A 72,089-nucleotide genomic window follows, 5' to 3' on the forward strand; every position below is an offset into this window, starting at 1 on the left:
GTATGGAGAATTATCTACACATTATGTATGGAGAATTATCTACACATTATGTATGGAGAATTATCTACACATCACTATGTAGTGAGAATTATCTACACATCACTATGTATGGTGAATTATCTACACATCATGAATGTAGGGTAAACGATTCAGCCCATAACAGGGCTCATAGCCCCCCTCCTCCCAGTCCTAGAACAGCCCAGTCCGAGAACAGCCCAGTCCTAGATGTTTGTCCTCATGGTTCCTGTCCCGCCCAGTCCTAAAACAGCCCAGTCCTATAACAGCCCGGTCCTATAACAGCCCGGTCCTAAAACAGCCCGGTCCTAAAACAGCCCGGTCCTAAAACAGCCCGGACCTAAAACAGCCCGGTCCTAAAACAGCCCGGTCCTAGAACAGCCCGGTCCTAGAACAGCCCGGTCCTAGAACAGCCCAGACCTAAAACAGCCCAGTCCTAGATGTTTGTCCTCATGGTTTCTGTTCCGACCAGTCCTATAACAGCCCAGTCCTAGAACAGCCCAGACCTAGAACAGCCCGGTCCTAAAACAGCCCGGACCTAGAACAGCCCGGTCCTAGAACAGCCCAGTCCTAGAACAGCCCAGTCCTAGATGTTTGTCCTCGTGGTTCCCGGCTCAGAGCAACAGGCTGCACATCTTCTGCAGGTCTAAAGGTCCATTTGGCAGTTGCGTTCTCCGTTCGGTACAAAGTTTCACTGACTGCTGAAGGAAGCAAAAACAAGCACAAGGGAAACATCTAAAACTGCGTTGAATGGACGAAATAGACTGTAAAGGCACTAGATGATCAATTAACTTGAACTAATTAAGTATTTTGTTGAGGTTTTGAATTGTTATTCATAAGTTATTCATTTTCTAAAGGTTTGTAGAGTAAGGAGTTATTTTACACACGCAGATGACCGGGTGACACCTGATAACACTCCTGTGAGTGTGTTATGACAGATTAAACATTAATTTATCTACCCACTAATGCCCTCCTACCAATGGAAAGGTGTTAAACCTCCACTTGACAAACAATCTCCTATCGAACACTTCCAGCCTGTGTGTTGCACCAACACCTGTGACTGAAGATGAGCTCCGGGTTCGGGCAGGTACTGACAGCGGTCGGGGAGTTCGGAACATTCCAGAAGCAAATGTTGGCTGCGATATGCTTCCCGAACATCTTCAATGGGTTCCACATGTTCTGCCAGGTGTTTACGGGGATGAACTTCCCTCATCACTGTAACACAGACTGGATCAGGACGCAGGGACCCAACCTGACCAACGATAGGCTGTTGAACCTCACCCTTCCACCGTTGGACAATGGCCCTGGGTTCCAGTCCTGTGAGATGTACACTCCGGTGGATCTGGACTTGCAGACTATTGAAGTGTATGGGATAAACAGTACCATCTCCTGCAGGGATGGCTGGAAGTATGAGGCTCCCCAAGGGACCACCAGCCTGGTGACTGAGGTAAGGTCATAGGATAGGGCAGTTGGGGCAGACAATGGGTCAGTAGAGATACTAAATATCTGTTGAGCCTGCAGTCTGATGCCCTAGTTTGAGTAAATCAAATGATGCCACACTACCTCTCTTATTCCACTACCAGTGATCTGGTGATGCCACACTACCTCTCTTATTCCACTACCAGTGGCCTGGTGATGCCACACTACCTCTCTTATTCCACTACCAGTAATCTGGTGATGCCACACTACCTCTCTTATTCCACTACCAGTGATCTGGTGATGCCACACTACCTCTCTTATTCCACTACCAGTGATCTGGTGATGCCACACTACCTCTCTTATTCCACTACCAGTGGTCTGGTGATGCCACACTACCTCTCTTATTCCACTACCAGTGATCTGGTGATGCCACACTACCTCTCTTATTCCACTACCAGTGATCTGGTGATGCCACACTACCTCTCTTATTCCACTACCAGTGATCTGGTGATGCCACACTACCTCTCTTATTCCACTACCAGTGATCTGGTGATGCCACACTACCTCTCTTATTCCACTACCAGTGATCTGGTGATGCCACACTACCTCTCTTATTCCACTACCAGTGATCTGGTGATGCCACACTACCTCTCTTATTCCACTACCAGTGATCTGGTGATGCCACACTACCTCTCTTATTCCACTACCAGTGATCTGGTGATGCCACACTACCTCTCTTATTCCACTACCAGTGATCTGGTGATGCCACACTACCTCTCTTATTCCACTACCAGTGATCTGGTGATGCCACTACCTCTCTTATTCCACTACCAGTAATCTGGTGATGCCACACTACCTCTATTATTCCACTACCAGTGATCTGGTGATGCCACACTACCTCTCTTATTCCACTACCAGTGATCTGGTGATGCCACACTACCTCTCTTATTCCACTACCAGTGATCTGGTGATGCCACACTACCTCTCTTATTCCACTACCAGTGATCTGGTGATGCCACACTACCTCTCTTATTCCACTACCAGTGATCTGGTGATGCCACACTACCTCTCTTATTCCACTACCAGTGATCTGGTGATGCCACACTACCTCTCTTATTCCACTACCAGTGATCTGGTGATGCCACACTACCTCTCTTATTCCACTACCAGTGATCTGGTGATGTCACACTACCTCTCTTATTCCACTACCAGTGATCTGGTGATGCCACACTACCTCTCTTATTCCACTACCAGTGATCTGGTGATGTCACACTACCTCTCTTATTCCACTACCAGTGATCTGGTGATGCCACACTACCTCTCTTATTCCACCACCAGTGATCTGGTGATGTCACACTACCTCACACTAACCCTAACCCTAACCCTAACCCTAACCCTCTTATTCCAAAATTTCAAGGGAAAACTAAATCACACTGACACACAACTTGGAAGTAGGGACCCATTGGGGTGCGTAGAGACATACACTGCCTGCATAAGTTAACCTTGTTGGAACTTTTAAAGAACCGTCAGACCTAGAGTTCCGAAACTTTAGAATCCTGTTCTAGACCTCAGGTTGATAGTGCGTGGTGAGTTACGTGGCTCTAGACGGTTCTCGGACCGAGAAACAGCTTCGTACATTTGCAATGACTTCAATTCATTTTGACCATTGCGAAAATGGTGACATTTAGAAATGTCTCAGAGACACAAGACTAGGTGCATTGCGACCGTCTCGGCCCATATAGACAGACCCCAACGTTTCTGTCCGATAGCTCATTCAAGGACCCCGTAGCAAGTCATGGAAAAAGTGGATTTTCAGCACCAATTAGGGTTTTGCTCGGACACCAAATGACCGATCGAGCCGAAACTTGGGATTCGGGGTCGCCTCAGCTAGGCCTACACATAACATAAGAAATGGACCCACAGCTAGAACGTAACTACGTGTTTTATGTTTTTTTTTATGGTTTGAACCAAAGGCGTTGTGAATTTTGGGCCAGCTCTGAAGTATGTGATAGTTGTCTACTAAACGAGTTGGAAAAAGTGGGTTTAGTGTCAGTTTGTTTCAGTTTGGTGTCAGAATGATATCTAATTGACTGATGGACAGTGACTTGCTGGTGACTCTTGTCCATTTGCAATATGTTTAAACAGTGTGGTACCATCACCAAAAGTGACATTCTGAAATCAACCCTTATGAGCCATTGAGATGAACCAGAATCACTGCCCAGCCAGTTCATTGGGCCAGTCAATTTCACATTCCTGCAGGATTTTTATAGCATGACAAATTCGTGATGGTACCTGCCCATTGAACCATATTGCAAATGCACAGTGACTTTGCAAAAGTGAGAAAACATAAACAAATGGACATGATGAAATCAACACAACGAGTGATGGAAAGGAACAACTATCACTGCCCGGCCATCCCGAGTTCATCAGGCCAGTCAATTTTTTCATTTCTGCAGGATTTTTGAGCATGTCAAATTTCTTATGGCATTTGGCCCCCCAAAAAATTCCTTATGCACAATTAAAAAAAATAAAAATTAAATTATGACAATAAAATACGACTAAAGTATGTTGATACAGTTCTTATACGTGTGTAATTGACACAAAATTCGAAAGAATTTCGAAAAACGGTCAAGAAAGCACTTTTTTAAGGGTCTGTGAAGTTTTTTTACAAAATTTTGACATTTTTGACTTTTGACTTTTGACTTCCTATGAAATCATATTGAAATTGGACAAAACATATTCCTTATGCGCATGTAAAAAAATATATATATGATAATAAAATTGGACAAAGGTATATTCATACAGTTCTTACACATGTGTAATTGACAAAAAAATCGAAAGAATTTCGAAAAACGGTCCAGAGAGGACTTTTTTAAGGGGTGATACGTTTTTGACAAAAAAATCATATTTTCAAAATTTTGCTTTTGGACGTTGACTTGGGTTACATTTCCAATATGAAAAACCCCGGTGGAGCGGATTCGCCACCTGTTGAATTTTTAAAGTGTTTACAACTGGCAATTGCCATATGGCATTTGCAATACACTTTGCATGAATCAACGCCGAATTGGGTGGTATTGGACAATGTGTATATGGTTTGTCCGATGCCAATGACTTCCCATTCATTTTTGTCCAATACAGGGGGGTCTTCCCTTACTAGATGACATGTACTGTCTAGACTACATGTACTGTGTAGGGCAGGCTGTACTGTATAGACTACATGTACTGTCTAGACGACATGTACTGTGTAGGGCAGGCTGTACTGTCTAGACTACATGTACTGTGTAGAGCAGGCTGTACTGTATAGACTACATGTACTGTCTAGACTACATGTACTGTCTAGACGACATGTACTGTGTAGAGCAGGCTGTACTGTATAGACTACATGTACTGTCTAGACTACATGTACTGTGTAGAGCAGGCTGTACTGTATAGACTACATGTACTGTCTAGACTACATGTACTGTGTAGAGCAGGCTGTACTGTATAGACTACATGTACTGTCTAGACTACATGTACTGTCTAGACGACATGTACTGTGTAGGGCAGGCTGTACTGTATAGACGACATGTACTGTCTAGACTACATGTACTGTCTAGACGACATGTACTGTGTAGGGCAGGCTGTACTGTCTAGACTACATGTACTGTGTAGGGCAGGCTGTACTGTCTAGACTACATGTACTGTCTAGACTACATGTACTGTGTAGGGCAGGCTGTACTGTCTAGACTACATGTACTGTGTAGGGCAGGCTGTACTGTCTAGACTACATGTACTGTGTAGGGCAGGCTGTACTGTCTAGACTACATGTACTGTCTAGACTACATGTACTGTGTAGGGCAGGCTGTACTGTCTAGACTATATGTACTGTCTAGACTACATGTACTGTGTAGGGCAGGCTGTACTGTCTAGACTATATGTACTGTGTAGAGCAGGCTGTACTGTATAGACTACATGTACTGTCTAGACTACATGTACTGTGTAGAGCAGGCTGTACTGTATAGACTACATGTACTGTCTAGACTACATGTACTGTCTAGACGACATGTACTGTGTAGGGCAGGCTGTACTGTATAGACTACATGTACTGTCTAGACTACATGTACTGTCTAGACGACATGTACTGTGTAAGGCAGGCTGTACTGTCTAGACTACATGTACTGTGTAGGGCAGGCTGTACTGTCTAGACTACATGTACTGTGTAGGGCAGGCTGTACTGTCTAGACTACATGTACTGTCTAGACTACATGTACTGTGTAGGGCAGGCTGTACTGTCTAGACTACATGTACTGTCTAGACTACATGTACTGTCTAGACTACATGTACTGTGTAGGGCAGGCTGTACTGTCTAGACTATATGTACTGTCTAGACTACATGTACTGTGTAGGGCAGGCTGTACTGTCTAGACTATATGTACTGTGTAGAGCAGGCTGTACTGTCTAGACTACATGTACTGTGTAGAGCAGGCTGTCTAGACTACATGTACTGTGTTAGGCAGGCTGTACTGTCTAGACTACATGTACTGTATAGACTACATGTACTGTCTAGACTACATGTACTGTCTACACTACATGTACTGTGTAGGGCAGGCTGTACTGTCTAGACTACATGTACTGTCTAGACTACATGTACTGTCTAGACTACATGTACTGTGTAGGGCAGGCTGTACTGTCTAGACTACATGTACTGTCTAGACTACATGTACTGTCTAGACTACATGTACTGTGTAGGGCAGGCTGTACTGTCTAGACTACATGTACTGTCTAGACTACATGTACTGTGTAGGGCAGGCTGTACTGTCTAGACTACATGTACTGTCTAGACTACATGTACTGTGTAGGGCAGGCTGTACTGTCTAGACTACATGTACTGTGTAGAGTAGGCTGTACTGTCTAGACTACATGTACTGTCTAGACTACATGTACTGTGTAGGGCAGGCTGTACTGTCTAGACTATATGTACTGTCTAGACTACATGTACTGTGTAGGGCAGGCTGTACTGTCTAGACTATATGTACTGTGTAGAGCAGGCTGTACTGTATAGACTACATGTACTGTCTAGACTACATGTACTGTGTAGAGCAGGCTGTACTGTATAGACTACATGTACTGTCTAGACTACATGTACTGTCTAGACGACATGTACTGTGTAGGGCAGGCTGTACTGTATAGACTACATGTACTGTCTAGACTACATGTACTGTCTAGACGACATGTACTGTGTAGGGCAGGCTGTACTGTCTAGACTACATGTACTGTGTAGGGCAGGCTGTACTGTCTAGACTACATGTACTGTGTAGGGCAGGCTGTACTGTCTAGACTACATGTACTGTCTAGACTACATGTACTGTGTAGGGCAGGCTGTACTGTCTAGACTACATGTACTGTCTAGACTACATGTACTGTCTAGACTACATGTACTGTGTAGGGCAGGCTGTACTGTCTAGACTATATGTACTGTCTAGACTACATGTACTGTGTAGGGCAGGCTGTACTGTCTAGACTATATGTACTGTGTAGAGCAGGCTGTACTGTCTAGACTACATGTACTGTGTAGAGCAGGCTGTCTAGCCTACATGTACTGTGTTAGGCAGGCTGTACTGTCTAGACTACATGTACTGTATAGACTACATGTACTGTCTAGACTACATGTACTGTCTACACTACATGTACTGTGTAGGGCAGGCTGTACTGTCTAGACTACATGTACTGTCTAGACTACATGTACTGTCTAGACTACATGTACTGTGTAGGGCAGGCTGTACTGTCTAGACTACATGTACTGTCTAGACTACATGTACTGTCTAGACTACATGTACTGTGTAGGGCAGGCTGTACTGTCTAGACTACATGTACTGTCTAGACTACATGTACTGTGTAGGGCAGGCTGTACTGTCTAGACTACATGTACTGTCTAGACTACATGTACTGTGTAGGGCAGGCTGTACTGTCTAGACTACATGTACTGTGTAGAGTAGGCTGTCAAGACTACATGTACTGTGTAGGGCAGGCTGTACTGTCTAGACTACATGTACTGTGTAGAGCAGGCTGTACTGTCTAGACGACATGTACTGTGTAGAGTAGGCTGTCAAGACTACATGTACTGTGTAGGGCAGGCTGTACTGTTTAGACTACATGTACTGTGTAGAGCAGGCTGTCAAGACTACATGTACTGTGTAGGGCAGGCTGTACTGTCTAGACTGCATGTACTGTGTAGGGCAGGCTGTACTGTCTAGACTACATGTACTGTGTAGAGCAGGCTGTACTGTCTAGACTACATGTACTGTCTAGACTACATGTACTGTCTAGACTACATGTACTGTCTAGACGACATGTACTGTGTAGAGCAGGCTGTACTGTCTAGACTACATGTACTGTGTAGAGCAGGCTGTACTGTCTAGACTACATGTACTGTCTAGACTACATGTACTGTGTAGGGCAGGCTGTACTGTCTAGACTACATGTACTGTCTAGACGAAATGTACTGTCTAGACTACGTGTACTGTGTAGGGCAGGCTGTACTGTCTAGACTACATGTACTGTCTAGACTACATGTACTGTGTAGGGCAGGCTGTACTGTCTAGACTACATGTACTGTGTAGAGCAGGCTGTACTGTATAGACTACATGTACTGTCTAGACTACATGTACTGTCTAGACGACATGTACTGTGTAGAGCAGGCTGTACTGTCTAGACTACATGTACTGTCTAGACTACATGTACTGTCTAGACTACATGTACTGTCTAGACGACATGTACTGTGTAGAGCAGGCTGTACTGTCTAGACTACATGTACTGTGTAGAGCAGGCTGTACTGTCTAGACTACATGTACTGTCTAGACTACATGTACTGTGTAGGGCAGGCTGTACTGTCTAGACTACATGTACTGTCTAGACGACATGTACTGTCTAGACTACGTGTACTGTGTAGGGCAGGCTGTACTGTCTAGACTACATGTACTGTCTAGACTACATGTACTGTGTAGGGCAGGCTGTACTGTCTAGACTACATGTACTGTGTAGACTACATGTACTGTGTAGGGCAGGCTGTACTGTCTAGACTACATGTACTGTCTAGACTACATGTACTGTCTAGACTACATGTACTGTCTAGACTACATGTACTGTGTAGGGCAGGCTGTACTGTCTAGACTACATGTAGTCCAGTGGAGACTCTTCAGAGGAGGATCGGGAGGACCATCCTCCTCAGTGAATTTCATAGAAATACATTTTAAAACATTTAAAACGCTTACCTGTTTTATATTATATTATATTTATATTATTATTATTATATTATAACTGTATTAAATATAATCACGTCACCAAATAATGTATTAAAACACACTGTTTCACAATGAAGGTTTACAGTACTCTGTAGGGTAGCACCATGGTGTAGCCGGAGGACACCTAGCTTCCATCCTCCTCGAGATAGATTTACTTCATGGTTCTTACCCCCTTCCATAGACTTACACAGTAATTATGACAACTTCCGGAGGACATCCTCCAGCCTATCAGAGCTCTAGAAGCAGTAACTGACATGTTGTCCACCCAATCAAAGGATCAGAGAATGAATCTAGTACTGAAAGCATAAGCTACAGCTAGCTAGCACTGCACTGCTGTGCATAAAATGTGGTGAGTAGTTGACTCAAAGAGAGAGAAAGACTATAGTTGAATAGTTTTGAACAAATTCATTTATTTCAGAATGAAGGAGAAATAGAGCGAGAGAGAGTAATTTATTTTTCAGTTTCACTTACTTAGCTATCAAATGCAGCTAGCTAGTTCAAACAAACTGAAATACCCTGCTCAAATAGGGGGATGCTATGCTAGCTAGCTGGCGATGTCTTTCCAACACAACACTGGAACTCTTCCACGTCAAGGTAAGCTTTTGGTTTTACAAATGTATTGCCACTGGGACCCGCCGGTGTAACTGCTTACTAACTGTACACTGTAACGTTACTGCATGACTGTAGGTAGGGGGTTTACTAACAAGTTAGTTATATTAGCTATGCTGACTATGACGTTACTTTAGCTAATATGCTGACAACGATATTGGCTGTGTGCGGCGGTTTGGCTTGGAAAGGTTTTTTTCACCTGGTCAAATACAGCTGATGTGTTGTGCGTTGAAGTCCACAAGCAAAGGGAAGCGTTGAGAGGAAGATAGAGCATAGATGAGGGAAGGAATACAACGTGGCTGCTATGAAAGTGATCTGTGTTTACACGTGATCAGGGGTGTATTCATTCCGCTGATTCTGTTGAAAAACGGAAGCAAATGGAACAACACGGGGATAAACATACCTGAATTTGTCCAATAGAAACTATTGTTTGCAACTGTTGGACTAATGTTTACACCCGATATCAGCTAGATGCAGGCAACAGTATGCAAGGTGGTATTGGTTGTCACTGTCTGTCCATGTGTCACTGTCTGACTTCTCAAATTTGTCTCTCGCCCTGTGTGCACCTACGCTGTAAACTTTCATTCATAGTCTAGGTTGTAGCAACCTCATGATGGGTATAAGGAACATTCTAGTATCGTGTTGAAGCATTGAACTGGTTGAATGGAATACCAATGCCAGGAATCCAACAGACATCTCTAAGAGCAGAACAGATATGTCTCTAAGAGCAGAACAGATATGTCTCTAAGAGCAGAACAGATATGTCTCTAAGAACAGAACAGATATGTCTCTAAGAGCAGAACAGATATGTCTCTAAGAACAGAACAGATATGTCTCTAAGAACAGAACAGATATGTCTCTAAGAACAGAACAGATATGTCTCTAAGAACAGAACAGATATGTCTCTAAGAACAGAACAGATATGTCTCCAAGAACAGAACAGATATGTCTCCAGGAACAGAACAGATATGTCTCTAAGAACAGAACAGTTATGTCTCTAAGAACAGAACATATTATTTATCAAATGATAAATATGTCTCCAATGTATTTTGCCAAGTACAACCTATTTTCTGCTGTTTTTGCAGCACGCCGTGTCCTTATTATGCAATCTCTATTATGGTTCTCCCTGACTCCTCTACTTTCTTCTCCTCTTCCTTCTTCCTCCCATCCTCTTCAGTTCAACTTGGTGTGTGCCAACAGTGGTCTGAACGAGGCGTCCCAGTCCATCTTCATGGCAGGGCTCCTGATCGGTGCTCTGGTGTTTGGGCCAATGGCAGACAGGTATGGACCCATCCAGTGTTTCCCTTGGGATTTTTTTTCAGCGGTGGTGGCAAAGGTAGCAGGGTGTGTGGTGGTGGGGGGGTGCATTGCTACTAGAGTTAACGTAATGACAAGCTAGCTGTTCCCATAGACTTCCATTGAGCCAATGACTATTCATTTAAAATGATCCTATCAGAGCTCTGACACATCTGTTCTCCCCTGGGGAAACACTGACTCATCTTGTCAGAGTTCTGAAACATCTGTTCTCCCCTGGGGAAACACTGACTCATCTTGTCAGAGTTCTGAAACATCTGCTCACCCTTTAGGCGTTTCTCTGACTAATGTCTGTTTTCATGGCTCTTAAACATGAGACATGTCTTCTATTCAGTTGTCTGTTAATTAATATTCCTAATCAAGTGCCAATATGTTATGCCAAAGACATCACTCCACTAGTCTGTTGTATTGTTGTTGTAACTAAGGCACCTTTAGACCAATGCCCTCAGTGCGTCTCTCAGATTGTTGATCTAATCAGTGCAACTGTATCATATTGCAATTGCACGTCTCACTGTGGAAATTCAAACACAAGTTGTAATTGTAGAAGGTATTCTAGTTCTATGTCATTAGAAGTGATCACAGATATTCAGTTATCTGAGCCCACTGGGTCTTATTGGAGGTTATTAGAAGATATTTCAGTTATCCGAGCTCACTGGGTCGTATTGGAGGTTACAGGTTTAAGAGGACCCAGTGCCCACCATGCTGTCTTCTCTCCTCCACAGGTAGTTAATGAGGCTGTCTCCCCTCATTTCCTGTCTCCTCTCCTCTCCTGTCTCTCCTCTCCTGTCTCCTCTCCTCCACAGGTAGTTAATGAGGCTGTCTCCCCTCCTTTCCTGTCTCCTCTCCTCTCACCTCCTTTCCTTTATCCTCTCCTCCACAGGTAGTTAATGATGCTCTCCTCTCCTCTCCTCTCCTCTCCTCTCCTCTCCTCTCCTCTCCTCTCCTCTCCTCTCCTCTCCTCTCCTCTCCTCTCCTCTCCCTCCTCTCCTCTCCTCTCCTCTCCTCTCCTCTCCTCTCCTCTCCTCTCCTCTCCTCTCCTCTCCTCTCCTCTCCTCTCCTCTCCTCCTCACTCCTCCCCTTTTTTTTCCTGTCCTGTCTCCTCAGGTATGGTAGGCGTTTTGTGGTCCTCCTCTCTTTGCTCGTCCAGCTGTTGTTCAGCGTGGGAGCAGCCTTCTCTCCCAACATCTATGTTTACATAGCCTTCAGATTCATGGTCGGCACCACCATCTCAGGCGTCGCTATAAACACGTATGTCTTAGGTGGGTACACTGCGATGTTCTACAACAGATGAAGTCGGAAGTTTACCTACACCTTAGCCAAATACATTTAAACTCAGTTGTTCACAATTCCTGACATTTAATCCTAGTAATAATTCCCTGTCTTAGGTCAGTTAGGATCACCACTTTATTTTAAGAATGTGAAATGTCAGAATAATATTAGAGAGAATGATTTATTTCAGATTTATTTATTTCATCACATTCCCAGTGGGTCAGAAGGTTACATACACTCAATTAGTATTTGGTAGCATTGCCTTTAAATTGTTTGACTTGGATCAAACGTTTTGGGTAGCCTTCCACAAGCTTCCCACAATTTTGTCCCATTCCTCCTGACAGAGCTGGTGTAACTGAGTCAGGTTTATAGTCCTCCTTGCTTGCACACGCTTTTTCAGTTCTGCCCACAAATGTTCTATAGGACTGAGGTCAGGGATTTGTGATGGCCACTCCAATACCTTGACTTTGTTGTCCTAAAGCCATTTTGCCACAACTTTGGAAATATGCTTGGGGTCAATGTCAATTTGGAAGACCCATTTGCGACCAAGATTTAACTGATGTCTTGAGATGTTGCTTCAATATATCCACATAATTGTCTCTCCTCATGATGCCATCTATTTCGTGAAGTGCACCAGGCCCTCCTGCAGCAAAGCACTCCCACAACATAATGCTGCCACCCCCGTGCTTCACAGTTGGGATGGTGTTCTTCGGCTTGCAAGCCTCCTTCTTTTTCCTTCAAACATAACGATGGTCATTATGGCCAAACAGTTCTATTTTTGTTTCATCAGACCAGAGGACATTTCTCCAAAAAGTACAATCTTTGTCCCCATGTGCAGTTGCAAACCGTAGTCTGGCTTCTTGCTGAGCGGCCTTTCAGGTTATGTCGATATAGGACTTATTTTAGTGTGGATATAGATACTTTTGTACCTGTTTCCTCTAGCATCTTCACAAGGTCCTTTGCTGTTGTTCTGGGATTGATTTGCGCTTTTCGCACCAAAGTACGTTCATCTCTAGGAGACAGAACGTGTATACTTCCTGAGCGGTATGACGGCTCCATGGTCCCATGGTGTTTATACGTGCATAATATTGTTTGTACAGATGAATGTGGTACCACCTTCAGGCATTTGGAAATTGCTCCCAAGGTTGAACCAGACATTTTTGAAGGTCTACAAGTTTTTCTTCTGAGGTCTTGGCTGATTTCTTTTGATTTTCCCATGACGTCAAGCGAAGAGGCACTGAGTCTGAAGGTAGGCCTTTAAATAAATCCACAGGTACACCTCCAATTGACTCAAATGATGTCAATAAACCTATCAGAAGCTCCTAAACCCATGACATTTTCTTTAATTTTCCAAGTTGTTTAAAGGCACAGTAAACTTAGTGTATGTAAACATTTGACCCACTGGAATTGTGATACAGTGAATTATAAGTGAAATAATCTCCCTGTAAACAATTGTTGGACAAATTAATTGTGTCATGAACAAAGTAGATGTCCTAACCGACTTGCTAAAACTATAGTTTGTTAATAAGAAATTTGTGTGGTTGAAAAACTAGTTTTAATGACTCCAACCTGAGTGTATGTAAACTTTCAACTGTACGTAGCTACCTTTTCACGTAGTGAAAACTAAAGCTCTCAAATTTCTTGTTTCAAATGCGAGGTTTAGTTGTTTACTTCCCAGAAATAAGCTGTGTTAGTGCTGGGCTGGAACAAAATCCTGCATCCCAGCAGCCCTCTAGGACTCATGTTGCACACTACCATACTAGATGTCTGACATGGCCGCCAGACACCTCTGGCATGTACTGTAGGTGTTTCCATCCTCCAGGTAACTAACAGGGTGCTGAGTAGACTGGTGACAACAGGAGGGCTCTGTTCACCACTGATCTCTAACCCCTGACCTCTAACCAGGTGCTGAGTGGACTGGTAACAACAAAAGGGCTCTGTTCACCACTGACCTCTAACCCCTGACCTCTAACCAGGTGCTGAGTGGACTGGTAACAACAGGAGGGCTCTGTTCACCACTGACCTCTAACCCCTGACCTCTAACCAGGTGCTGAGTGGACTGGTAACAACAGGAGGGCTCTGTTCACCATCTTCTCCCACTGTTTCTACGCCATTGGTCTGATGCTGATGTCTGGGATCGCCTACGGGGTCAGAGACTGGAGGATCCTACAGCTGGTCCTCTTCAGCCCTGTCCTGTTCCTCGGGGTATTCTACTGGTACGTTCTGGCCCTTGACCTCTAACCTGTCAGTCTGTCAGCTGGTCCTCTCCAGCCCTGTCTTGTTCCTCTGGGTTTTCTATTCGAACGTATTGACCCCTGACCTCTAACCTGTTACTCTGTCAGCTGGTCCTCTGCAGCCCTGTCCTGTTCCTCGGGGTATTCTACTGGTACGTTCTGGCCCTTGACCTCTAACCTGTCAGTCTGTCAGCTGGTCCTCTCCAGCTCTGTCTTGTTCCTCTGGGTATTCTATTTGAACGTACTGACCCCTGACCTCTAACCTGTTACTCTGTCAGCTGGTCCTCTGCAGCCCTGTCCTGTTCCTCGGGGTATTCTACTTGTACGTCTCTAACCTCCAACCCTTTTACCTCGAACCTCAGACCCGTCAGTCTGGTTTTAGAGAAGCCTACTCCACCCATCTATTTTGGGGCGGCAGGGTAGCCTAGTGGTTAGAGCGTTGGACTAGTATCCGGAAGGTTGCAAGTTCAAACCCCGGAGCTGACAAGGTACAAATCTGTCGTTCTGCCCCTGAACAGGCAGTTAACCCACTATTCCTAAAAATAAGAATGTGTTCTTAACTGACTTGCCTGGTTAAAAAAAAGAAAAAGACTCATCCCTGTATTTTCTGGACCCATCCTTGACTCAACCATCCCTGATAATCTGTTAGGATCCTCCCAGAGTCAGCTCGGTGGCTGATGACCCAGGGCCGAAAGGAGGAGGCTCGCCAGGAGGTCCGCAGAGCAGCGAGAGTCAACAGAAGGGAGGTCCCTGAAGCCCTGCTGGACAAGGTTAGTTACACCGTCATCGCTATCATCCAGCAGGTTATTATCATCACTATCATACTATCATCCAGCAGGTTATTATCATCACTATCCAGCAGGTTATTATCATCGCTATCATACTAACATCCAGCGGGTAATTATCATCACTATCATACTAACATCCAGCGGGTTATTATCATCACTATCCAGCAGGTTATTATCACTATCATACTAACATCCAGCGGGTTATTATCATCACTATCATACTAACATCCAGCAGGTTATTATCATCACTATCATACTAACATCCAGCAGGTTATTATCATCATTATCATACTAACATCCAGCAGGTTATTATCATCACTATCATACTAACATCCAGGTTATTATCACTATCATACTAACATCCAGCAGGTTATTATCACTATCATACTAACATCCAGCAGGTTATTATCACTATCATACTAACATCCAGCAGGTTATTATCATCATTATCATACTAACATCCAGCAGGTTATTATCATCACTATCATACTAACATCCAGCAGGTTATCATCACTATCATACTAACATCCAGCAGGTTATTATCACTATCATACTAACATCCAGCAGGTTATTATCACTATCATACTAACATCCAGCAGGTTATTATCATCATTATCATACTAACATCCAGCAGGTTATTATCACTATCATACTAACATCCAGCAGGTTATTATCACTATCATACTAACATCCAGCAGGTTATTATCACTATCATACTAACATCCAGCAGGTTATTATCACTATCATACTAACATCCAGCAGGTTATTATCACTATCATACTAACATCCAGCAGGTTATTATCACTATCATACTAACATCCAGCAGGTTATTATCACTATCATACTAACATCCAGCAGGTTATTATCATCACTATCATACTAACATCCAGCAGGTTATTATCATCATTATCATACTAACATCCAGCAGGTTATTATCACTATCATACTAACATCCAGCAGGTTATTATCATCACTATCATACTAACATCCAGCAGGTTATTATCATCACTATCATACTAACATCCAGCAGGTTATTATCATTATCATACTAACATCCAGCAGGTTATTATCATCATTATCATACTAACATCCAGCAGGTTATTATCACTATCATACTAACATCCAGCAGGTTATTATCATCACTATCATACTAACATCCAGCAGGTTATTATCACTATCATACTAACATCCAGCAGGTTATTATTATCACTATCATACTAACATCCAGCAGGTTATTATCATCACTATCATACTAACATCCAGCAGGTTATTATCACTATCATACTAACATCCAGCAGGTTATTATCACTATCATACTAACATCCAGCAGGTTATTATCACTATCATACTAACATCCAGCAGGTTATTATCATCACTATCATACTAACATCCAGCAGGTTATTATCATCATTATCATACTAACATCCAGCAGGTTATTATCACTATCATACTAACATCCAGCAGGTTATTATCATCATTATCATACTAACATCCAGCAGGTTATTATCACTATCATACTAACATCCAGCAGGTTATTATCACTATCATACTAACATCCAGCAGGTTATTATCATCATTATCATACTAACATCCAGCAGGTTATTATCATCATTATCATACTAACATCCAGCAGGTTATTATCACTATCATACTAACATCCAGCAGGTTATTATCACTATCATACTAACATCCAGCAGGTTATTATCATCACTATCATACTAACATCCAGCAGGTTATTATCACTATCATACTAACATCCAGCGGGTTATTATCACTATCATACTAACATCCAGGTTATTATCATCACTATCATACTAACATCCAGCAGGTTATTATCATCACTATCATACTAACATCCAGCAGGTTATTATCATCATTATCAAACTAACATCCAGCAGGTTATTATCATCATTATCATACTAACATCCAGCAGGTTATTATCATCACTATCATACTAACATCCAGGTTATTATCACTATCATACTAACATCCAGCAGGTTATTATAACTATCATACTAACATCCAGCAGGTTATTATCATCACTATCATACTAACATCCAGCAGGTTATTATCATCATTATCATACTAACATCCAGCAGGTTATTATCACTATCATACTAACATCCAGCAGGTTATTATCATCATTATCATACTAACATCCAGCAGGTTATTATCATCATTATCATACTAACATCCAGCAGGTTATTATCATCATTATCATACTAACATCCAGCAGGTTATTATCACTATCATACTAACATCCAGCAGGTTATTATCACTATCATACTAACATCCAGCAGGTTATTATCACTATCATACTAACATCCAGCAGGTTATTATCACTATCATACTAACATCCAGCAGGTTATTATCACTATCATACTAACATCCAGCAGGTTATTATCATCACTATCATACTAACATCCAGCAGGTTATCATCACTATCATACTAACATCCAGCAGGTTATTATCACTATCATACTAACATCCAGCAGGTTATTATCATCACTATCATACTAACATCCAGCAGGTTATTATCACTATCATACTAACATCCAGCAGGTTATTATCATCATTATCATACTAACATCCAGCAGGTTATTATCACTATCATACTAACATCCAGCAGGTTATTATCACTATCATACTAACATCCAGCAGGTTATTATCACTATCGTACTAACATCCAGCAGGTTATTATCACTATCATACTAACATCCAGCAGGTTATTATCACTATCATACTAACATCCAGCAGGTTATTATCATCACTATCATACTAACATCCAGCAGGTTATTATCACTATCATACTAACATCCAGCAGGTTATTATCATCACTATCATACTAACATCCAGCAGGTTATTATCATCATTATCATACTAACATCCAGCAGGTTATTATCACTATCATACTAACATCCAGCAGGTTATTATCATCACTATCATACTAACATCCAGCAGGTTATTATCATCATTATCATACTAACATCCAGCAGGTTATTATCACTATCATACTAACATCCAGCAGGTTATTATCATCATTATCATACTAACATCCAGCAGGTTATTATCACTATCATACTAACATCCAGCAGGTTATTATCATCACTATCATACTAACATCCAGCAGGTTATTATCACTATCATACTAACATCCAGCAGGTTATTATCATCATTATCATACTAACATCCAGCAGGTTATTATCATCATTATCATACTAACATCCAGCAGGTTATTATCACTATCATACTAACATCCAGCAGGTTATTATCATCACTATCATACTAACATCCAGCAGGTTATTATCACTATCATACTAACATCCAGCAGGTTATTATCATCATTATCATACTAACATCCAGCAGGTTATTATCATCACTATCATACTAACATCCAGCAGGTTATTATCACTATCATACTAACATCCAGCAGGTTATTATCATCATTATCATACTAACATCCAGCAGGTTATTATCATCATTATCATACTAACATCCAGCAGGTTATTATCACTATCATACTAACATCCAGCAGGTTATTATCATTATCATACTAACATCCAGCAGGTTATTATATCACTATCATACTAACATCCAGCAGGTTATTATCACTATCATACTAACATCCAGCAGGTTATTATCACTATCATACTAACATCCAGCAGGTTATTATCATCACTATCATACTAACATCCAGCAGGTTATTATCATCACTATCATACTAACATCCAGCAGGTTATTATCATCATTATCATACTAACATCCAGCAGGTTATTATCATCATTATCATACTAACATCCAGCAGGTTATTATCATCACTATCATACTAACATCCAGCAGGTTATTATCACTATCATACTAACATCCAGCAGGTTATTATCACTATCATACTAACATCCAGCAGGTTATTATCATCACTATCATACTAACATCCAGCAGGTTATCATCATTATCATACTAACATCCAGCAGGTTATTATCACTATCATACTAACATCCAGCAGGTTATTATCATCATTATCATACTAACATCCAGCAGGTTATTATCATCATTATCATACTAACATCCAGCAGGTTATTATCATCACTATCATACTAACATCCAGCAGGTTATTATCACTATCATACTAACATCCAGCAGGTTATTATCACTATCATACTAACATCCAGCAGGTTATTATCACTATCATACTAACATCCAGCAGGTTATCATCACTATCATACTAACATCCAGCAGGTTATTATATCACTATCATACTAACATCCAGCAGGTTATTATCATCATTATCATACTAACATCCAGCAGGTTATTATCATCATTATCATACTAACATCCAGCAGGTTATTATCATCATTATCATACTAACATCCAGCAGGTTATTATCACTATCATACTAACATCCAGCAGGTTATTATCACTATCATACTAACATCCAGCAGGTTATTATCACTATCATACTAACATCCAGCAGGTTATCATCACTATCATACTAACATCCAGCAGGTTATTATCATCATTATCATACTAACATCCAGCAGGTTATTATCACTATCATACTAACATCCAGCAGGTTATTATCACTATCATACTAACATCCAGCAGGTTATTATCACTATCATACTAACATCCAGCAGGTTATCATCACTATCATACTAACATCCAGCAGGTTATTATCACTATCATACTAACATCCAGCAGGTTATTATCACTATCATACTAACATCCAGCAGGTTATTATCATCACTATCATACTAACATCCAGCAGGTTATTATCACTATCATACTAACATCCAGCAGGTTATTATCACTATCATACTAACATCCAGCAGGTTATTATCACTATCATACTAACATCCAGCAGGTTATTATCATCACTATCATACTAACATCCAGCAGGTTATTATCATCACTATCATACTAACATCCAGCAGGTTATTATCATCACTATCATACTAACATCCAGCAGGTTATTATCACTATCATACTAACATCCAGCAGGTTATTATCACTATCATACTAACATCCAGCAGGTTATTATATCACTATCATACTAACATCCAGCAGGTTATTATCATCACTATCATACTAACATCCAGCAGGTTATTATCACTATCATACTAACATCCAGCAGGTTATTCATCACTATCATACTAACATCCAGCAGGTTATTATCATCACTATCATACTAACATCCAGCAGGTTATTATCATCACTATCATACTAACATCCAGCAGGTTATTATCATCACTATCATACTAACATCCAGCAGGTTATTATCACTATCATACTAACATCCAGCAGGTTATTATCACTATCATACTAACATCCAGCAGGTTAGTATCACTATCATACTAACATCCAGCAGGTTATTATCATCACTATCATACTAACATCCAGCAGGTTATTATCATCACTATCATACTAACATCCAGAGGGTTATTATCATCACTATCATACTAACATCCAACGGGTTATTATCACTATCATACTAACATCCAGCAGGTTATTATCACTATCATACTAACATCCAGCAGGTTATTATCATCACTATCATACTAACATCCAGCGGGTTTTTATCACTATCATACTAACATCCAGCAGGTTATCATCACTATCATACTAACATCCAGCAGGTTATTATCACTATCATACTAACATCCAGCAGGTTATTATCATCACTATCATACTAACATCCAGCAGGTTATTATCATCACTATCATACTAACATCCAGCAGGTTATTATCATCACTATCATACTAACATCCAGCAGGTTATTATCATCACTATCATACTAACATCCAACGGGTTATTATCACTATCATACTAACATCCAGCAGGTTATTATCACTATCATACTAACATCCAGCAGGTTATTATCATCACTATCATACTAACATCCAGCGGGTTTTTATCACTATCATACTAACATCCAGCAGGTTATCATCACTATCATACTAACATCCAGCAGGTTATTATCATCACTATCATACTAACATCCAGCAGGTTATTATCACTATCATACTAACATCCAGCAGGTTATTATCATCACTATCATACTAACATCCAGCAGGTTATTATCACTATCATACTAACATCCAGCAGGTTATTATCATCACTATCATACTAACATCCAGCAGGTTATTATCATCACTATCATACTAACATCCAGCAGGTTATTATCACTATCATACTAACATCCAGCAGGTTATCATCACTATCATACTAACATCCAGCAGGTTATTATCACTATCATACTAACATCCAGCAGGTTATTATCACTATCATACTAACATCCAGCAGGTTATTATCACTATCATACTAACATCCAGCAGGTTATTATCACTATCATACTAACATCCAGCAGGTTATTATCATCATTATCATACTAACATCCAGCAGGTTATTATCACTATCATACTAACATCCAGCAGGTTATTATCATCACTATCATACTAACATCCAGCAGGTTATTATCACTATCATACTAACATCCAGCAGGTTATTATTATCACTATCATACTAACATCCAGCAGGTTATTATCATCACTATCATACTAACATCCAGCACGTTATTATCACTATCATACTAACATCCAGCACGTTATTATCATCACTATCATACTAACATCCAGCAGGTTATTATCACTATCATACTAACATCCAGCAGGTTATTATCACTATCATACTAACATCCAGCAGGTTATTATCATCATTATCATACTAACATCCAGCAGGTTATTATCACTATCATACTAACATCCAGCAGGTTATTATCACTATCATACTAACATCCAGCAGGTTATTATCACTATCATACTAACATCCAGCAGGTTATTATCACTATCATACTAACATCCAGCAGGTTATTATCACTATCATACTAACATCCAGCAGGTTATTATCATCATTATCATACTAACATCCAGCAGGTTATTATCATCACTATCATACTAACATCCAGCAGGTTATTATCATCACTATCATACTAACATCCAGCAGGTTATTATCACTATCATACTAACATCCAGCAGGTTATTATCATCACTATCATACTAACATCCAGCAGGTTATTATCACTATCATACTAACATCCAGCAGGTTATTATCATCATTATCATACTAACATCCAGCAGGTTATTATCACTATCATACTAACATCCAGCAGGTTATTATCATCACTATCATACTAACATCCAGCAGGTTATTATCACTATCATACTAACATCCAGCAGGTTATTATCATCACTATCATACTAACATCCAGCAGGTTATTATCATCACTATCATACTAACATCCAGCAGGTTATTATCATCACTATCATACTAACATCCAGCAGGTTATTTATCACTATCATACTAACATCCAGCAGGTTATTTATCACTATCATACTAACATCCAGCAGGTTATTATCACTATCATACTAACATCCAGCAGGTTATTATCAGGTTATTATCACTATCATACTAACATCCAGCAGGTTATCATCACTATCATACTAACATCCAGCAGGTTATTATCACTATCATACTAACATCCAGCAGGTTATTATCACTATCATACTAACATCCAGCAGGTTATTATCATCACTATCATACTAACATCCAGCAGGTTATTATCATCACTATCATACTAACATCCAGCAGGTTATTATCATCACTATCATACTAACATCCAGCAGGTTATTATCATCACTATCATACTAACATCCAGCAGGTTATTATCATCACTATCATACTAACATCCAGCAGGTTATTATCATCACTATCATACTAACATCCAGCAGGTTATTATCATCACTATCATACTAACATCCAGCAGGTTATTATCATCACTATCATACTAACATCCAGCAGGTTATTATCATCACTATCATACTAACATCCAGCAGGTTATTATCATCACTATCATACTAACATCCAGCAGGTTATTATCATCACTATCATACTAACATCCAGCAGGTTATTATCATCACTATCATACTAACATCCAGCAGGTTATTATCATCACTATCATACTAACATCCAGCAGGTTATCATCACTATCATACTAACATCCAGCAGGTTATTATCATCACTATCATACTAACATCCAGCAGGTTATTTATCACTATCATACTAACATCCAGCAGGTTATTATCATCACTATCATACTAACATCCAGCAGGTTATTATCATCACTATCATACTAACATCCAGCAGGTTATTATCATCACTATCATACTAACATCCAGCAGGTTATTATCACTATCATACTAACATCCAGCAGGTTATTATCACTATCATACTAACATCCAGCAGGTTATTATCATCACTATCATACTAACATCCAGCAGGTTATTATCATCACTATCATACTAACATCCAGCAGGTTATTATCATCACTATCATACTAACATCCAGCAGGTTATTATATCACTATCATACTAACATCCAGCAGGTTATTATCATCACTATCATACTAACATCCAGCAGGTTATTATCATCACTATCATACTAACATCCAGCAGGTTATTATCACTATCATACTAACATCCAGCAGGTTATTATCATCACTATCATACTAACATCCAGCAGGTTATTATCATCACTATCATACTAACATCCAGCAGGTTATTATCATCACTATCATACTAACATCCAGCAGGTTATTATCATCACTATCATACTAACATCCAGCAGGTTATTATCATCACTATCATACTAACATCCAGCAGGTTATTATCACTATCATACTAACATCCAGCAGGTTATTATCATCACTATCATACTAACATCCAGCAGGTTATTATCATCACTATCATACTAACATCCAGCAGGTTATTATTTATTATCACTATCATACTAACATCCAGCAGGTTATTATCACTATCATACTAACATCCAGCAGGTTATTATCACTATCATACTAACATCCAGCAGGTTATTATCATCACTATCATACTAACATCCAGCAGGTTATTCATCACTATCATACTAACATCCAGCAGGTTATTATCACTATCATACTAACATCCAGCAGGTTATTATATCACTATCATACTAACATCCAGCAGGTTATTATCACTATCATACTAACATCCAGCAGGTTATTATATCACTATCATACTAACATCCAGCAGGTTATTTATCACTATCATACTAACATCCAGCAGGTTATTATCATCACTATCATACTAACATCCAGCAGGTTATTATCACTATCATACTAACATCCAGCAGGTTATTATCACTATCATACTAACATCCAGCAGGTTATTATCACTATCATACTAACATCCAGCAGGTTATTATCACTATCATACTAACATCCAGCAGGTTATTTATCACTATCATACTAACATCCAGCAGGTTATTATCACTATCATACTAACATCCAGCAGGTTATTATCATCACTATCATACTAACATCCAGCAGGTTATTATCACTATCATACTAACATCCAGCAGGTTATTTATCACTATCATACTAACATCCAGCAGGTTATTATCATCATTATCATACTAACATCCAGCAGGTTATTATCATCACTATCATACTAACATCCAGCAGGTTATTATCACTATCATACTAACATCCAGCAGGTTATTATCATATTATCATACTAACATCCAGCAGGTTATTATCACTATCATACTAACATCCAGCAGGTTATTATCACTATCATACTAACATCCAGCAGGTTATTATCATCACTATCATACTAACATCCAGCAGGTTATTATCATCATTATATACATACTAACATCCAGCAGGTTATTATCACTATCATACTAACATCCAGCAGGTTATTATCACTATCATACTAACATCCAGCAGGTTATTATCATCACTATCATACTAACATCCAGCAGGTTATTATCACTATCATACTAACATCCAGCAGGTTATTATCACTATCATACTAACATCCAGCAGGTTATTATCATCACTATCATACTAACATCCAGCAGGTTATTATCATCACTATCATACTAACATCCAGCAGGTTATTATCATCACTATCATACTAACATCCAGCAGGTTATTATCACTATCATACTAACATCCAGCAGGTTATTTATCACTATCATACTAACATCCAGCAGGTTATTATCACTATCATACTAACATCCAGCAGGTTATTATCACTATCATACTAACATCCAGCAGGTTATTATCACTATCATACTAACATCCAGCAGGTTATTATCACTATCATACTAACATCCAGCAGGTTATTATCATCACTATCATACTAACATCCAGCAGGTTATTATCATCACTATCATACTAACATCCAGCAGGTTATTATCATCACTATCATACTAACATCCAGCAGGTTATTATCATCACTATCATACTAACATCCAGCAGGTTATTTATCACTATCATACTAACATCCAGCAGGTTATTATCACTATCATACTAACATCCAGCAGGTTATTATCACTATCATACTAACATCCAGCAGGTTATTATCATCACTATCATACTAACATCCAGCGGGTTTTTATCACTATCATACTAACATCCAGCAGGTTATCATCACTATCATACTAACATCCAGCAGGTTATTATCATCACTATCATACTAACATCCAGCAGGTTATTATCACTATCATACTAACATCCAGCAGGTTATTATCATCACTATCATACTAACATCCAGCAGGTTATTATCACTATCATACTAACATCCAGCAGGTTATTATCATCACTATCATACTAACATCCAGCAGGTTATTATCATCACTATCATACTAACATCCAGCAGGTTATTATCACTATCATACTAACATCCAGCAGGTTATTATCACTATCATACTAACATCCAGCAGGTTATTATCACTATCATACTAACATCCAGCAGGTTATCATCACTATCATACTAACATCCAGCAGGTTATTATCACTATCATACTAACATCCAGCAGGTTATTATCACTATCATACTAACATCCAGCAGGTTATTATCATCATTATCATACTAACATCCAGCAGGTTATTATCACTATCATACTAACATCCAGCAGGTTATTATCACTATCATACTAACATCCAGCAGGTTATTATCATCACTATCATACTAACATCCAGCAGGTTATTCATCACTATCATACTAACATCCAGCAGGTTATTATCACTATCATACTAACATCCAGCAGGTTATTTATCACTATCATACTAACATCCAGCAGGTTATTATCACTATCATACTAACATCCAGCAGGTTATTATCACTATCATACTAACATCCAGCAGGTTATTATCACTATCATACTAACATCCAGCAGGTTATTTATCACTATCATACTAACATCCAGCAGGTTATTATCATCACTATCATACTAACATCCAGCAGGTTATTATCATCACTATCATACTAACATCCAGCAGGTTATTATCATCACTATCATACTAACATCCAGCAGGTTATTATCATCACTATCATACTAACATCCAGCAGGTTATTATCACTATCATACTAACATCCAGCAGGTTATTTATCACTATCATACTAACATCCAGCAGGTTATTATCATCACTATCATACTAACATCCAGCAGGTTATTATCACTATCATACTAACATCCAGCAGGTTATCATCACTATCATACTAACATCCAGCAGGTTATTTATCACTATCATACTAACATCCAGCAGGTTATTATCACTATCATACTAACATCCAGCAGGTTATTTATCACTATCATACTAACATCAGCAGGTTATTATCACTATCATACTAACATCCAGCAGGTTATTATCATCACTATCATACTAACATCCAGCAGGTTATTATCATCACTATCATACTAACATCAGCAGGTTATTATCATACTAACATCCAGCAGGTTATTATCACTATCATACTAACATCCAGCAGGTTTATTATCACTATCATACTAACATCCAGCAGGTTATTATCACTATCATACTAACATCCAGCAGGTTATTATCACTATCATACTAACATCCAGCAGGTTATTATCACTATCATACTAACATCCAGCAGGTTATTATCACTATCATACTAACATCCAGCAGGTTATTATCACTATCATACTAACATCCAGCAGGTTATTATCATCACTATCATACTAACATCCAGCAGGTTATTATCTATCATACTAACATCAGCAGGTTATATCACTATCATACTAACATCCAGCAGGTTATCATCATATATCTAACATCCAGCAGGTTATTATATCACTATCATACTAACATCCAGCAGGTTATTATCATCATTATCATACTAACATCCAGCAGGTTATTATCACTATCATACTAACATCCAGCAGGTTATTATCATCATTATCATACTAACATCCAGCAGGTTATTATCACTATCATACTAACATCCAGCAGGTTATTATCACTATCATACTAACATCCAGCAGGTTATTATCATCATTATCATACTAACATCCAGCAGGTTATTATCATCATTATCATACTAACATCCAGCAGGTTATTATCACTATCATACTAACATCCAGCAGGTTATTATCACTATCATACTAACATCCAGCAGGTTATTATCATCACTATCATACTAACATCCAGCAGGTTATTATCACTATCATACTAACATCCAGCAGGTTATTATCACTATCATACTAACATCCAGGTTATTATCATCACTATCATACTAACATCCAGCAGGTTATTATCATCACTATCATACTAACATCCAGCAGGTTATTATCACATTATCATACTAACATCCAGCAGGTTATTATATCATTATCATACTAACATCCAGCAGGTTATTATCATCACTATCATACTAACATCCAGCAGGTTATTATCACTATCATACTAACATCCAGCAGGTTATTATAACTATCATACTAACATCCAGCAGGTTATTATCATCACTATCATACTAACATCCAGCAGGTTATTATCATCATTATCATACTAACATCCAGCAGGTTATTATCACTATCATACTAACATCCAGCAGGTTATTATCACTATCATACTAACATCCAGCAGGTTATTATCATCATTATCATACTAACATCCAGCAGGTTATTATCACTATCATACTAACATCCAGCAGGTTATTTATCACTATCATACTAACATCCAGCAGGTTATTATCACTATCATACTAACATCCAGCAGGTTATTATCACTATCATACTAACATCCAGCAGGTTATTATCACTATCATACTAACATCCAGCAGGTTATTTATCACTATCATACTAACATCCAGCAGGTTATTATCACTATCATACTAACATCCAGCAGGTTATTATCTATCATACTAACATCCAGCAGGTTATTACTAACATCCAGCAGGTTATTATCACTATCATACTAACATCCAGCAGGTTATTATCACTATCATACTAACATCCAGCAGGTTATTATCACTATCATACTAACATCCAGCAGGTTATTATCTATCATACTATCAGCAGGTTATTATCATCACTATCATACTAACATCCAGCAGGTTATTATCATCACTATCATACTAACATCCAGAGGGTTATTATCACTATCATACTAACATCCAGCAGGTTATTATCATCACTATCATACTAACATCCAACGGGTTATTATCACTATCATACTAACATCCAGCAGGTTATTATCACTATCATACTAACATCCAGCAGGTTATTATCATCACTATCATACTAACATCCAGCGGGTTATTATCACTATCATACTAACATCCAGCAGGTTATCATCACTATCATACTAACATCCAGCAGGTTATTATCACTATCATACTAACATCCAGCAGGTTATTATCACTATCATACTAACATCCAGCAGGTTATTATCACTATCATACTAACATCCAGCAGGTTATTATCACTATCATACTAACATCCAGCAGGTTATTATCATCACTATCATACTAACATCCAGCAGGTTATTATCATCACTATCATACTAACATCCAGCAGGTTATTATCACTATCATACTAACATCCAGCAGGTTATTATCACTATCATACTAACATCCAGCAGGTTATTATCACTATCATACTAACATCCAGCAGGTTATTATCACTATCATACTAACATCCAGCAGGTTATTATCATCACTATCATACTAACATCCAGCAGGTTATTATCATCACTATCATACTAACATCCAGCAGGTTATTATCATCATTATCATACTAACATCCAGCAGGTTATTATCACTATCATACTAACATCCAGCAGGTTATTATCATCACTATCATACTAACATCCAGCAGGTTATTATCATCACTATCATACTAACATCCAGCAGGTTATTATCATCACTATCATACTAACATCCAGCAGGTTATTATCACTATCATACTAACATCCAGCAGGTTATTATCATCACTATCATACTAACATCCAGCAGGTTATTATCATCTATCTAACATCCAGCAGGTTATTATCATCACTATCATACTAACATCCAGCAGGTTATTATCATCACTATCATACTAACATCCAGCAGGTTATTATCATCATTATCATACTAACATCCAGCAGGTTATTATCACTATCATACTAACATCCAGCAGGTTATTATCACTATCATACTAACATCCAGCAGGTTATTATCACTATCATACTAACATCCAGCAGGTTATTATCACTATCATACTAACATCCAGCAGGTTATTATCATCATTATCATACTAACATCCAGCAGGTTATCATCACTATCATACTAACATCCAGCAGGTTATTATCATCACTATCATACTAACATCCAGCAGGTTATTATCACTATCATACTAACATCCAGCAGGTTATTATCATCACTATCATACTAACATCCAGAGGGTTATTATCATCACTATCATACTAACATCCAGAGGGTTATTATCATCACTATCATACTAACATCCAGCGGGTTATTATCACTATCATACTAACATCCAGCGGGTTATTATCACTATCATACTAACATCCAGCGGGTTATTATCACTATCATACTAACATCCAGCGGGTTATTATCATCACTATCATACTAACATCCAGCAGGTTATTATCATCACTATCATACTAACATCCAGCAGGTTATTATCATCATTATCATACTAACATCCAGCAGGTTATTATCACTATCATACTAACATCCAGAGGGTTATTATCATCACTATCATACTAACATCCAGCAGGTTATTATCATCACTATCATACTAACATCCAGCAGGTTATTATCATCACTATCATACTAACATCCAGCAGGTTATTATCACTATCATACTAACATCCAGCAGGTTATTATCATCACTATCATACTAACATCCAGCAGGTTATTATCACTATCACTAACATCCAGCAGGTTATTATCATCACTATCATACTAACATCCAGCAGGTTATTATCATCACTATCATACTAACATCCAGCAGGTTATTATCATCATTATCATACTAACATCCAGCAGGTTATTATCACTATCATACTAACATCCAGCGGGTTATTATCATCACTATCATTCTAACATCCAGCAGGTTATTATCACTATCATACTAACATCCAGCAGGTTATTATCACTATCATACTAACATCCAGCAGGTTATTATCATCATTATCATACTAACATCCAGCAGGTTATTATCACTATCATACTAACATCCAGCAGGTTATTATCATCACTATCATTCTAACATCCAGCAGGTTATTATCACTATCATACTAACATCCAGCAGGTTATTATCATCACTATCATACTAACATCCAGCAGGTTATTATCATCACTATCATACTAACATCCAGCAGGTTATTATCATCACTATCATACTAACATCCAGCAGGTTATTATCACTATCATACTAACATCCAGCAGGTTATTATCATCACTATCATACTAACATCCAGCAGGTTATTATCATCACTATCATACTAACATCCAGCAGGTTATTATCACTATCATACTAACATCCAGCAGGTTATTATCACTATCATACTAACATCCAGCAGGTTATTATCATCATTATCATACTAACATCCAGCAGGTTATTATCATCACTATCATACTAACATCCAGCAGGTTATTATCATCACTATCATACTAACATCCAGAGGTTATTATCATCACTATCATACTAACATCCAGCAGGTTATTATCATCACTATCATACTAACATCCAGCAGGTTATTATCATCACTATCATACTAACATCCAGAGGTTATTATCACTATCATACTAACATCCAGCAGGTTATTATCATCACTATCATACTAACATCCAGCAGGTTATTATCATCATTATCATACTAACATCCAGCAGGTTATTATCATCATTATCATACTAACATCCAGCAGGTTATTATCACTATCATACTAACATCCAGCAGGTTATTATCATCATTATCATACTAACATCCAGCAGGTTATTATCACTATCATACTAACATCCAGCAGGTTATTATCACTATCATACTAACATCCAGCAGGTTATTATCATCATTATCATACTAACATCCAGCAGGTTATTATCATCATTATCATACTAACATCCAGCAGATTATTATCACTATCATACTAACATCCAGCAGGTTATTATCACTATCATACTAACATCCAGCAGGTTATTATCATCACTATCATACTAACATCCAGCAGGTTATTATCACTATCATACTAACATCCAGCAGGTTATTATCACTATCATACTAACATCCAGGTTATTATCATCACTATCATACTAACATCCAGCAGGTTATTATCATCACTATCATACTAACATCCAGCAGGTTATTATCATCATTATCAAACTAACATCCAGCAGGTTATTATCATCATTATCATACTAACATCCAGCAGGTTATTATCATCACTATCATACTAACATCCAGGTTATTATCACTATCATACTAACATCCAGCAGGTTATTATAACTATCATACTAACATCCAGCAGGTTATTATCATCACTATCATACTAACATCCAGCAGGTTATTATCATCATTATCATACTAACATCCAGCAGGTTATTATCACTATCATACTAACATCCAGCAGGTTATTATCATCATTATCATACTAACATCCAGCAGGTTATTATCATCATTATCATACTAACATCCAGCAGGTTATTATCACTATCATACTAACATCCAGCAGGTTATTATCACTATCATACTAACATCCAGCAGGTTATTATCACTATCATACTAACATCCAGCAGGTTATTATCACTATCATACTAACATCCAGCAGGTTATTATCACTATCATACTAACATCCAGCAGGTTATTATCACTATCATACTAACATCCAGCAGGTTATCATCACTATCATACTAACATCCAGCAGGTTATTATCACTATCATACTAACATCCAGCAGGTTATTATCACTATCATACTAACATCCAGCAGGTTATTATCATCACTATCATACTAACATCCAGCAGGTTATTATCACTATCATACTAACATCCAGCAGGTTATTATCACTATCATACTAACATCCAGCAGGTTATTATCACTATCATACTAACATCCAGCAGGTTAGTATCACTATCATACTAACATCCAGCAGGTTATTATCATCACTATCATACTAACATCCAGCAGGTTATTATCATCACTATCATACTAACATCCAGCAGGTTATTATCATCACTATCATACTAACATCCAGAGGGTTATTATCACTATCATACTAACATCCAGCAGGTTATTATCATCACTATCATACTAACATCCAACGGGTTATTATCACTATCATACTAACATCCAGCAGGTTATTATCACTATCATACTAACATCCAGCAGGTTATTATCATCACTATCATACTAACATCCAGCAGGTTATTATCATCACTATCATACTAACATCCAGAGGGTTATTATCACTATCATACTAACATCCAGCAGGTTATTATCATCACTATCATACTAACATCCAACGGGTTATTATCACTATCATACTAACATCCAGCAGGTTATTATCACTATCATACTAACATCCAGCAGGTTATTATCATCACTATCATACTAACATCCAGCGGGTTATTATCACTATCATACTAACATCCAGCAGGTTATCATCACTATCATACTAACATCCAGCAGGTTATTATCATCACTATCATACTAACATCCAGCAGGTTATTATCACTATCATACTAACATCCAGCAGGTTATTATCATCACTATCATACTAACATCCAGCAGGTTATTATCACTATCATACTAACATCCAGCAGGTTATTATCATCACTATCATACTAACATCCAGAGGGTTATTATCATCACTATCATACTAACATCCAGAGGGTTATTATCATCACTATCATACTAACATCCAGCGGGTTATTATCACTATCATACTAACATCCAGCGGGTTATTATCACTATCATACTAACATCCAGCGGGTTATTATCACTATCATACTAACATCCAGCGGGTTATTATCATCACTATCATACTAACATCCAGCAGGTTATTATCATCACTATCATACTAACATCCAGCAGGTTATTATCATCATTATCATACTAACATCCAGCAGGTTATTATCACTATCATACTAACATCCAGAGGGTTATTATCATCACTATCATACTAACATCCAGCAGGTTATTATCATCACTATCATACTAACATCCAGCAGGTTATTATCATCACTATCATACTAACATCCAGCAGGTTATTATCACTATCATACTAACATCCAGCAGGTTATTATCATCACTATCATACTAACATCCAGCAGGTTATTATCATCACTAACATCCAGCGGGTTATTATCATCACTATCATACTAACATCCAGCGGGTTATTATCATCACTATCATACTAACATACAGCAGGTTATTATCATCATTATCATACTAACATCCAGCAGGTTATTATCACTATCATACTAACATCCAGCGGGTTATTATCATCACTATCGTTCTAACATCCAGCAGGTTATTATCACTATCATACTAACATCCAGCAGGTTATTATCACTATCATACTAACATCCAGCAGGTTATTATCATCATTATCATACTAACATCCAGCAGGTTATTATCACTATCATACTAACATCCAGCGGGTTATTATCATCACTATCGTTCTAACATCCAGCAGGTTATTATCACTATCATACTAACATCCAGCAGGTTATTATCATCACTATCATACTAACATCCAGCAGGTTATTATCATCACTATCATACTAACATCCAGCAGGTTATTATCATCACTATCATACTAACATCCAGCAGGTTATCATCACTATCATACTAACATCCAGCAGGTTATTATCATCACTATCATACTAACATCCAGCAGGTTATTATCATCACTATCATACTAACATCCAGCAGGTTATTATCACTATCATACTAACATCCAGCAGGTTATTATCACTATCATACCGACATCCAGCAGGTTATTATCATCACTATCATACTAACATCCAGCGGGTTATTATCATCACTATCATACTAACATCCAGCAGGTTATTATCATCACTATCATACTAACATCCAGAGGGTTATTATCATCACTATCATACTAACATCCAGCAGGTTATTATCATCACTATCATACTAACATCCAGCAGGTTATTATCATCACTATCATACTAACATCCAGAGGGTTATTATCACTATCATACTAACATCCAGAGGGTTATTATCATCACTATCATACTAACATCCAGAGGGTTATTATCATCACTATCATACTAACATCCAGCAGGTTATTATCACTATCATACTAACATCCAGCAGGTTATTATTAACATCACTATCATTTTTTATTTTGATTTATTTCACCTTTATTTAACCAGGTAGGCTTGTTGAGAACAAGTTCTCATTTGCAACTGCGACCTGGCCAAGATAAAGCATAGCAGTATGAACAGACAACACAGAGTTACACATGGAGTAAACAATTAACAAGTCAATAACACAGTAGAAAAAAAGGGAGTCTATATACATTGTGTGCAAAAGGCATAAGGAGGTAGGCGAATAATTACAATTTTGCAGATTAATACAGGAGTGATAAATGATCAGATGGTCAGTATGGGATGAGGTAGGTAAAAATGGGTGGGCTATTTACCGATAGATTATGTACAGCTGCAGCGATCGGTTAGCTGCTCAGATAGCAGATGTTTGAAGTTGGTGAGGGAGATAAAAGTCTCCAACTTCAGCGATTTTTGCAATTCGTTCCAGTCACAGGCAGCAGAGAACTGGAACAAAAGGTGGCCAAATGAGGTGTTGGCTTTAGGGATGAACAGTGAGATACACCTGCTGGAGCGCGTGCTACGGGTGGGTGTTGCCATCGTGACCAGTGAACTGAGAAAAGGCGGAGCTTTACCTAGCATGGACTTGTAGATGACCTGGAACCAGTGGGTCTTGCGACGAATATGTAGCGAGGGCCAGCTGACAAGAGCATACAGGTCGCAGTGGTGGGTGGTATAAGGTGCTTTACTGACAAAACGGATGGCACTGTGATAAACTGCATCCAGTTTACTGAGTAGAGTATTGGAACCAATTTTGTAGATGACATCGCCGAAGTCGAGGATCGGTAGGATAGTCAGTTTGACCTGTTTGTTAACTTGGCTTTTGAAGACCTTAGATAGGCAGGGCAGGATGCATATAGGTCTGTAGCAGTTTGGGTCCAGGGTGTCTCCCCCTTTGAAGAGGGGGATGACTGTGGCAGCTTTCCAATCCTTGGGGATCTCAGACGATATGAAAGAGAGGTTAAATGAGAGAGGCTGTATCTGTTCTTGGTTCTGCATTTTTTGAACGGAGCATGCTTATCTAAAATGGTGAGGAAGTTACTTTTAAAGAATGACCAGGCATCCTCAACTGACGGGATGAGGTCAATGTCCTTCCAGGATACCCGGGCCAGGTCGATTAGAAAGGCCTGCTCACAGAAGTGTTTTAGAGTGCGTTTGACGGTGATGAGGGGTGGTCGTTTGACTGCGGCTCCGTAGCGTATACAGGCAATGAGGCAGTGGTCGCTGAGATCCAGGTTGAAGACAGCGGAGGTGTATTTGGAGGGCCAGTTGGTCAGGATGACGTCTATGAGGGTGCCCTTGTTTACAGATTTAGGGTTGTACCTGGTGGGTTCCTTGATGATTTGTGTGAGATTGAGGGCATCTAGCATAGATTGTAGGATTGTAGGACTGCCGGGGTGTTAAGCATATCCCAGTTTAGGTCAACTAACAGAACAAAGTCTGAAGCTAGATGGGGGGCGATTAATTCACAAATGGTGTCCAGGGCACAGCTGGGGGCTGAGGGGGGTCGGTAGCAGGCGGCAACAGTGAGAGACTTATTTCTGGAGAGAGTAATTTTCAAAATTAGTAGTTTGAACTGTTTGGGTATGGACCTGGAAAGTATGACATACTTTGCAGGCTATCTCTGGAAAGTAAGACGTACTTTGCAGGCTATCTCTGCAGTAGACTGCAACTCCTCCCCCTTTGGCGGTTCTATCTTGACGGAAAATGTTATAGTTGGGTATGGAAATCTCAGAATTTTTGGTGGCCTTCCTGAGCCAGGATTCAGACACAGCAAGGACATCAGGGTTAGCAGAGTGTGCTAAAGCAGTGAGTAAAACAAACTTAGGGAGGAGGCTTCTGATGTTGACATGCATGAAACCAAGGCTTTTTCGATCACAGAAGTCAACAAATGAGGGTGCCTGGGGACGTGCAGGGCCTGGGTTTACCTCCACATCACCCGCGGAACAGAGGAGTAGTAGTATGAGGGTGCGGCTAAAGGCTATCAAAACTGGTCGCCTAGAGCGTTGGGGACAGAGAATAAAAGGAGCAGATTTCTAGGCATGGTAGAATATATTCAGGGCATAATGCGCAGACAGGGGTATGGTGGGGTGCGGGTACAGCGGAGGTAAGCCCAGGCACTGGGTGATGATGAGAGAGGTTTTATCTCTGGACATGCTGGTTGTAATGGGTGAGGTCACCGCATGTGTGGGAGGTGGGACAAAGGAGGTATCAGGGGTATGAAGAGTGGAACTAGGGGCTCCATTGTAAACTAAAACAATGATAACTAACCTGAACAACAGTATACGAGGCATATTGACATTTGAGAGAGACATACAGCGAGGCATACAGTAATCACAGGTGTTGAATTGGGAGAGCTAACTAAAACAGTAGCTAAAACAGTAGGTGAGACAACAACAGCTAATCAGCTAGCACAACAACAGCAGGTAAAATGGCGTTGACTAGGCATCGAGGGTCGGATTAACTACACACAGAGCCTGTGCGGCTGGAGTGCGGCTGGAGCAGAATGGAGTACCGTGATTAATGGACAGTTCAGCTATGTAGCCAAGTGATGGGGGCAGCGGTGGGTGGGGCAGAGAAGCTAGACTGGCGAGTATTATCCAGGTTAAGAAAACTGTCTGGCTGTGCAGAAGGTAAAGGCCGCTAGCAGTGGCTAACAATGACTAAATAGCTTGTAGCTAGTTAGCTGGTTAGCGTCTGGAGGTTCTTGAATGTGTTCTTAAAAATAATAGCGATTCCGTATCACATTGGGTGAGGCAGGTTACCGGAAGGTATAATCAAATTAAAAATCGGAAAGAGATTGAAAGTAAATATTTGGTCCGGTGAGTGGTTGGGACGCGGCGATTCAGACGGTGAGCAGGCCTGTGCTAACAAGCTAACAGTTAGTAGGCCGGGGCTGAACAAGGTAGCAGTTAGCGGACCGGGGCTAAACAAGCTAGCAGTTAGCAGGCCGAATTAGCAAGCAAGGAGATAGCAAGGGCTAGAAAGTTAGCCTTTGGGGGACGTCGCGATGGGGTGAGTCTGTTTATGCCTCTTCATGTGGTGACATCGATAGACCGGTCGATATTGTAGCCCAGGAGTATGCTTCGGTGGTAGCACAGGAGCTCTGGCCGGGCTAGCTTCAAGCTAAATGGATGGAAACGCTAGCCAGGAGTAATCATCCGGGGTTCCAGTTATTTGCGGTGGGAATCCGGTAGGAATCCAGGGATAAAAAAAGAATAGGTCCGTTATGTTCTGGTTAGAGTCGCGTTGTTCGAACTGGCGAGAGCTTTCCGAGCTAAAGGTTAGCTGATGACCGGTTAGCTGAAGACCGCTAGCAATGGTTTGCTGACTGATAGCTGGTAGTTAGCTGGCTAGCTTCAGTTGAGGGGTTCCGGATCCGAAGTAAATATAAATACTTTAGAAAAAAAGCAGATCCGCGCTACATTGGGTGAGGCGGGTTGCAGGAGAGTATTTAGAAGTTGCGGTTTTTAGCAAAATGTTTTAAAAGATATGCAAAGAAAAATATGTTTAAAAAAAACAAAACGATATATACAAGGGACACGACACGACAGGACGTCTGACTACTACGCCATCTTGGATCCAATGATCCAGGGTTAGGGAAGTGCCATAATTGGTGTCATAGGGGCTGTTTCGAAGGGTTAAAACCTGTTGCGACTCTAGGGGCAGTATTTTCATTTTTGAAAAAAAAAACGTTCCCGTTTTAAACGGAATATTTTGTCAGGACAAGATGCTAGAATATGCATATAATTGACAGCTTTGGATAGTAAACACTCTAACGTTTCCAAAACTGTAAAGATATTGTCTGTGAGTATAACAGAACTGATGTTGCAGGCGAAAGCCTGAGAAAAATCCCATCCGGAAGTGCCCCATATTTTGAAAGCGCTGCGTTCCAATAAGTCCCTATTGAGCTGTGAATGTGCTATCAACCAGCTTATGCTTTCTACGTGTTCCCCAAAGTGTCTACGCATTTATGTTGAAGAATCGCAATAGGCGGCTACATTGCGTAAGTGGTGCCCTGATGCTCCCAGGGTGACTCTCGCGTAAAATACAGAGGGAGCCATTACTCCAATCGGTTCTACTGAAAAACTGATTGTTCCGACGGATATATTATCGAATAGATATTTGAAAAACACCTTGAGGATGGATTATAAACAACGTTTGCTATGTTTCTGTCTATTATGGAGCTAATTTGGATTTTTTTTCGTGACTGCAATTTCTCAGCCAAACGTGAAGAACAAACGGAGCTATTTCGCCTATTTCGCCTACAATAATAATAATAATAATAACATTGGCTAGCTAACTGGGAGTCTCGTGAGTGAAAACATCCGAAGCTCATCAAAGGTAAATGATTTAATTCGATTGCTTTTCTGATTTCCGTGACCAAGTTACCTGCTGCTAGCTGGACAAAATGCTATGCTAGGCTATCGATAAACTTACACAAATGCTTGTCGAGCTTTGGCTGTAAAGCATATTTTGAAAATCTGAGATGACAGGGTGATTAACAAAAGGCTAAGCTGTGTCTCAATATATTTAATTTGTGATTTTCATGAATAGGAATATTTTCGAGGGATATTTATGTCCGTTGCGTTTTGCTAGTTTCAGGCGATGATTACGCTCCCGCATGCTGCCTTCCACCCAGGACAACAGACTGGATCCCAGCCGGCGACCCAAAACAAGGACCTCGTAAAAGAAGCAAACGAAGCGGTCTTCTGGTCAGGCTCCGGAGACGGGCACATCGCGCGCCACTCCCTAGCATACTACTTGCCAATGTCCAGTCTCTTGACAACAAGGTAGATGAAATCCGAGCAAGGGTAGCATTCCAGAGGGACATCAGGGACTGTAACGTTCTTTGCTTCACGGAAACATGGCTCACTGGAGAGACGCTATCGGAGTCGGTGCAGCCAGCTGGTTTCTCCACGCATCGTGCCGCCAGAAACAAACATCTTTCTGGTAAGAAGAGGGGCGGGGGTCACAACAACATACAGGAACTCAAGTCCTTCTGTTCACCTGATTTAGAATTCCTCACAATCAAATGTCGACCGCATTATCTACCAAGGGAATTCTCTTCGATTATAATCACAGCCGTATATATTCCCCCCCAAGCAGACACATCGATGGCTCTGAACGAACTTTATTTGACTCTTTGCAAACTGGAATCCACACATCCTGAGGCTGCATTCATTGTAGCTGGGGATTTTAACAAGGCTAATCTGAAAACAAGACTCCCTAAATTGTATCAGCATATCGATTGCGCAACCAGGGCTGGTAAAATCTTGGATCATTGCTATTCTAACTTCCGCGATGCATATAAGGCCCTCCCCCGCCCTCCTTTCGGAAAAGCTGACCAAGACTCCATTTTGTTGCTCCCTGCCTACAGACAGAAGCTTAAACAAGAAGCTCCCACGCTGAGGTCTGTCCAACGCTGGTCCGACCAAGCTGATTCCACACTCCAAGACTGCTTCCATCACTTGGACTGGGATATGTTTCGTATTGCGTCAAACAACAACATTGACGAATACGCTGATTCGGTGTGCAAGTTCATTAGAACGTGCGTTGAAGATGTCGTTCCCATAGCAACGATTAAAACATTCCCAAACCAGAAACCGTGGATTGACGGCAGCATTCGCGTGAAACTGAAAGCGCGAACCACTGCTTTTAATCAGGGCAAGGTGACAGGAAACATGACCGAATACAAACAGTGTAACTATTCCCTCTGCAAGGCAATCAAACAAGCTAAGCGTCAGTATAGAGACAAAGTAGAATCGCAATTCAACGGCTCAGACACAAGAGGTATGTGGCAGGGTCTACAGTCAATCACGGATTACAAAAAGAAAACCAGCCCAGTCACGGACCAGGATGCCTTGCTCCTAGGCAGACTAAATAACTTTTTTGCCCGCTTTGAGGACAATACAGTGCCACTGACACGGCCCGCAACCAAAACATGCGGACTCTCCTTCACTGCAGCCGAGGTGAGTAAAACATTTAAACGTGTTAACCCTCACAGGGCTGCAGGCCCAGACGGCATCCCCAGCCTCGCCCTCAGAGCATGCGCAGACCAGCTGGCTGGTGTGTTTACGGACATATTCAATCAATCCCTATCCCAGTCTGCTGTTCCCACATGCTTCAAGAGGGCCACCACTGTTCCTGTTCCCAAGAAAGCTAAGGTAACTGAGTTAAACGACTACCGCCCCGTAGCACTCACTTCCGTCATCCTGAAGTGCTTTGAGAGACTAGTCAAGGACCATATCACCTCCACCCTACCTGACACCCTAGACCCACTCCAATTTGCTTACCGCCCAAATAGGTCCACAGACAATGCAATCTCAACCACACTGCACACTGCCCTAACCCATCTGGACAAGAGGAATACCTACGTGAGAATGATGTTCATTGACTACAGCTCAGCATTTAACACCATAGTACCCTCCAAACTCGTCATCAAGCTCAAGACCGTGCTTTTACACCTGCATTGTTTGCTGTTTGGGGTTTTAGGCTGGGTTTCTGTACAGCACTTTGAGATATCAGCTGATGTACGAAGGGCTATATAAATAAATTTGATTTGATTTGATTTGATTTGAAGACCCTGGGTCTCGACCCTGCCCTGTGCAACTGGGTACTGGACTTCCTGACGGGCCGCCCACAGGTGGTGAGGGTAGGTAACAACATCTCCACCCCGCTGATCCTCAACACAAGGGTGCGTTCTGAGCCCTCTCCTGTACTCCCTGTTCACCCACGACTGCGTGGCCACTCACGCCTCCAACTCAATCATCAAGTTTGCGGACGACACAACAGTGGTAGGCTTGATTACCAACAACGACGAGACGGCCTACAGGGAGGAGGTGAGGGCCCTCGGAGTGTGGTGTCAGGAAAATAACCTCACACTCAACGTCAACAAAACTAAGGAGATGATTGTGGACTTCAGGAAACAGCCGAGGGAACACCCCCCTATCCACATCGATGGAACAGTAGTGGAGAGGGTAGTAAGTTTTAAGTTCCTCGGCGTACACATCACAGACAAATTGAATTCGTCCACCCACACAGACAGCATCGTGAAGAAGGCGCAGCAGTGCCTCTTCAACCTCAGGAGGCTGAAGAAATTCGGCTTGTCACCAAAAGCACTCACAAACTTCTATAGATGCACAATCGAGAGCATCCTGTCGGGCTGTATCACCGCCTGGTACGGCAACTGCTCCGCCCACAACCGTAAGGCTCTCCAGAGGGTAGTGAGGTCTGCACAACGCATCACCGGGGGCAAACTACCTGCCCTCCAGGACACCTACACCACCCGATGTCACAGGAAGGCCATAAAGATCATCAAGGACAGCAACCACCCGAGCCACTGCCTGTTCACCCCGCTATCATCCAGAAGGCGAGGTCAGTACAGGTGGGAAAGCTGGGACCGAGAGACTGAAAAACAGCTTCTATCTCAAGGCCATCAGACTGTTAAACAGCCACCACTAACATTGAGTGGCTGCTGCCAACACACTCACTCAACTCCAGCCACTTTAATAATGGGAATTGATGGGAATTGATGTAAAATATATCACTAGCCACTTTAAACAATGCTACTTAATATAATGTTTACATACCCTACATTATGTATCTCATACGTATACGTATATACTCTACTCTATATCATCTACTGCATCTTTATGTAATACATGTATCACTAGCCACTTTAAACTATGCCACTTTGTTTACATACTCATCTCATATGTATATACTGTACTCAATACCATCTACTGCATCTTGCCTATGCCGCTCTGTACCATCACTCATTCATATATCTTTATGTACATATTCTTTATCCCTTTACACTTGTGTGTATAAGGTAGTAGTTTTGGAATTGTTAGCTAGATTACTCGTTGGTTATTAATGCATTGTCGGAACTAGAAGCACAAGCATTTCGTTACACTCGCAAATACAATTTGATTTCACACACACACACACACACACACACACACACACACACACACACACACACACACACACACACACACACACACACACACACACACACACACACACACACACACACACACACACACACACACACACACACACACACACACACACACACACACACACACACACACACACACACACACACACACACACACAGCTTGGACGGAGGTACTCGGACCAAGAAACAGCCTCGTACATTTGCAATGTATTCTATTCATTTGGACCATTATGAAAATGTCGACATTTAGAAAAGTCCCAGAGTCGCAAGACTAGGTGCATTGAAACCGGCTCGGCCCATAGAGACGGACCCCAATGTTTCTGTCCGATCGCTCATTCAAGGACCCCGTAGCAAGGCATGGAAAAATGTCAAGGTTTATCAGAATTGGACCCAGAAGCAGACCAGGACAAGGTGAGTATAAAGATGGTGAGTATTTATTAATCAATGAGAACGTGGAGGTAGATAGTTCCGGGTGGAGGAGCGGGAAGCGGAGGTGGGTTGATGGGAGTGGATAGGCAGATCAAATGGATGACAACACACTGGCGACGAGCAGACAGGGATGGGGTATGTCAGGGATGGGGTATGTCAGGGATGGGGTATGTCAGGGATGGGGTATGACAGGGATGGGGTATGTCAGGGATGGGGTATGTCAGGGATGGGGTATGACAGGGATGGGGTATGTCAGGGATGGGGTATAGCAGGGATGGGGTATGGCAGGGATGGGGTAAATAAAGGTGTTCTCAACTAGCCTACCTGGTTAAATAAAGGTGTTCTCAACTTGCCGACCTGGTTAAATAAAGGTGTTCTCAACTTGCCTACCTGGTTAAATAAAGGTGTTCTCAACTGGCCTACCTGGTTAAATAAAGGTGTTCTCAACTAGCCTTCCTGGTTAAATAAAGGTGTTCTCAACTAGCCTACCTGGTTAAATAAAGGTGTTCTCAACTAGCCTACCTGGTTAAATAAAGGTGTTCTCAACTAGCCTACCTGGTTAAATAAAGGTGTTCTCAACTGGCCTTCCTGGTTAAATAAAGGTGTTCTCAACTAGCCTACCTGGTTAAATAAAGGTGTTCTCAACTAGCCTACCTGGTTAAATAAAGGTGTTCTCAACTAGCCTACCTGGTTAAATAAAGGTGTTCTCAACTGGCCTTCCTGGTTAAATAAAGGTGTTCTCAACTAGCCTACCTGGTTAAATAAAGGTGTTCTCAACTGGCCTTCCTGGTTAAATAAAGGTGTTCTCAACTAGCCTACCTGGTTAAATACAGGTGTTCTCAACTGGCCTACCTGGTTAAATAAAGGTGTTCTCAACTGGCCTACCTGGTTAAATAAAGGTGTTCTCAACTAGCCTACCTGGTTAAATAAAGGTGTTCTCAACTGGCCTTCCTGGTTAAATAAAGGTGTTCTCAACTAGCCTACCTGGTTAAATAAAGGTGTTCTCAACTGGCCTACCTGGTTAAATAAAGGTGTTCTCAACTAGCCTACCTGGTTAAATAAAGGTGTTCTCAACTGGCCTTCCTGGTTAAATAAAGGTGTTCTCAACTAGCCTACCTGGTTAAATAAAGGTGTTCTCAACTGGCCTACCTGGTTAAATAAAGGTGTTCTCAACTAGCCTTCCTGGTTAAATAAAGGTGTTCTCAACTAGCCTACCTGGTTAAATAAAGGTGTTCTCAACTAGCCTACCTGGTTAAATAAAGGTGTTCTCAACTGGCCTACCTGGTTAAATAAAGGTGTTCTCAACTGGCCTACCTGGTTAAATAAAGGTGTTCTCAACTGGCCAACCTGGTTAAATAAAGGTGTTCTCAACTGGCCTACCTGGTTAAATAAAGGTGTTCTCAACTAGCCTACCTGGTTAAATAAAGGTGTTCTCAACTGGCCTACCTGGTTAAATAAAGGTGTTCTCAACTGGCCTACCTGGTTAAATAAAGGTGTTCTCAACTGACCTACCTGGTTAAATAAAGGTGTTCTCAACTAGCCTACCTGGTTAAATAAAGGTGTTCTCAACTAGCCTACCTGGTTAAATAAAGGTGTTCTCAACTAGCCTACCTGGTTAAATAAAGGTGTTCTCAACTAGCCTACCTGGTTAAATAAAGGTGTTCTCAACTATCCAACCTGGTTAAATAAAGGTGTTCTCAACTGGCCTACCTGGTTAAATAAAGGTGTTCTCAACTATCCAACCTGGTTAAATAAAGGTGTTCTCAACTAGCCTACCTGGTTAAATAAAGGTGTTCTCAACTATCCAACCTGGTTAAATAAAGGTGTTCTCAACTGGCCTACCTGGTTAAATAAAGGTGTTCTCAACTAGCCTACCTGGTTAAATAAAGGTGTTTTCAACTAGCCAACCTGGTTTAATAAAGGTGTTCTCAACTAGCCTACCTGGTTAAATAAAGGTCTTCTCAACTAGCCTACCTGGTTAAATAAAGGTGTTCTCAACTGGCCTACCTGGTTAAATAAAGGTGTTCTCAACTGGCCTACCTGGTTAAATAAAGGTGTTCTCAACTAGCCTACCTGGTTAAATAAAGGTGTTCTCAACTGGCCTACCTGGTTAAATAAAGGTGTTCTCAACTAGCCTACCTGGTTAAATAAAGGTGTTCTCAACTATCCAACCTGGTTAAATAAAGGTGTTCTCAACTGGCCTACCTGGTTAAATAAAGGTGTTCTCAACTATCCAACCTGGTTAAATAAAGGTGTTCTCAACTAGCCTACCTGGTTAAATAAAGGTGTTCTCAACTAGCCAACCTGGTTTAATAAAGGTGTTCTCAACTAGCCTACCTGGTTAAATAAAGGTCTTCTCAACTAGCCTACCTGGTTAAATAAAGGTGAAAAAATAATAAATAATAAACATTGACTCTATTACCTCATTCTCTCCTATATCTGGTCAGAACCTCATTCTCTGCTATGTCTGATCAGTACCTCATTCTCTCCTCTATTTGGTCAGTACCTCATTCTCTCCTCTATCTGGTCAGTACCTCATTCTCTCCACTATCTGGTCAGTACCTAATTCTCTTCTCTATCTGGTCAGTACCTCATTCTCTCCTCTATCTGGTCAGTACCTCATTCTCTCCTATATCTGGTCAGTACCTCATTCTCTCCTCTATCTGGTCAGTACCTCATTCTCTCCTCTATCTGGTCAGTACCTCATTCTCTCCTCTATCTGGTCAGTACCTCATTCTCTCCTATATCTGGTCAGTATTCTCTCATGGTCACCTCATTCCTCTATCTGGTCAGTACCTCATTCTCTCTCTATCTGGTCAGTACCTCATTCTCTCCTCTATCTGGTCAGTACCTCATTCTCTCCTATATCTGGTCAGTACCTCATTCACTCCTCTATCTGGTCAGTACCTCATTCTCTCCTATATCTGGTCAGTACCTCATTCTCTCCTCTATCTGATCATTATCAGCTCTATCTGGTCAGTACCTCATTCTCTGCTCTGTCTGGTCAGCACCTAATTCTCTTCTCTATCTGGTCAGTACCTCATTCTGTCCTCTATCTGGTCAGAACCTCATTCTCTCCTATATCTGGTTAGTACCTCATTCTCTCTCTATCTGGTCAGTACCTCATTCTCTCCTCTATCTGGTCAGTACCCCATTCTCTCCTCTATCTGGTCAGTACCTCATTCTCAGCTCTATCTGGTCAGTACCCATTCTCTCTCTATCTGGTCAGTACCCTCTATCTGGTCAGTACCTCATTCTCTCCTCTATCTGGTCAGTACCTCATTCTCTGCTCTATCTGGTCAGTACCTCATTCTCTGCTCTATCTGGTCAGTACCTCATTCTCTGCTCTATCTGGTCATTCTACTCTATCTGGTCAGTACCTCATTCTCTGCTCTATCTGGTCAGTACCTCATTCTCTCTCTATCTGGTCAGTACCTAATTCTCTGCTCTATCTGGTCAGTACCTCATTCTCTCCTCTATCTGGTCAGTACCTCATTCTCTCCTCTATCTGGTCAGTACCTCATTCTCTCCTCTATCTGGTCAGTACCTCATTCTCTCCTCTATCTGGTCAGTACCTCATTCTCTCCTCTATCTGGTCAGTACCTCATTCTCCTCATTCTCTCTATCTGGTCAGTACCTCATTCTCTCTCTATCTGGTCAGTACCTCATTCTCTCCTATATCTGGTCAGTACCTCATTCTCTCCTCTATCTGGTCAGTACCTCATCTTCTCTCCTCTATCTGGTCAGTACCTCATTCTCTCCTCTATCTGGTCAGTACCTCATTCTCTCCTCTATCTGGTCAGTACCTCATTCAGTACCTCATTCTCCTCTATCTGGTCAGTACCTCATTCTCTCCTCTATCTGGTCAGTACCTCATTCTCTCCTCTATCTCAGTACCTCATTCTCAGCTCTATCTGGTCAGTACCTCATTCTCTCCTCTATCTGGTCAGTACCTCATTCTCTCTCTATCTGGTCAGTACCTCATTCTCTCCTCTATCTGGTCAGTACCTCATTCTCTCTCTCATATCTGGTCTAGTACCTCATTCTCTCTCTCTATCTGGTCAGTACCTCATTCTCTCCTCTATCTGGTCAGTACCCCATTCTCTCCTCTATCTGGTCAGTACCTCATTCTCAGCTCTATCTGTCAGTACCTCATTCTCTCCTCTATCTGGTCAGTACCTCATTCTCTCCTCTATCTGGTCAGTACCTCATTCTCTGCTCTATCTGGTCAGTACCTCATTCTCTGCTCTATCTGGTCAGTACCTCATTCTCTGCTCTATCTGGTCAGTACCTCATTCTCTGCTCTATCTGGTCAGTACCTAATTCTCTGCTCTATCTGGTCAGTACCTCATTCTCTGCTCTATCTGGTCAGTACCTCATTCTCTCCTCTATCTGGTCAGTACCTCATTCTCTCCTCTATCTGGTCAGTACCTCATTCTCTCCTCTATCTGGTCAGTACCTCATTCTCTCCTCTATCTGGTCAGTACCTCATTCTCTCCTCTATCTGGTCAGTACCTCATTCTCTTCTCTATCTGGTCAGTACCTCATTCTCTCCTCTATCTGGTCAGTACCTCATTCTCTCCTCTATCTGGTCAGTACCTCATTCTCTCCTCTATCTGGTCAGTACCTCATTCTCTCCTCTATCTGGTCAGTACCTCATTCTCTCCTATATCTGGTCAGTACCTCATTCTCTCCTCTATCTGATCATTATCAGCTCTATCTGGTCAGTACCTCATTCTCTCCTCTATCTGGTCAGAACCTCATTCTCTTCTCTATCTGGTCGGTACCCCATTCTCTGTTCTATCTGGTCGGTACCCCATTCTCTGCTCTATCTGGTCAGTACCTCATTCTCTGCTCTATCTGGTCAGTACCTCATTCTCTCCTATATCTGGTCAGTACCTCATTCTCTCCTATATCTGGTCAGTACCTCATTCTCTTCTCTATCTGGCCAGTACCTCATTCTCAGCTCTATCTGGCCAGTACCCAATTCTCTGCTCTATCTGGTCAGAACCTCATTCTCTTCTCAATCTGGTCAGTACCCAATTATTTCCTCTATCTGGTCAGTACCCCATTCTCTCCTCTATCTGGTCAGTACCTCATTCTCTCCTCTATCTGGTCAGTACCTCATTCTCTCCTCTATCTGGTCAGTACCTCATTCTCTCCTCTATCTGGTCAGTACCTCATTCTCTCCTCTATCTGGTCAGTACCTCATTCTCTGCTCTATCTGGTCAGTACCTCATTCTCTCTCTATCTGGTCAGTCTGGTCAGTACCTCATTCTCTGCTCTATCTGGTCATCTGGTCAGTACCTCAATTCTCTGGTCAGCTCTATCTGGTCAGTACCTCATTCTCTGCTCTATCTGGTCAGTACCTCATTCTCTCCTCTATCTGGTCAGTACCTCATTCTCTCCTCTATCTGGTCAGTACCTCATTCTCTCTCTATCTGGTCAGTACCTCATTCTCTGCTCTATCTGGTCAGTACCTCATTCTCTGCTCTATCTGGTCAGTACCTCATTCTCTCCTCTATCTGGTCAGTACCTCATTCTCTCATTCTCTCCTATCTGGTCAGTACCTCATTCTCTCCTCTATCTGGTCAGTACCTCATTCTCTCCTCTATCTGGTCAGTACCTCATTCTCTCTCTATCTGGTCAGTACCTCATTCTCTCCTCTATCTGGTCAGTACCTCATTCTCTCCTCTATCTGGTCAGTACCTCATTCTCAGCTCTATCTGGTCAGTACCTCAATCTCAGCTCTATCTGGTCAGTACCTCATTCTCTCCTCTATCTGGTCAGTACCTCATTCTCTGCTCTATCTGGTCAGTACCTCATTCTCTGCTCTATCTGGTCAGTACCTCATTCTCTGCTCTATCTGGTCAGTACCTCATTCTCTGCTCTATCTGGTCAGTACCTAATTCTCTGCTCTATCTGGTCAGTACCTAATTCTCTGCTGTATCTGGTCAGTACCTCATTCTCTCCTCTATCTGGTCAGTACCTCATTCTCTCCTCTATCTGGTCAGTACCTCATTCTTTCCTCTATCTGGTCAGTACCCAATTATTTCCTATATCTGGTCAGTACCCCATTCTCTCTCTATCTGGTCAGTACCTCATTCTCTCCTCTATCTGGTCAGTACCTCATTCTCTCCTCTATCTGGTCAGTACCTCATTCTCTGCTCTATCTGGTCAGTACCCCATTCTCTCCTCTATCTGGTCAGTACCTCATTCTCTCCTCTATCTGGTCAGTACCTCATTCCTCATATCTCTCCTCTATCTGATCAGTATGCTCTATCTGGTCAGTACCTCATTCTCTACCTCATTCTCTCCTCTATCTGGTCAGAACCTCATTCTCTCTCTATCTGGTCAGTACCTCATTCTCTCCTCTATCTGGTCAGTACCTCATTCTCTCCTCTATCTGGTCAGTACCTCATTCTCTCCTCTATCTGGTCAGTACCTCATTCTCTCCTCTATCTGGTCAGTACCTCATTCTCTCCTCTATCTGGTCAGTACCTCATTCTCTCCTCTATCTGGTCAGTACCTCATTCTCTCCTCTATCTGGTCAGTACCTCATTCTCTCCTATATCTGACAAGTACCTCATTCTCTGCTCTATCTGGCCAGTACCCAATTCTCTGCTCTATCTGGTCAGAACCTCATTCTCTTCTCAATCTGGTCAGTACCCAATTATTTCCTATATCTGGTCAGTACCCAATTATTTCCTATATCTGGTCAGTACCCCATTCTCTGCTCTATCTGGTCAGTACCTCATTCTCTCCTCTATCTGGTCAGTACCTCATTCTCTCCTCTATCTGGTCAGTACCTAATTCTCTGCTGGTCAGTCAGTCTATCTGGTCAGTACCTCATTCTCTCCTCTATCTGGTCAGTACCTCATTCTCTCCTCTATCTGGTCAGTACCTCATTCTCTATCTGGTCAGCTCTATCTGGTCAGTACCTCATTCTCTGCTCTATCTGGTCAGTACCTCATTCTCTCTCTCTATCTGGTCAGTACCTCATTCTCTCCTCTATCTGGTCAGTACCTCATTCTTTCCTCTATCTGGTCAGTACCTCATTCTCTCCTCTATCTGGTCAGTACCTCATTCTCTCCTCTATCTGGTCAGTACCTCATTCTCTCCTCTATCTGGTACCTCATACCTCATATCTGGTCAGTACCTCATTCTCTCTCTATCTGGTCAGTACCTCATTCTCTCCTCTATCTGGTCAGTACCTCATTCTCTCCTCTATCTGGTCAGTACCTCATTCTCTCTCTATCTGGTCAGTACCTCATTCTCTCCTCTATCTGTACCTCATCTCTCCTCTATCTGGTCAGTACCTCATTCTCTCCTCTATCTGGTCAGTACCTCATTCTCTTCTCTATCTGGTCAGTACCTCATTCTATCTGGTTACCTCATTCTCTGGTACCCTCATTCTCTGCTCTATCTGGTCAGTACCTCATTCTCTCTCTATCTGGTCAGTACCTCATTCTCTCCTCTATCTGGTCAGTACCTCATTCTCTCTATCTATATCTGGTCAGTACCTCATTCTCTCCTCTATCTGGTCAGTACCCTCATCTGGTCAGTCTTCTCTATCTGGTCAGTACCTCATTCTCTCCTCTATCTGGTCAGTACCTCATTCTCTGCTCTATCTGGTCAGTACCTCATTCTCTCTTATCTGGTCAGTACCCCATTATTTCCTATATCTGGTCAGTACCCAATTCTTTCCTCTATCTGGTCAGTACCTCATTCTCTCCTCTATCTGGTCAGTACCTCATTCTCTCCTCTATCTGGTCAGTACCTCATTCTCTCCTCTATCTGGTCAGTACCTCATTCTCTCCTCTATCTGGTCAGTACCTCATTCTCTCCTCTATCTGGTCAGTACCTCATTCTCTGCTCTATCTGGTCAGTCACCTCTATCTTCTCTTCTCTATCTGGTCAGTACCTCATTCTCTCCTCTATCTGGCCAGTACCTCATTCTCTCCTCTATCTGGTCAGTACCTCATTCTCTCCTATATCTGGTCAGTACCTCATTCTCTCCTATATCTGGTCAGTACCTCATTCTCTCCTCTATCTGGTCAGTACCTCATTCTCTCCTATATCTGGTCAGTACCTCATTCTCTCCTATATCTGGTCAGTACCTCATTCTCTCCTCTATCTGGTCAGTACCTCATTCTCTCCTCTATCTGGTCAGTACCTCATTCTCTCCTATATCTGGTCAGTACCTCATTCTCTCCTCTATCTGGTCATTATCAGCTCTATCTGGTCAGTACATCATTCTCTCCTCTATCTGGTCAGTACCTCATTCTCTCCTCTATCTGGTCAGTACCTCATTCTCTCCTCTATCTGGTCAGTACCTCATTCTCTCCTCTATCTGGTCAGTACCTCATTCTCTTCTCTATCTGGTCAGTACCTCATTCTATCTGGTCAGTACCTCATTCTCTCCTCTATCTGGTCAGTACCTCATTCTCTCCTCTATCTGGTCAGTACCTCATTCTCTCTGGTCAGTACCTCATTCTATCTGGTCAGTACCTCATTCTCTCTCTATCTGGTCAGTACCTCATTCTCTCCTCTATCTGGTCAGTACCTCATTCTCTCTCTCTATCTGGTCAGTACCTCATTCTCTCTCCTCTATCTGGTCAGTACCTCATTCTCTCCTCTATCTGGTCAGTACCTCATTCTCTCCTCTATCTGGTCAGTACCTCATTCTCTCCTCTATCTGGTCAGTACCTCATTCTCTCCTCTATCTGGTCAGTACCTCATTCTCTCCTCTATCTGGTCAGTACCTCATTCTCTCCTCTATCTGTACCTCATTCTCTCCTATATCTGGTCAGTACCTCATTCTCAGCTCTATCTGGTCAGTACCTCATTCTCTCTCTATCTGGTCAGTACCTCATTCTCTCTCTATCTATCTGGTCAGTACCTCATTTCTATCTGGTCAGTACCTCATTCTCTGCTCTATCTGGTCAGTACCTCATTCTCTCCTCTATCTGGTCAGTACCTCATTCTCTCCTCTATCTGGTCAGTACCTCATTCTCTCCTCTATCTGGTCAGTACCTCATTCTCTGCTCTATCTGGTCAGTACCTCATTCTCTTTCTCTATCTGGTCAGTACCTCATTCTCTCCTCTATCTGGTCAGTACCTCATTCTCTCCTCTATCTGGTCAGTACCTCCTCCTCTATCTGGTCAGTCTCATTCTCTCTATCTGGTCAGTACCTCATTCTCTCCTCTATCTGGTCAGTACCTCATTCTCTCCTCTATCTGGTCAGTACCTCATTCTCTTCCTCTATCTGGTCTCTGCTCTATCTGGTCAGTACCTCATTCTCTCCTCTATCTGGTCAGTACCTCATTCTCTCCTCTATCTGGTCAGTACCTCTATCTGTCAGTACCTCATTCTCTCTCTATCTGGTCAGTACCTCATTCTCTGCTCTATCTGGTCAGTACCTCATTCTCTGTCTCTATCTGGTCAGTACCTCATTCTCTCTCTATCTGGTCAGTACCTCATTCTCTCCTCTATCTGGTCAGTACCTCATTCTCTGCTCTATCTGGTCAGTACCTCATTCTCTCCTCTATCTGGTCAGTACCTCATTCTCTCCTCTATCTGGTCAGTACCTCATTCTCTCTATCTGGTCAGTCTATATCTGGTCAGTACCTCATTCTCTCCTATATCTGGTCAGTACCTCATTCTCTCCTCTATCTGGTCAGTACCCCATTCTCTCCTATATCTGGTCAGTACCTCATTCTCTCATATATCTGGTCAGTACCTCATTCTCTCCTCTATCTGGTCAGTACCTCATTCACTCCTCTATCTTCTCAGTACCTCATTCTCTCCTATATCTGGTCAGTACCTCATTCTCTCCTATATCTGGTCAGTACCTCATTCTCTCCTCTATCTGGTCATTATCAGCTCTATCTGGTCAGTACATCATTCTCTCCTCTATCTGGTCAGTACCTCATTCTCTTCTCTATCTGGTCAGTACCTCATTCTCTGCTCTATCTGGTCAGTACCTCATTCTCTGCTCTATCTGGTCAGTACCTCATTCTCTCCTCTATCTGGTCAGTACCTCATTCTCTGCTCTATCTGGTCAGTACCTCATTCTCTGCTCTATCTGGTCAGTACCTCATTCTCTTCTCTATCTGGTCAGTACCTCATTCTCTGCTCTATCTGGTCAGTACCTCATTCTCTGCTCTATCTGGTCAGTACCTCATTCTCTCCTCTATCTGGTCAGTACCTCATTCTCTCCTCTATCTGGTCAGTACCTCATTCTCAGCTCTATCTGGTCAGTACCTCATTCTCAGCTCTATCTGGTCAGTACCTCAATCTCGGCTCTATCTGGTCAGTACCTCATTCTCTCCTCTATCTGGTCAGTACCTCATTCTCTGCTCTATCTGGTCAGTACCTAATTCTCTGCTGTATCTGGTCAGTACCTAATTATCTCCTCTATCTGGTCAGTACCTCATTCTCTCCTCTATCTGGTCAGTACCTCATTCTCTCTCTATCTGGTCAGTACCTCATTCTCTCCTCTATCTGGTCAGAACCTCATTCTCTCCTATATCTGGTCAGTACCTCATTCTCTCCTCTATCTGGTCAGTACCTCATTCTCTCCTCTATCTGGTCAGTACCTCATTCTCTCCTCTATCTGGTCAGTACCTCATTCTCTCTCTATCTGGTCTCTATATCTGGTCAGTACCTCATTATTTCCTCTCTCTCAGCTCTATCTGGTCAGTACCTCATTCTCTCCTCTATCTGGTCAGTACCTCATTCTCTCCTCTATCTGGTCAGTACCTCATTCTCCTCTATCTGGTCAGTACCTCTCCTCTATCTGGTCTCTCATTCTCTATCTGGTCAGTACCTCATTCTCTCCTCTATCTGGTCAGTACCTCATTCTCTTCTCTATCTGGTCAGTACCTCATTCTCTCCTCTATCTGGTCAGTACCTCATTCTCTCCTCTATCTGGTCAGTACCTCATTCTCTCTCTATCTGGTCAGTACCTCATTCTCTGCTCTATCTGGTCAGTACCTCATTCTCTCTCTATCTGGTCAGTACCTCATTCTCTCCTCTATCTGGTCAGTACCTCATTCTCTCCTCTATCTGGTCAGTACCTCATTCTCTCCTCTATCTGGTCAGTACCTCATTCTCTCCTCTATCTGGTCAGTACCTCATTCTCTCCTCTATCTGGTCAGTACCTCATTCTCTCCTCTATCTGGTCAGTACCTCATTCTCTCCTCTATCTGGTCAGTACCTCATTCTCTCCTCTATCTGGTCAGTACCTCATTCTCTCCTCTATCTGGTCAGTACCTCATTCTCTCCTCTATCTGGTCAGTACCTCATTCTCTCCTCTATCTGGTCAGTACCTCATTCTCTCCTATATCTGGTCAGTACCTCATTCTCTCTCTATCTGGTCAGTACCTCATTCTCTCCTCTATCTGGTCAGTACCTCATTCTCTCCTCTATCTGGTCAGTACCTCATTCTCTCCTCTATCTGGTCAGTACCTCATTCTCTATCCTCAGTTCTCATTCTCTCCTATCTCAGTACCTCATTCTCTGCTCTATCTGGTCAGTACCTCATTCTCTCCTCTATCTGGTCAGTACCTCTATCTGGTCTAGTACCTCATTCTCTCCTATCTGGTCAGTACCTCATTCTCTGCTCTATCTGGTCAGTACCTCATTCTCTCTCTATCTGGTCAGTACCTATCTCTATCTGGTCAGTACCTCATTCTCTGCTCTATCTGGTCAGTACCTCATTCTCTGCTCTATCTCTCAGTACCTCATTCTCTATCTGGTCAGTACCTCATTCTCTGCTCTATCTGGTCAGTACCTCATTCTCTCCTCTATCTGGTCAGTACCTCATTCTCTTCATTCTCTGCTCTATCTGGTCAGTACCTCTATCTGGTCAGTACCTCATTCTCTCCTCTATCTGGTCAGTACTCTCTATCTGGTCAGTCTCATTCTCCTCTATCTGGTCAGTACCTCATTCTCTTCTCTATCTGGTCAGTACCTCATTCTCTCATTCTCTCCTATCTGGTCAGTACCTCATTCTCTCCTCTATCTGGTCAGTACCTCATTCTCTCCTCTATCTGGTCAGTACCTCATTCTCTCCTCTATCTGGTCAGTACCTCATTCTCTCCTCTATCTGGTCAGTACCTCATTCTCTCCTCTATCTGGTCAGTACCTCATTCTCAGCTCTATCTGGTCAGTATCCTCATTCTCTCCTCTATCTGGTCAGTACCTCATTCTCTCAGTACCTATCTCTCCTCTATCTGGTCAGTACCTCATTCTCTCCTCTATCTGGTCAGTACCTCATTCTCTCCTCTATCTGGTCAGTACCTCATTCTCTGCTCTATCTGGTCAGTACCTCATTCTCTGCTCTATCTGGTCAGTACCTCATTCTCTCCTCTATCTGGTCAGTACCTCATTCTGTCTCTATCTGGTCAGTACCTCATTCTCTGCTCTATCTGGTCAGTACCTCATTCTCTTCTCTATCTGGTCAGTCAGTACCTCATTCTCTCCTCTATCTGGTCAGTACCTCATTCTCCTCTATCTGGTCAGTACCTCATTCTCCTCTATCTTCAGTCTCATTCTCTATCTGGTCAGTACCTCATTCTCTCCTCTATCTGGTCAGTACCTCATTCTCTCCTCTATCTGGTCAGTACCTCATTCTCTCTCTCTATCTGGTCAGTACCTCATTCTCTGCTCTATCTGGTCAGTACCTCATTCTCTGCTCTATCTGGTCAGTACCTCATTCTCTCTCTATCTGGTCAGTACCTCATTACTCTATCTGGTCAGTACCTCATTCTCTCCTCTATCTGGTCAGTACCTCATTCTCTCTCTATCTGGTCAGTACCTCATTCTCTCTCTATCTGGTCAGTACCTCATTCTCTCAGCTCTATCTGGTCAGTACCTCATTCTCTACCTCATTCTCTCTATCTGGTCAGTACCTCATTCTCTCCTCTATCTGGTCAGTACCTCATTCTCTCCTCTATCTGGTCAGTACCTCATTCTCTCCTCTATCTGGTCAGTACCTCATTCTCTCCTCTATCTGGTCAGTACCTCATTCTCTCCTCTATCTGGTCAGTCATCTCTCCTCTATCTGGTCCTCTCTCCTCTATCTGGTCAGTACCTCATTCTCTCTATCTGGTCAGTACCTCATTCTCTCCTCTATCTGGTCAGTACCTCATTCTCTCCTCTATCTGGTCAGTACCTCATTCTCTCCTCTATCTGGTCAGTACCTCATTCTCTCCTCTATCTGGTCAGTACCTCATTCTCTCCTCTATCTGGTCAGTACCTCATTCTCTGCTCTATCTGGTCAGTACCTCATTCTCTGCTCTATCTGGTCAGTACCTCATTCTCTTCTCTATCTGGTCAGTACCTCATTCTCTGCCCTATCTGGTCAGTACCTCATTCTGTCTCTATCTGGTCAGTACCTCATTCTCTCCTCTATCTGGTCAGTACCTCATTCTCTGCTCTATCTGGTCAGTACCTCATTCTCTGCTCTATCTGGTCAGTACCTCATTCTCTGCTCTATCTGGTCAGTACCTCATCTCTGTCTCTATCTGGTCAGTACCTCATTCTCTGCTCTATCTGGTCAGTACCTCATTCTCTCCTCTATCTGGTCAGTACCTCATTCTCTCCTCTATCTGGTCAGTACCTCATTCTCAGCTCTATCTGGTCAGTACCTCAATCTCGGCTCTATCTGGTCAGTACCTCAATCTCAGCTCTATCTGGTCAGTACCTCATTCTCTCCTCTATCTGGTCAGTACCTCATTCTCAGCTCTATCTGGTCAGTACCTCAATCTCTCCTCTATCTGGTCAGTACCTCATTCTCTCCTCTATCTCAGTACCTCATTCTCTGCTCTATCTGGTCAGTATCTGGTCAGTCATTCTCTCCTATATCTGGTCAGTACCTCATTCTCTCCTCTATCTGGTCAGTACCTCATTCTCTGCTCTATCTGGTCAGTACCTCATTCTCTCCTCTATCTGGTCAGTACCTCATTCTCTCCTCTATCTGGTCAGTACCTCATTCTCTCTCCTATATCTGGTCAGTACCTCATTCTCTCCTATATTTGGTCAGAACCTCATTCTCTCCTCTATCTGGTCAGTACCTCATTCTCTCCTCTATCTGGTCAGTACCTCATTCTCTCCTCTATCTGGTCAGTACCCCATTCCCTGCTGTATCTGGTCAGTATGAGACTGTTTGTGGCACCCTCTCCATCATCAATGTTTACAGTAACTACCCATGATTTGCCATATTCAAATTACAATGGCATGGTAGGAGGTTAGGAAGTGCAGCTCAGTTTCCACCTCATTTTGTGGGCAATGTGCACATAGTCTCTATTCTCTTGAGAGCCAGGTCTGCCTTCAACGGCCTTTCTCAATAGCAAGGATATTCTCACTGAGTTTGTACATAGTCAAAGCTTTCCTTAAGTTTGTGTCAGTCACAGTGGTCAGGTAATCTGCCACTGTGTACACACTGTTTAGGGCCAAATACCATTCTAGTTTTCTCAGTTTTTTTGTTAATTCTTTCCAATGTGTCATGTAATTCTCTTTTCGTTTTATCATGATTTGGTTGGGTCCCCTTTGTGTTGCTGCACTGGGGCTCTGTGGGTTCAGTTTGTGTTTGGACCAGCTTGCTTAGGGGACTTTTCTCCAGGTTCATCTCTCTGTAGTTGATGGCTTTGTTATGGAAGGTTTGGGAATCACTTCCTTTTAGGTGGTTGTAGAATTTAACGGCTCTTTTCTGGATTTTGATCATTAGCGGGTATTGGCCCAATTCTGCTCTGCATGCATTATTTGGTGTTTTACCTTGTACATAGAGGATATTTTTTTGCTGAATCCTGCATGCAGAGTCTCAATGAGCAGACCTCAGGCCTCCCAACCATAAAGGGCAATGGGTTCTTTAACTTATTCAAGATCTTTCGCCAGATCGTAATTGGTCTGTTGAATTTTGTGTTTCTTTTGATGGCATAGAATGCCCTTCTTGCCTTGTCTCTCAGATCGTTCACAGCTTTGTTGAAGTTACCTGTGGCGCTGATGTTTAGGCCGAGATATGTATTGTTTTTGTGTGTGCTCTAGGGCAACAGTGTCAAGATGAAATTTGTATTTGTGGTCCTGGCAACTGGACCTTTTCTGGAACACCATTATTTTTTTTGTCTTAATGAGAACTACTGTCCGTCCCCAGGTCTGCCATAATCTGTGCAGATGATCTATGTGCTGCTGTAGGCTCTCTTTAGTTGGGGACAGAACCACCAGATCATCAGCAAACAGTAGACATTTGACTTCAGATTCTAGTCGGGTTCGGTTGGGTGCTGCCCTCGCCAATATGTTTATATATATGTTGAAGAGGGTGGGGCTCAAGCTGCATCCTTGTCTCACCCCACAGCCCTGCGGAAGAAATGTGTTTTTTTGCCAAACTTAACCACACACTTGTTGTTTGTGTACATGGATTTTGTAATGTGGTATGTTTCTCCCCCAACACCACTTTCCATCAATTTGTATAGGAAAACCTCATGCCAAATTGAATCAATAGCTTTTTTGAAATCAACAAAACATGAGAAGACTTTGCCTTTGTTTTGTTTGTTTGTCAATTTGTGTGGGTGAATACGTGGTCTGTCATTGGTAAAAAGCCAATTTGCCATTTGCTCAGTACATTGTTTTCACTGAGGAAATGTATGAGTCTGCTGTTAATGATAATTCAGAGGATTTTCCAAGGGTTTCTGTTGACGCATATCCCACGGTAGTTATTGGGTTCAAATTTGTCTCCACTTTTGTGGATTAGGGTGATCAGTTCTTGGTTCCAAATATTGGGGAAGATGCCAGAGCTGAGGATGATATATAAGTATAGCCAATTGGAATTTTTGGTCTCTCTCATTTTCTCTTGCTCTCTCTCGCTCTCAGGTTTGTAACCAGTCTGGTGTACTATGGGGTGAGTCTAAACGTGGGTAACTTTGGTCTGGACATCTATCTGACCCAGCTGATCTTTGGCATTGCTGAGCTCCCTGCCCGACTGGGCTCCCTGCCCCTCATAGAACACTTTGGACGGAGGATGTGTCAGGCCATCGCCCTGTTCTTCGGAGGCACAGCCTGTCTTGTTCTTCTAGCTGTTCCAGATGGTAAAATCAGTATTTTATAAAGGAGATTTTTATGCTGTTATTTTAATACTTTTCACATTATTAAGGTTGTTTTAACACTTGAAGATGGAATCCACATTTGTTGAAACAGCGCCACTCTTTTGCCCCAGCACTTTTGTTGATAAACAACGTAGAGGAACGTCTGGCAGCGGTACATATTCTGATTAACAGAGTAGAGGAGCATCCACAGCGGTACATATTCTGATTAACAGAGTAGAGGAGCATCCACAGTGGTACATATTCTGATTAACAGAGTAGAGGAGCATCCACAGCGGTACATATTCTGATTAACAGAGTAGAGGAGCATCCACAGCGGTACATATTCTGATTAACAGAGTAGAGGAGCATCCACAGTGGTACATATTCTGATTAACAGAGTAGAGGAGCATCCACAGTGGTACATATTCTGATTAACAGAGTAGAGGAGCACCCACAGTGGTACATATTCTGATTAATGGAGTAGAGGAGCATCCACAGCGGTACATATTCTGATTAACAGAGTAGAAGAGCATCCACAGTGGTACATATTCTGATTAACAGAGTAGAGGAGCATCCACAGTGGTACATATTCTGATTAACAGAGTAGAGGAGCATCCACAGTGGTACATATTCTGATTAACAGAGTAGAAGAGCATCCACAGTGGTACATATTCTGATTAACAGAGTAGAAGAGCATCCACAGTGGTACATATTCTGATTAACAGAGTAGAGGAGCATCCACAGCGGTACATATTCTGATTAATGGAGTAGAGGAGCATCCACAGTGGTACATATTCTGATTAACAGAGTAGAGGAGCATCCACAGCGGTACATATTCTGATTAACAGAGTAGAGGAGCATCCACAGTGGTACATATTCTGATTAATGGAGTAGAGGAGCATCCACAGTGGTACATATTCTGATTAACAGAGTAGAGGAGCATCCACAGTGGTACATATTCTGATTAACAGAGTAGAGGAGCATCCACAGCGGTACATATTCTGATTAACAGAGTAGAGGAGCATCCACAGTGGTACATATTCTGATTAACAGAGTAGAGGAGCATCCACAGCGGTACATATTCTGATTAACAGAGTAGAAGAGCATCCACAGTGGTACATATTCTGATTAACAGAGTAGAGGAGCATCCACAGCGGTACATATTCTGATTAACAGAGTAGAGGAGCATCCACAGTGGTACATATTCTGATTAACAGAGTAGAGGAGCATCCACAGTGGTACATATTCTGATTAACAGAGTAGAGGAGCATCCACAGCGGTACATATTCTGATTAACAGAGTAGAGGAGCATCCACAGTGGTACATATTCTGATTAACAGAGTAGAGGAGCATCCACAGTGGTACATATTCTGATTAACAGAGTAGAGGAGCATCCACAGCGGTACATATTCTGATTAACAGAGTAGAGGAGCATCCACAGTGGTACATATTCTGATTAACAGAGTAGAGGAGCATCCACAGTGGTACATATTCTGATTAACAGAGTAGAGGAGCATCCACAGTGGTACATATTCTGATTAACAGAGTAGAGGAGCATCCACAGCGGTACATATTCTGATTAACAGAGTAGAGGAGCATCCACAGTGGTACATATTCTGATTAACAGAGTAGAGGAGCATCCACAGTGGTACATATTCTGATTAACAGAGTAGAGGAGCATCCACAGTGGTACATATTCTGATTAACAGAGTAGAGGAGCATCCACAGTGGTACATATTCTGATTAACAGAGTAGAGGAGCATCCACAGCGGTACATATTCTGATTAACAGAGTAGAGGAGCATCCACAGTGGTACATATTCTGATTAACAGAGTAGAGGAGCATCCACAGCGGTACATATTCTGATTAATGGAGTAGAGGAGCATCCACAGTGGTACATATTCTGATTAACAGAGTAGAGGAGCATCCACAGCGGTACATATTCTGATTAACAGAGTAGAGGAGCATCCACAGCGGTACATATTCTGATTAACGGAGTAGAGGAGCATCCACAGTGGTACATATTCTGATTAACAGAGTAGAGGAGCATCCACAGCGGTACATATTCTGATTAACAGAGTAGAGGAGCATCCACAGCGGTACATATTCTGATTAATGGAGTAGAAGAGTGTCCGGCAGTGGTACATATTCTGCTGTTCTATCGTGATGTCTGAGGAAGTAAAACACAGTGTTGTTTACTTATCTTGTTATGTCTGCAATCCCATTACCGGGATCGTTGTGACAACTACCACTGAAAATAGAGGGCGCCAAATTCAAACCACAGACATCTCATAATTACAATTCCTAAAACACACATGTCTCATACCATTTTAAAGCTATTCTTGTTGTTAATCCCACCAAAGTGTCCGATTTCAAATATGCTTTTCAGCAAAAGAACTACAAACGATTATGTTAGATCTCCACCAAACCACAATAAGCACAGCGATTTTCCAGCAAAATATAGCATTCACTAAAAGCAGAAATAAAGATAAAATTAATCACTAACCTTGAATTATCTTCATCAGATGACACTCATAGGACTTCATGTTACACAATACATGCATGTTTTGTTTGATAAAGAGTTTCCGTTGGCGTATTAGATTCACTAGTTCCAAAAACATAGAGTGATTTTGCATAGCCACATCGTTTCAACAGAAATACTCATCATAAATGTAGATGATAATACAATACAGCAACCGCTATTTCAGATTTCAGAAAAAGTTTACAGAAAAAACAACCCATGCAATAATCTAAGACGGAGCTCAGAACAGTAGCTCACCAGAAAAACAGTAACAAACAGTAACAAATTAGCCGCCATGTATTAAAAACCAGAAAGTACATGATTAATGTTTCCTTACCTTTGATGACCTTCATCAGAATGCACTCCTAGGAATCCCAGATCCACGATAAATGCTTGATTTGTTCGGAAATGTCCGTTATTTATGTCCAATTGGCTACTTTGATTAGCGTGTTTGGTAAACAATTCCAAAGTCACAAAGCGCGTCCACTATAACGTGACGAAATATCCAAAAGTTCCATAACAGTAAGTAGAAACATGTCAAAGGATTTACTGAATCAATCTTTAGAATGTTGTTTACATATATCTTGAATAACGTTCCAACCGGAGAATTAGAATGATTCAGATGACCGGTGGAACGCAAGTCCTTCCCCTGTGAACGCACATGGTGAATGCATGGTCAACTCGTGGCAGTGGTGACTATTTCCTGTCTCATTCGACCCCCCTTCGCATTGGAGTCATCAGACAAAGTTCTATCGACTGTTGACATCTAGTGGAAGGCGTAGGAAGTGAAAACTCGTCCATATCTCGCTGTAATTTCAATGAGAGCTTGGTTGAAAATCTGCCACCCCTAGGAAAAAAGAACAGGAAGTGGAATTTTTCAGGTTTTAGCCTGCTATATGAGTTCTGTTATACTCACAGACATAATTCAAACAGTTTTAGAAACTTCAGAGTGTTTTCTATCCAATACTAATAATATGCATATATTAGCATCTGAGACTGAGGAGCTGGCCATTTATAATGGGCACCTTTTCATCCAAGCTACTCAATACTGCCCCTGCAGCCATAACAAGTTATTTGTTGTAATATCACAAACCACTGTTTCACCAATTAAGGATTCTAGCTTTAAGTGTTATTTTCTAAACACTTTTGACACTCAACACACTATTATTTAAAAAATATATGTGCTAGTTGTAATTCTTAAGCACCTGTAACACTTTGTGTAATTCAATCTGTTTAACAGATTCTCTGTCTGATTGTTTCTCCTCCCTCAGACATGCCAGTAGTGACGACAGTCATAGCCGTGTCAGGGAAATTTGCCCTGGCTGCCTCCTTCACCATCATCTATGTTTACACAGCTGAGCTCTATCCCACTGTAGTGAGGTATGTCTACACAGCTGACCTCTATCCCACTGTAGTGAGGTATGTTTACACAGCTGAGCTCTATCCCACTGTAGTGAGGTATGTCTACACAGCTGAGCTCTATCCCACTGTAGTGAGGTATGTCTACACAGCTGAGCTCTATCCCACTGTAGTGAGGTATGTTTATTACAGCTGAGCTCTATCCCACTGTAGTGAGGTATGTTTACACAGCTGAGCTCTATCCCACTGTAGTAAGGTATGTTCATTACATTTAAGTCATTTAGCAGACGCTCTTATCCAGAGCGACTTACAAATTGGTGCATTCACCTTATGACATCCAGTAGAATAGTCACTTTACAACAGTGCATCTAAATCTTAAAGGGGGGGTGAGAAGGATTACTTATCCTATCCTAGGTATTCCTTAAAGAGGTGGGGTTTCAGGTGTCTCCGGAAGGTGGTGATTGACTCCGCTGTCCTGGTGTCGTGAGGGAGTTTGTTCCACCATTGGGGGCCAGAGCAGCGAACAGTTTTGACTGGGCTGAGCGGGAACTGTACTTCCTCAGTGGTAGGGAGGCGAGCAGGCCAGAGGTGGATGAACGCAGTGCCCTTGTTTGGGTGTAGGGCCTGATCAGAGCCTGGAGGTACTGAGGTGCCGTTCCTCTCACAGCTCCGTAGGCAAGCACCATGGTCTTGTAGCGGATGCGAGCTTCAACTGGAAGCCAGTGGAGAGAGCGGAGGAGCGGGGTGACGTGAGAGAACTTGGGAAGGTTGAACACCAGACGGGCTGCGGCGTTCTGGATGTGTTGTAGGGGTTTAATGGCACAGGCAGGAGCCCAGCCAACAGCGAGTTGCAGTAGTCCAGACGGGAGATGACAAGTGCCTGGATTAGGACCTGCGCCGCTTCCTGTGTGAGGCAGGGTCGTACTCTGCGGATGTTGTAGAGCATGAACCTACAGGAACGGGCCACCGCCTTGATGTTAGTTGAGAACGACAGGGTGTTGTCCAGGATCACGCCAAGGTTCTTAGCGCTCTGGGAGGAGGACACAATGGAGTTGTCAACCGTGATGGCGAGATCATGGAACGGGCAGTCCTTCCCCGGGAGGAAGAGCAGCTCCGTCTTGCCGAGGTTCAGCTTGAGGTGGTGATCCGTCATCCACACTGATATGTCTGCCAGACATGCAGAGATGCGATTCGCCACCTGGTCATCAGAAGGGGGAAAGGAGAAGATTAATTGTGTGTCGTCTGCATAGCAATGATAGGAGAGACCATGTGAGGTTATGACAGAGCCAAGTGACTTGGTGTATAGCGAGAATAGGAGAGGGCCTAGAACAGAGCCCTGGGGGACACCAGTGGTGAGAGCGCGTGGTGAGGAGACAGATTCTCGCCACGCCACCTGGTAGGAGCGACCTGTCAGGTAGGACGCAATCCAAGCGTGGGCCGCGCCGGAGATGCCCAACTCGGAGAGGGTGGAGAGGAGGATCTGATGGTTCACAGTATCGAAGGCAACCGATAGGTCTAGAAGGATGAGAGCAGAGGAGAGAGAGTTAGCTTTAGCGGTGCGGAGCGCCTCCGTGATACAGAGAAGAGCAGTCTCAGTTGAATGACTAGTCTTGAAACCTGACTGATTTGGATCAAGAAGGTCATTCAGAGAGAGATAGCGGGAGAGCTGGCCAAGGACGGCACGTTCAAGAGTTTTGGAGAGAAAAGAAAGAAGGGATACTGGTCTGTAGTTGTTGACATCGGAGGGATTGAGTGTAGGTTTTTTCAGAAGGGGTGCAACTCTCGCTCTCTTGAGGACGGAAGGGACGTAGCCAGCGGTCAGGGATGAGTTGATGAGCGAGGTGAGGTAAGGGAGAAGGTCTCCGGAAATGGTCTGGAGAAGAGAGGAGGGGATAGGGTCAAGCGTGGTCCTTCTGTAGCTCAGTTGGTAGAGCATGGCGCTTGTAACGCCAGGGTAGTGGGTTCGATTCCCGGGACCACCCATACGTAGAATGTATGCACACATGACTGTAAGTCGCTTTGGATAAAAGCGTCTGCTAAATGGCATATATTATTATATATTATATTATATTATTATATATTATAAGCGGGCAGGTTGTTGGGCGGCCGGCCGTCACAAGACGCGAGATTTCATCTGGAGAGAGAGGGGAGAAAGAGGTCAGAGCACAGGGTAGGGCAGTGTGAGCAGAACCAGCGGTGCCGTTTGACTTAGCAAACGAGGATCGGATGTCGTCGACCTTCTTTTCAAAATGGTTGACGAAGTCATCTGCAGAGAGGGAGGAGGGGGGGGGGGATTACAGCTGAGCTCTATCCCACTGTAGTGAGGTATGTTTACACAGCTGAGCTCTATCCCACTGTAGTGAGGTATGTCTACACAGCTGAGCTCTATCCCACTGTAGTGAGGTATGTCTACACAGCTGAGCTCTATCCCACTGTAGTGAGGTATGTCTACACAGCTGAGCTCTATCCCACTGTAGTGAGGTATGTTCATTACAGCTGAGCTCTATCCCACTGTAGTGAGGTATGTTTATTACAGCTGACCTCTATCCCACTGTAGTGAGGTATGTCTACACAGCTGAGCTCTATCCCACTGTAGTGAGGTATGTTAATTACAGCTGAGCTCTATCCCACTGTAGTGAGGTATGTTTATTACAGCTGACCTCTATCCCACTGTAGTGAGGTATGTCTACACAGCTGAGCTCTATCCCACTGTAGTGAGGTATGTTCATTACAGCTGAGCTCTATCCCACTGTAGTGAGGTATGTTTATTACAGCTGAGCTCTATCCCACTGTAGTGAGGTATGTTCATTACAGCTGAGCTCTATCCCACTGTAGTGAGGTATGTTTACACAGCTGAGCTCTATCCCACTGTAGTGAGGTATGTTTATTACAGCTGAGCTCTATCCCACTGTAGTGAGGTATGTTTATTACAGCTGAGCTCTATCCCACTGTAGTGAGGTATGTTCATTACAGCTGAGCTCTATCCCACTGTAGTGAGGTATGTTTATTACAGCTGAGCTCTATCCCACTGTAGTGAGGTATGTTCATTACAGCTGAGCTCTATCCCACTGTAGTGAGGTATGTTTATTACAGCTGAGCTCTATCCCACTGTAGTGAGGTATGTTTATTACAGCTGAGCTCTATCCCACTGTAGTGAGGTATGTTCATTACAGCTGAGCTCTATCCCACTGTAGTGAGGTATGTTTATTACAGCTGACCTCTATCCCACTGTAGTGAGGTATGTTTATTACAGCTGACCTCTATCCCACTGTAGTGAGTGATGTCTACACAGCTGACCTCTATCCCACTGTAGTGAGTGATGTCTACACAGCTGAGCTCTATCCCACTGTAGTGAGGTATGTCTACACAGCTGAGCTCTATCCCACTGTAGTGAGGTATGTCTACACAGCTGAGCTCTATCCCACTGTAGTGAGGTATGTTTATTACAGCTGAGCTCTATCCCACTGTAGTGAGGTATGTTTACACAGCTGAGCTCTATCCCACTGTAGTGAGGTATGTTCATTACAGCTGAGCTCTATCCCACTGTAGTGAGGTATGTTTATTACAGCTGACCTCTATCCCACTGTAGTGAGGTATGTCTACACAGCTGAGCTCTATCCCACTGTAGTGAGGTATGTCTACACAGCTGAGCTCTATCCCACTGTAGTGAGGTATGTTTACACAGCTGAGCTCTATCCCACTGTAGTGAGGTATGTTCATTACAGCTGAGCTCTATCCCACTGTAGTGAGGTATGTTCATTACAGCTGAGCTCTATCCCACTGTAGTGAGGTATGTTTACACAGCTGAGCTCTATCCCACTGTAGTGAGGTATGTTTATTACAGCTGAGCTCTATCCCACTGTAGTGAGGTATGTACATTACAGCTGAGCTCTATCCCACTGTAGTGAGGTATGTTTATTACAGCTGAGCTCTATCCCACTGTAGTGAGGTATGTTTATTACAGCTGAGCTCTATCCCACTGTAGTGAGGTATGTTCATTACAGCTGAGCTCTATCCCACTGTAGTGAGGTATGTTTATTACAGCTGAGCTCTATCCCACTGTAGTGAGGTATGTCTACACAGCTGAGCTCTATCCCACTGTAGTGAGGTATGTTTACACAGCTGAGCTCTATCCCACTGTAGTGAGGTATGTTCAATACAGCTGAGCTCTATCCCACTGTAGTGAGGTATGTCTACACAGCTGAGCTCTATCCCACTGTAGTGAGGTATGTTTATTACAGCTGAGCTCTATCCACTGTAGTGAGGTATGTTTACACAGCTGAGCTCTATCCCACTGTAGTGAGGTATGTTCATTACAGCTGAGCTCTATCCCACTGTAGTGAGGTATGTTTATTACAGCTGACCTCTATCCCACTGTAGTGAGGTATGTCTACACAGCTGAGCTCTATCCCACTGTAGTGAGGTATGTCTACACAGCTGAGCTCTATCCCACTGTAGTGAGGTATGTCTACACAGCTGAGCTCTATCCCACTGTAGTGAGGTATGTTTATTACAGCTGAGCTCTATCCCACTGTACTGAGGTATGTTCATTACAGCTGAGCTCTATCCCACTGTAGTGAGGTATGTTTACACAGCTGAGCTCTATCCCACTGTAGTGAGGTATGTTTATTACAGCTGAGCTCTATCCCACTGTAGTGAGGTATGTACATTACAGCTGAGCTCTATCCCACTGTAGTGAGGTATGTTTATTACAGCTGAGCTCTATCCCACTGTAGTGAGGTATGTTTATTACAGCTGAGCTCTATCCCACTGTAGTGAGGTATGTTCATTACAGCTGAGCTCTATCCCACTGTAGTGAGGTATGTTTATTACAGCTGAGCTCTATCCCACTGTAGTGAGGTATGTACATTACAGCTGAGCTCTATCCCACTGTAGTGAGGTATGTTTATTACAGCTGAGCTCTATCCCACTGTAGTGAGGTATGTTTATTACAGCTGAGCTCTATCCCACTGTAGTGAGGTATGTTCATTACAGCTGAGCTCTATCCCACTGTAGTGAGGTATGTTTATTACAGCTGAGCTCTATCCCACTGTAGTGAGGTATGTCTACACAGCTGAGCTCTATCCCACTGTAGTGAGGTATGTTTACACAGCTGAGCTCTATCCCACTGTAGTGAGGTATGTTCAATACAGCTGAGCTCTATCCCACTGTAGTGAGGTATGTTTACACAGCTGAGCTCTATCCCACTGTAGTGAGGTATGTTTATTACAGCTGAGCTCTATCCCACTGTACTGAGGTATGTTCATTACAGCTGAGCTCTATCCCACTGTAGTGAGGTATGTTTACACAGCTGAGCTCTATCCCACTGTAGTGAGGTATGTTTATTACAGCTGAGCTCTATCCCACTGTAGTGAGGTATGTACATTACAGCTGAGCTCTATCCCACTGTAGTGAGGTATGTTTATTACAGCTGAGCTCTATCCCACTGTAGTGAGGTATGTTTATTACAGCTGAGCTCTATCCCACTGTAGTGAGGTATGTTCATTACAGCTGAGCTCTATCCCACTGTAGTGAGGTATGTTTATTACAGCTGAGCTCTATCCCACTGTAGTGATGTATGTTTATTACAGCTGAGCTCTATCCCACTGTTCTGAGGTATGTTCATTACAGCTGAGCTCTATCCCACTGTAGTGAGGTATGTTTACACAGCTGAGCTCTATCCCACTGTAGTGAGGTATGTTTATTACAGCTGAGCTCTATCCCACTGTAGTGAGGTATGTTCATTACAGCTGAGCTCTATCCCACTGTAGTGAGGTATGTTTATTACAGCTGAGCTCTATCCCACTGTAGTGAGGTATGTTCATTACAGCTGAGCTCTATCCCACTGTAGTGAGGTATGTTTATTACAGCTGACCTCTATCCCACTGTAGTGAGTTATGTCTACACAGCTGAGCTCTATCCCACTGTAGTGAGGTATGTTTACACAGCTGAGCTCTATCCCACTGTAGTGAGGTATGTTTACACAGCTGAGCTCTATCCCACTGTAGTGAGGTATGTTTACACAGCTGAGCTCTATCCCACTGTAGTGAGGTATGTCTACACAGCTGAGCTCTATCCCACTGTAGTGAGGTATGTCTACACAGCTGAGCTCTATCCCACTGTAGTGAGGTATGTTCATTACAGCTGAGCTCTATCCCACTGTAGTGAGGTATGTTTATTACAGCTGAGCTCTATCCCACTGTAGTGAGGTATGTTCATTACAGCTGAGCTCTATCCCACTGTAGTGAGGTATGTTTACACAGCTGAGCTCTATCCCACTGTAGTGAGGTATGTTTACACAGCTGAGCTCTATCCCACTGTAGTGAGGTATGTTCATTACAGCTGAGCTCTATCCCACTGTAGTGAGGTATGTTTATTACAGCTGACCTCTATCCCACTGTAGTGAGGTATGTCTACACAGCTGAGCTCTATCCCACTGTAGTGAGGTATGTCTACACAGCTGAGCTCTATCCCACTGTAGTGAGGTATGTTCATTACAGCTGAGCTCTATCCCACTGTAGTGAGGTATGTTTATCACAGCTGAGCTCTATCCCACTGTAGTGAGGTATGTTCATTACAGCTGAGCTCTATCCCACTGTAGTGAGGTATGTTTATTACAGCTGACCTCTATCCCACTGTAGTGAGTTATGTCTACACAGCTGAGCTCTATCCCACTGTAGTGAGGTATGTCTACACAGCTGAGCTCTATCCCACTGTAGTGAGGTATGTCTACACAGCTGAGCTCTATCCCACTGTAGTGAGGTATGTTTATTACAGCTGAGCTCTATCCCACTGTAGTGAGGTATGTTTACACAGCTGAGCTCTATCCCACTGTAGTGAGGTATGTTCATTACAGCTGAGCTCTATCCCACTGTAGTGAGGTATGTTTACACAGCTGAGCTCTATCCCACTGTAGTGAGGTATGTCTACACAGCTGAGCTCTATCCCACTGTAGTGAGGTATGTTTATTACAGCTGAGCTCTATCCCACTGTAGTGAGGTATGTTTATTACAGCTGAGCTCTATCCACTGTAGTGAGGTATGTTTATTACAGCTGACCTCTATCCCACTGTAGTGAGGTATGTCTACACAGCTGAGCTCTATCCCACTGTAGTGAGGTATGTCTACACAGCTGAGCTCTATCCCACTGTAGTGAGGTATGTCTACACAGCTGAGCTCTATCCCACTGTAGTGAGGTATGTTTATTACAGCTGAGCTCTATCCCACTGTAGTGAGGTATGTTTACACAGCTGAGCTCTATCCCACTGTAGTGAGGTATGTTATTACAGCTGAGCTCTATCCCACTGTAGTTAGGTATGTTTATTACAGCTGACCTCTATCCCACTGTAGTGAGGTATGTCTACACAGCTGAGCTCTATCCCACTGTAGTGAGGTATGTTCATTACAGCTGAGCTCTATCCCACTGTAGTGAGGTATGTTTATTACAGCTGAGCTCTATCCCACTGTAGTGAGGTATGTTTATTACAGCTGAGCTCTATCCCACTGTAGTGAGGTATGTTTATTACAGCTGACCTCTATCCCACTGTAGTGAGGTATGTCTACACAGCTGAGCTCTATCCCACTGTAGTGAGGTATGTTCATTACAGCTGAGCTCTATCCCACTGTAGTGAGGTATGTTTATTACAGCTGAGCTCTATCCCACTGTAGTGAGGTATGTTCATTACAGCTGAGCTCTATCCCACTGTAGTGAGGTATGTTTACACAGCTGAGCTCTATCCCACTGTAGTGAGGTATGTTTACACAGCTGAGCTCTATCCCACTGTAGTGAGGTATGTTCATTACAGCTGAGCTCTATCCCACTGTAGTGAGGTATGTTTATTACAGCTGAGCTCTATCCCACTGTAGTGAGGTATGTTTACACAGCTGAGCTCTATCCCACTGTAGTGAGGTATGTCTACACAGCTGAGCTCTATCCCACTGTAGTGAGGTATGTTCATTACAGCTGAGCTCTATCCCACTGTAGTGAGGTATGTTTACACAGCTGAGCTCTATCCCACTGTAGTGAGGTATGTTCATTACAGCTGAGCTCTATCCCACTGTAGTAAGGTATGTTTATTACAGCTGACCTCTATCCCACTGTAGTGAGGTATGTCTACACAGCTGAGCTCTATCCCACTGTAGTGAGGTATGTCTACACAGCTGAGCTCTATCCCACTGTAGTGAGGTATGTCTACACAGCTGAGCTCTATCCCACTGTAGTGAGGTATGTTTATTACAGCTGAGCTCTATCCCACTGTAGTGAGGTATGTTTACACAGCTGAGCTCTATCCCACTGTAGTGAGGTATGTTCATTACAGCGGAGCTCTATCCCACTGTAGTGAGGTATGTTTATTACAGCTGAGCTCTATCCCACTGTAGTGAGGTATGTCTACACAGCTGAGCTCTATCCCACTGTAGTGAGGTATGTTTACACAGCTGAGCTCTATCCCACTGTAGTGAGGTATGTTTATTACAGCTGAGCTCTATCCCACTGTAGTGAGGTATGTTTATTACAGCTGAGCTCTATCCCACTGTAGTGATGTATGTTTATTACAGCTGAGCTCTATCCCACTGTAGTGAGGTATGTTCATTACAGCTGAGCTCTATCCCACTGTCCCACTGTAGTGAGGTATGTTTATTACAGCTGAGCTCTATCTATCCCACTGTAGTGAGGTATGTTGAGGTATTACAGCTGAGCTCTATCCACTGTAGTGAGGTATGTTCATTACAGCTGAGCTCTATCCCACTGTAGTGATGTATGTTTATTACAGCTGAGCTCTATCCCACTGTAGTGAGGTATGTTTATTACAGCTGAGCTCTATCCCACTGTAGTGAGGTATGTTTATTACAGCTGAGCTCTATCCCACTGTAGTGAGGTATGTCTACACAGCTGAGCTCTATCCCACTGTAGTGAGGTATGTTTACACAGCTGAGCTCTATCCCACTGTAGTGAGGTATGTTTATTACAGCTGAGCTCTATCCCACTGTAGTGAGGTATGTTTACACAGCTGAGCTCTATCCCACTGTAGTGAGGTATGTCTACACAGCTGAGCTCTATCCCACTGTAGTGAGGTATGTTTACACAGCTGAGCTCTATCCCAC

At 41.9% G+C, this 72,089-nt stretch overlaps 1 protein-coding gene across 1 annotated transcript; it reads left to right on the top strand.

Annotated features, from left to right (window-relative positions):
- Nucleotides 1-752: 752 nt before the first annotated feature.
- Nucleotides 753-38,712, top strand: slc22a13b (solute carrier family 22 member 13b). Its single transcript, XM_052516254.1, has 6 exons — nt 753-1,462; nt 10,501-10,604; nt 11,742-11,896; nt 13,954-14,122; nt 14,790-14,910; nt 38,659-38,712. Exons 1-6 carry the CDS (start codon nt 1,082-1,084, stop codon nt 38,710-38,712), a joined length of 984 nt encoding a protein of 327 aa, XP_052372214.1. The 5' UTR covers nt 753-1,081.
- Nucleotides 38,713-72,089: the final 33,377 nt, after the last annotated feature.

The sequence above is a fragment of the Oncorhynchus keta genome, unplaced genomic scaffold (assembly GCF_023373465.1).
Source record: "Oncorhynchus keta strain PuntledgeMale-10-30-2019 unplaced genomic scaffold, Oket_V2 Un_scaffold_4195_pilon_pilon, whole genome shotgun sequence".
Lineage (NCBI taxonomy): Eukaryota > Metazoa > Chordata > Actinopteri > Salmoniformes > Salmonidae > Oncorhynchus > Oncorhynchus keta.

Bases quoted from the DNA above. Each gene is read 5' to 3' on its own strand.
- slc22a13b (XM_052516254.1), top strand. From the start codon at position 1,082: ATGAGCTCCGGGTTCGGGCAGGTACTGACAGCGGTCGGGGAGTTCGGA. The intron at 10,605-11,741 runs GTATGGACCCAT...CTGTCTCCTCAG, and splicing joins TTTGGGCCAATGGCAGACAG to GTATGGTAGGCGTTTTGTGG. The intron at 14,911-38,658 runs GTTAGTTACACC...TGATGCTCCCAG, and splicing joins CTGAAGCCCTGCTGGACAAG to GGTGACTCTCGCGTAAAATA.